Below are 72,089 nucleotides of genomic sequence, written 5' to 3'. Positions count from 1 at the left end.
TGGCGAGGGAAGCGACAGAGGAACATTAGGCGGTGGAGGAACAAGTTCTCCGTCGAGGATCTAAGCAGGCCAGCCCTGAGGTAGAGATGGCGGCGCCGCCACTGTCGACCCTAGCTTCAGGAACTCCTAGAAGGTTCTCGGAGAGGGAGGGGAGAGGAAAGAGCAGGTCGGGGCCCCGGGTGTGGAGGCGGCGTCCGCGAGAGCGGGAGGTCCCGGGCTCTGGCCGTCGGGGAGTTGGGAGCTTCAGTGAGATCTGAGAGCTACGCGGGCTTTGCGGTACTTGCGGCCTGTCGGTGGACAATGCGGAGTGACCGCTTCATCCCGCTAGAAACGAAGCGGTCGGCCCAGCGGAGTTTCGCGGGTGTATTTTGCGGGGCGGTCCAGCGGCGTAGCGGGATATCCCGCCCCGCTTGCAACCTGACTCATCCTGCAATTTCACAGCATTGTTCAATCCATTAAATGGCCTCAAATATTATTATATTGCACTGCAGTATTGCAACAAAGCCAATTCAACTCATGTGGTCAATTCAAATAGCATAAAAAATCCTCATTTTAAGTGTATGTGCTGAAATAATATGCTTCTCTTTAAACTCGTGAATTGCAAGTTGCACCATATTCAAATTTGATTATTGCTTTCTACGGATCATCTTGAAGAAGCCCTTCTTAGTAGCCATTTTAGAACACAAAATTATATACATGTCTAGAAAAAATGCATTTAACTTTTTTTCCTTTTAACGCTATTAAGAAATTTCTCTACATCATAAATTGGGAAGGAGAGAAAACATAAATGTCAGTTAGTCCATCTAACATTACAACAGTTTGACCAAAACATAAATGTCAGTGAGTCCATCTGTACACTGACCTTTATCTCAGGGAAAACACATGCGTCTCCATAAATCTACTTTGAGTGACGTAGACAATAAGGCATGCATCATTGGAAATACTGAGGGATGTAGACACACCTGAGGTGCTTGCATATCGCAGTAGTAGTGCCACTCAGACCAAGCGGAGACGGGCAGGCACCGTCCTCGCCTCCACCACCAAGCCCCCTTCCTCCTTCATCATTAGTCGTCACCACCATGAGGACCCTACCTCCCCGTACATGCACATATGCGCAACGAGCGTAGTCAGCTCCAAGTGAAGCAAATTTGACAGTTAACCTAATTGATCGTGTTAATTTCAGTTAAGCAAAGCACCTACTTTTTAAGTATGATGACTGACTTTGTTTTGTTGTTGCTCCAAGTTTATATGGCAGGAGCTCTGTTGTTTAAACTGTTTCCAAAATGGAAGTAATTGTCATGTGCTAATGGGCCATGCGTCAGAGGTTACTAATTTCAAATAAAAAAATCTACCAGGAAAGAGAATCAAAAGGATATGGAAAAAAATGGACAGAGAGACTGACTACCAAATGTGAGGAAACATTTACAGAGGTTAAATCATGACTTCAAATAGATTAGAGCAGTTTTCTTCTAGTTCAAAATCGACATGAACGAAAAAATGAACGGATTCCTTTAGATTGGATTCTCTATTTGTAGGTCACGATCAGGTCCGTATCAAAGCAAAGGTGCCTGGAAATTAACCCACATTCTTACAAGCAGGGATCCTAGCCTAGGCCCTGAACTGAAACCTCACATGAGCCAGCTTCATTCATATGTATAGCCCTGCCTAGCCACAATATTACCAAGCTCAGCCAAACAATTATGAACAATACGGTTACAAAATAGAATATAAAAATAGGGTGTTCAAAGATCAAATCTGGTGCTATAGTATTGTATAGAAACAAACCTCGATGGGAATGTCCTGCATAGATCGTGCAATCCAAGAGGAGGAGAGATGCAAACCAACTTGGGTCTTCCACTTGTTGAAGATGACTCAAATCCATCAAGCAACATCCACTTGAGACCATATTATCGTTGATGCCCAAAATTTGACAAGTGAACCAATGACTACTCATCTCCCACCTGATTTGAGGTTTCAATAACAAACAAAAAAGAGACACGTTTTAAACTTCATGTGAGAAGAATCCTTGAAAAAATGCAGACTTGCCACATGATGCTAAGATAATAAATCAAGACCATCACAATGCTAAAGAGTTGCAAAAACAACTTATTTAAGTATGTTGGAATAAAACCTTTCACACAGGTGTTCAACATGACGTTGTTGATTAACAATTTTCTCAAACTACATATGCATGAGAATTAATTACAAAAATACAATATCATGAAGAATTGCGCATGTAAAAAAAAGGAAAATGACTCGATCAAAAGATTATTCTACTTTAAATAAAAGCAATTGTTATGGTGAAACTTCTAAAGCAATAGATCAGTAGAATATTCTTGATCAAGTTCAAGGGATGCAGGTCAATATCAACACCAGTCACACAACAAATCCGTAAGTTATTAGGGCACACAATAACATTGATTTATTGTTCATGGTACTAATGGACAACTAATTAGGCACGCCATTCTCAGCTCCGGGCCTTGCTGAATGCGTGGACTATGCTTGTGTAGGGGACGCAGTGTCACTGCCATGGAAATAATAATTGTAAGCAACAAAAGAAGAAATGGAAGAAAGCTAATATTTCAACATCATGGAATACCAATGAAGGGCAAGTGCCTACGCACCAAGAGATATCTCCAGAAGTGTACACCACGAATAATCAACAGTAAGCACCTTTGACATCACGTATTACTAACATTTAAGGCGACGATCCATGTGTGAAAATAGAATACACATTTCAGATCTTACTGAACATGATCCTTATATTGAAGTCGTTTTTGAGCACACGCATCACCATTGTTGCCAGAAAGCCAGTCAAGAGAAGTACCTTTACACATGAGTTAATTATGAAATACCGATGAAAGGCAAGTGACCAAGACGGGCACAAGCTCGGCGAAAAGCGAGTCCTTCAGCCTTCTGAACATGATCTCCAAAGCTTGTATACTCAACAGAAGTAGTCTGAAAAGAGACATATCCAAATAGTTGTTACTTAGCTCTGGCCCTTGCTAAGAAAACAGACATACATTTACAATAGTTTAGATTCGGTCATCAACTGGATATAGAACACTTGAACTATTAGTTAATGTGACAAAAAAACACTGAGATGAGCTTGTGTCAACAATGGAACATTGAGTGATAGTAGGATCCTCACTTCGTCATGTCCACATAGAAATACTATGATCCATTTAAACATTTTCCATATGCATAGTACATGATCAACTAACTATATACACTGAACCTCTGAGTAATATTGTAATAAAGAAGAGTAGCGTAAACCCAAACAGATCCAGAACAGAGCCAAATGCAAAACCATTTCTGACGACAAGAAAAAGTTACCTCAACATCAGTTCCATGGAGGGTCAGACGATAGATAACATATACAAATTTCCAATCAGATGAGTAGATGACGTTGTGAACCACCCCAAACCATTCTGCCAAGGATTACAAAATGGTAGAAGAAAATTAGGGAATGTAGTTTCTCAACAGTTGGCCTGCATTGAACTTAAGCCCTCCTCAAGAGGGCACATAAATTATACTACCACCAGAATGTTACCAGGAGCATGCATATTCAGAATTTTGTTGACGATGTGCCTGCAAGAGGCATCAACAATGAGATCCCAAACCCGCAAAATTCAAAAATACATATATAACTTGTATGTTCATACTACATGAATTGAAGCAAAGAATGGTTAAATTAACAATGAGCTTGCCAAGCAGGCTTCTAAGGATCTCAGGAGAAACAAACAAACAAACACGATAAGATGCAATGCCCAATTTATTTTTCCGCTCAAAAATTATCTCTGGTTATTTTAACACAATGGTCAATCTATAAACTGAAACACATATGCTATTCATTATTTTAATACATATTCAAGTGATGACAATAGAAGTGCCCATTGATGGCGTGATCACAATTTTCCAATAGAAACACGATTATATTTCGTCCTAATTAGACATGCAGCAGCATCCTGGTAGATTTTACCTCTACAGGATAAATCACCAACTCCAACACTGAAAACAGAACGGGTGCAGACCAACACTTCAGATGCAATTCCATTTCAAGGAACGATAGAACATGAGATCAGAGTAGTTAACATATATAAAGTTTTTGTGCAGTCTTAGGGTTTATTTGACCGACTCCATGAATCCACCCGTTAGAGCACAGTAAAATAAACAGCGTAGTATGTATTTGCCCTCAAGGGCACTGCTCCAACATAACCTAATTCATTCTAGAAACAAGAAGGAATCCGCAAATTAACTACCGCCATATGCAACAAAAGGTAGAGTCTACGTGAATGATTAGTTGTGATCGAGGGGGCTCACCATGGGTGGGATATACTTGAGGGCGCATCCAGTGTCCTCAAGACGCGTCTTCAGGAAGGAGTCGGGAGCCCACTTCCAGTTCTCCCGAGGACATCGGCGAGCGGATTGCTGATGCTCTCGATGGGGGCGACCTCCCTGCTGCTGGTGATGTCGTCCTCCGAGTCCGACATGGGCTCTAGATGCGGCACACACAACGACGCGCGGGCCTTCCGACAAAGGTACTGCAAGCGGGGATCTGTGAGCCGGTGGATATGGGGTGATGGCCAGGGCGGTGGACGGACTCGGGGTGGAGCTGGAGTTGGAGATCCTCGTTGCAAGATAGGCGAGAATGGCGGCGTTGGAGATCCGAGCGGCGGCTGGGGTGCACGATGGAGCAGGGCTGTGCGAGGGTTAGAGGAAGGGGGCGTTGGACAAAAGGTTTCATTGGGCCTAGCCCATGTGGAGGACGGACGAGGAATCGACGACCAAAGGAAACGACGAAGCAGGTCACATTATTACTACGAAACGTATTGACGTATTGTGGGCAGATGGCAGAATAAGGAACCTATTTAGTCTTTTTAAGTAGTAGAGATATATATATATATATATATATATATATATATATATATAAGATGGTTCTATTTTTTAAGAATTGGTAGATGGTATTGTTGCCTGCCAAAACCCACCGGCGAGTAGCGACGAGCAACACGAAGAGCCGGGAGGGTTCCAAGACTGCTGGTGGGCCCTGGTCCCTCGGTCGTCGTCCCGCAATGCTCTGGCACACGTCCTGACGGTCGCAAGGGCGTGCCACCTGACCTATACCTGGTCAGGGAGGTGTTGGATCGCTTCGATTAGTTTCCTGCATGGTAGACACGTAAACATTAAATGAGCCTCGATCGGCTCTCAGGTTACCGTGCTCATCGGCTCAAAGAGCCGATTGACCCATGGTTCATGTTAGATCTTGCAGTAACATGGGTGTCCTGCTTCATTAATATTAAGCTAAATCGATCTACGACAGTTTAGGGTTTTCACCGTATAACCGGAACATCCTACACGTAGTTGAGCCTAGCAGGTACGAAAGATGGTGGAAAACTAACCCTAAAAGAGGCCTAAAAACCAACACGGAGTCTATTCCCGGAACATCCCTTCTAGGATCGGTAAGCCATACCTAGCGCACTACCGGATCGTTCAACCCGTTTGCAAGGCCTAACCATACGGATATTAAACTAATCCTTGAAGAACAAGGAGCAACTATAACAGATCAAATCTACTAAATAAAGATGAAGCAAGATGCCGCCTTTACACCTAAGATAGGTGTAAGGACGGCTAGACATCAAGGGGCAGCATAGCTAAGCAAGCATATCAGAAGAACAACGATGCAAGCCCCAAAACATCTACGATAAGTAGTGTTACTCGCCATCAACAAGGCTTCAGTACGAGTAACACCAGATAACGAATAAACAGATCTTGCCTAGATCGCAAGATGCGATCTAGGCAGCATGATGCTTACCCGGAAGAAACCCTCGAAACAAGGGGTGGCGATGCGCTTAGATTGTGTTTGTTGTGAACGTGGTCGTCCTCTTTTCTCAATAACCCTAGGTACATATTTATAGTCCGTAGACTTTCTATCTTTGGAATACACCTAACCGTGTACGAGCTAAACTCTATCTCTTAATTCTAACTAAGATGCAATCTACTATAATATACAGATACACGGGCAATCTAGCCCAAACTCTCGTGCAGGGCCGCTTCAGAGACGCTCCACGTGTATATCTTCCAAGCCCATCTCAATTACGGCCCATCTCCTGATTTGGCCAAAATCTGGTGATAACACATGCCCCCCTGGTTTTGGTAATGATAATTTCAAAACCACTCTGTTTTTTCTTCGTAGGGTCACGTCGTGGCAGAGCAGAACCGCTTCAGTATCTTTCCATCATGATGCCTTGCCTTCTCAACCTCTCTGCACTGCACGATTTGATGGTTTTTTGGCACTGCATCCTCGAAACTGCCACAGCATTGAATCGTCTTTCACTAGATCCCCTTTATTTAAACTCATCTGAGCAGCTCGCCTCCTCATCCCCCTTCTCCGCACTAGCCATCGGCAAAAATCCCCCTCTGCAGCCATGTCTTCCTCTTCCTCCTCTGCCTCTTCCGGCCTTTCCTTCCACTCCTCCTCCTCCAGCGAGCTAGAGCCGGAAGTCAATCTGATGGCCATATAGGAGGCTCTCGCGCCCGAGTATTGGGACGCGAGGGATTGGGACTCCTCCATCGAGTCAGAGGGCGACGAGCCCCTCACCGATGGGGAAGAAGACCTCCAGTTCCTCGTTGACGGGGAGCTGGAGGCGGCAAGCGACGACGACCTCTTCTCATGGGAGGCGGACCTCTCCTCCGACGAGGAGGAAGAATAGGCAGAGGAGGACTCCTCCTCCGAGGAGTACCCACCGGCCAAGCGCTTCCGCGCCGGGTCGGATGACGACGACGACGACGAGGAGGATGAAGCCCTGATACGTCTCCGACGTATCGATAATTTCTTATGTTCCATGCCACATTATTGATGATATCTACATGTTTTATGCATACTTTATGTCATATTTATGCATTTTCCGGCACTAACCTATTAACGAGATGCCGAAGAGCCAGTTGCTATTTTCTGCTATTTTTGGTTTCAGAAATCATACAAAGGAAATATTCTCGGAATTGGACGAAATCAACGCCCAGGGGCCTATTTTTACACGAAGCTTCCAGAAGACCGGAGGGGAGACGAAGTGGGGCCACGAGGCGCCGCCACAACAGGGCGGCGCGGCCCAGGCCTTGGCCGCACGACCCTCGTGTGGCCCCCTGACCTGCCCTTCCGCCTACTTAAAGCCTCCGTCGCGAAACCCCCAGTACCGAGAGCCACGATACGGAAAACCTTACTGAGACGCCGCCGCCGCCAATCCCATCTCGGGGGATTCAGGAGATCGCCTCCGGCACCCTGCCGGAGAGGGGAATCATCTCCCGGAGGACTCTTCACCGCCATGGTCGCCTCCGGAGTGATGAGTGAGTAGTTCACCCCTGGACTATGGGTCCATAGCAGTAGCTAGATGGTCGTCTTCTCCTTATGTGCTTCATTGTTAGATCTTGTGAGCTGCCTAACATGATCAAGATCATCTATCTGTAATACTATATGTTGTGTTTGTCAGGATCCGATGGATAGAGAATACTATGTTATGTTGATTATCAATCTATTACCTATGTGTTGTTTATGATCTTGCATGCTCTCCGTTATTAGTAGAGGCTCTGGCCAAGTTTTTACTCTTAACTCCAAGAGGGAGTATTTATGCTCGATAGTGGGTTCATGCCTCCATTAAATCTGGGACAGTGACAGAAAGTTCTAAGGTTGTGGATGTGCTGTTGCCACTAGGGATAAAACATTGATGCTATGTCCGAGGATGTAGTTATTGATTACATTACGCACCATATTTAATGCAATTGTCTGTTGTTTGCAACTTAATACTGGAAGGGGTTCGGATGATAACCTGAAGGTGGACTTTTTAGGCATAGATGCATGCTTGATAGCGGTCTATGTACTTTGTCGTAATGCCCAATTAAATCTCACTATACTTATCATATCATGTATGTGCATTGTCATGCTCTCTCTATTTGTCAATTGCCCGACTGTAATTTGTTCACCCAACATGCTATTTATCTTATGGGAGAGACACCTCTAGTGAACTGTGGACCCCGGTCCATTCTTTTACATTAAATACAATCTACTGCAATACTTGTTCTACTGTTTTCTGCAAACAATCATCATCCACACTATACATCTAATCCTTTGTTACAGCAAGCCGGTGAGATTGACAACCTCACTGTTTCGTTGGGGCAAAGTACTTTGGTTGTGTTGTGCAGGTTCCACGTTGGCGCCGGAATCCCTGGTGTTGCGCCGCACTATACTTCGCCGCCATCAACCTTCAACGTGCTTCTTGGCTCCTCCTGGTTCGATAAACCTTGGTTTCTTTCTGAGGGAAAACTTGCTACTGTCTGCATCACACCTTCCTCTTGGGGTTCCCAACGGACGTGTGTTAATTGCACGCATCAAGCATATTTTCTGGCGCCGTTGCCGGGGAGATCAAGACACGCTGCAAGGGGAGTCTCCACAATCCAATCTCTTTACTTTGTTTTTGTCTTGGTTTATTTTATTTACTACTTTGTTTGCTGCATTATATCAAAACACAAAAAAATTAGTTGCTAGCTTTACTTTATTTACTGTCTTGTTCTCCATATTAAAAACACAATTTTTTTTACTTGCATTCGCTTTACTTATTTCAACATGTTTCCTTTTAATTTTACTATAAAAGATATACTTGTAGGACAAGGGTCTATAATTAGAAGAGATAATATAGAAGAATTTTTCACCCATGTTAGTATGCATGAAGATCTTAAAGATATACCCCTTGCAAAAGCTGTCCCTACTTATGAAGATGCCTCTGTTTGTTTGGTACGCATGATGGAAGTTAGATTTATTAGTCTCAACCCCATGATACAACACATGTTTCTTACACTTTCTGATATGGAGCGGGGAGATAAGAGAGATTTTGTTCTAAAGGTCTTAGTGCGAGAATTTGCGGATATAGCTAAAGAAGCTAGAAAAGTTTTTAGTAAGCATGAGAGGCTTGGTACGATCACCGATTTTACAAGAACACTTGAAAAAATGGACATGGATAGAATTAAGTACACTAATAGTGTTAATACTGGTGGGGAGATTAAAGCACCAATATCATGTAAGCTCCTAGCGATGCATGAAGATCTAGATGATAATTATGCTTGGCTTGTTCCTGAAAATTTGTTTGATGAGAGTAGCAAGCCCAAGACTAATGAAAAGGGAGCCGCTGAAACTTATGTCTCTAAAATACTATGCATGGTTGAGAAAACTCCAAACCCCGCTGTCGATATTGCATCTTTTGATAATACTTGATACACACTTTCTGCGCCTAGCTGAAAGGCGTTAAAGAAAAGCGCTTATGGGAGACAACCCATGTTTTTACTACAGTACTTTTATTTTATATTTGAGTCTTGGAAGTTGTTTACTACTGTAGCAACCTCTCCTTATCTTAGTTTTGTGCATTGTTGTGCCAAGTAAAGTCGTTGATAGTAAGGTTCATACTAGATTTGGATTACTGTGCAGAAACAGATTTCTTTGCTGTCACGAATCTGGGCAGAATTCTCTGTAGGTAACTCAGAAAAATCTGCCAATTTACGTGAGTGATCCTCAGATATGTACGCAACTTTCATTCAATTTGGGCATTTTCATCTGAGCAAGTCTGGTGCCACTTTAAAATTCGTCTTTACGAACTGTTCTGTTTTGACAGATTCTGCCTTTTATTTCGCATTGCCTCTTTTGCTATGTTGGATGAATTTTTTTGATCCATTAATATCCAGTAGCTTTGTGCAATGTTCAGAAGTGTTAAGAATGATTATGTCACCTCTGAACATGTAAATTTTTATTGTGCACTAACCCTCTAATGAGTTGTTTCGAGTTTGGTGTGGAGGAAGTTTTCAAGGATCAAGAGAGGGAGATGATACAATATGATCAAGGAGAGTGAAAGCTCTAAGCTTGGGGATGCCCCGGTGGTTCACCCCTGCATATTTTAAGAAGACTCAAGCATCTAAGCTTGGGGATGCCCAAGGCATCCCCTTCTTCATCGACAACATTACCAGGTTCCTCCCCTGAAACTATATTTTTTTATTCCATCACATCTTATGTGCTTTGCTTGGAGCGTCGGTTTGTTTTTGTTTTTGTTTTTGTTTGAATAAAATGGATCCTAGCATTCATTGTGTGGGAGAGAGACACGCTCCGCTGTTGCATATGGACAAATATGTCCTTAGACTTTACTCATAGTATTCATGGCGAAGGTTGAATCTTCTTCGTTAAATTGTTATATGGTTGGAATCGGGAAATGCTACATGTAGTAATTCTAAAATGTCTTGAATAATTTCATACTTGGCAATTGTTGTGCTCATGTTTAAGCTCTTGCATCATATACTTTGCACCTATTAATGAAGAAATACATAGAGCTTGCTAAAATTTGGTTTGCATAATTGGTCTCTCTAAAGTCTAGATAATTTCTAGTATTGAGTTTTGAACAACAAGGAAGACGGTGTAGAGTCTTATAATGTTTACAATATGTCTTTTATGTGAGTTTTGCTGCACCGGTTCATCCTTGTGTTTGTTTCAAATAACCTTGCTAGCCTAAACCTTGTATCGAGAGGGAATACTTCTCATGCATCCAAAATCCTTGAGCCAACCACTATGCCATTTGTGTCCACCATACCTACCTACTACATGGTATTTCTCCGCCATTCCAAAGTAAATTGCTTGAGTGCTACCTTTAAATTTCCATCATTCGCCTTTGCAATATATAGCTCATGGGACAAAATAGCCTTAAAAACTATTGTGGTATTGAATATGTACTTATGCACTTTATCTCTTATTAAGTTGCTTGTTGTGCGATAACCATGCTCCTGGGGACGCCATCAACTCTTTGTTGAATATCATGTGAGTTGCTATGCATGTTCGTCTTGTCTGAAGTAAGGGAGATTTACCACTCATTAAATGGTTAGAGCATGCATAATGTTAGAGAAGAACATTGGGCCGCTAACTAAAGCCATGAATCATGGTTGAAGTTTCAGTTTTGGACATATATCCTCAATCTCATATGAGATCATTAATTGTTGCTACATGCTTATGCATTAAAGAGGAGTCCATTATCTGTTGTCTATGTTGTCCCGGTATGGATGTCTAAGTTGAGAATAATCAAAAGCGAGAAATCCAAATGCGAGCTTTCTCCTTAGACCTTTTTACAGGCGGCATAGAGGTACCCCTTTGTGACACTTGGTTAAAACATGTGTATTGCGATGATAATCCTGGTAATCCGAGCTAATTAGGACAAGGTGCGGGCACTACTAGTATACTATGCATGAAGCTTGCAACTTGTAAGATATAATTTACATGATACATATGCTTTATTACTACCGTTGACAAAATTGTTTCATGTTTTCAAAATAAAAGCTCTAGCACAAATATAGCAATCGATGCTTTCCTCTTTGAAGGACCTTTCTTTTACTTTGTTGTTGAGTCAGTTCACCTATTTCTCTCCACCTCAAGAAGCAAACACTTGTGTGAACTGTGCATTGATTCCTACATACTTGCATATTGCACTTGTTATATTACTTTGCATTGACAACTATCCATGAGATATACATGTTATAAGTTGAAAGCAACCGCTGAAACTTAATCTTCCTTTGTGTTGCTTCAATACCTTTACTTTGATTTATTGCTTTATGAGTTAACTCTTATGCAAGACTTATTGATGCTTGTCTTGAAAGTACTATTCATGAAAAGTCTTTGCTTTATAATTCATTTGTTTACTCATGTCATTACCATTGTTTTGATCGCTGCATTCATTACATATGCTTACAATAGTATGATCAAGGTTATGATGGCATGTCACTCCAGAAATTATCTTTGTTATCGTTTACCTGCTCGGGACGAGTGATACGTCTCCGACGTATCGATAATTTCTTGTGTTCCATGCCACATTATTGATGATATCTACATGTTTTATGCACACTTTATGTCATATCCGTGCATTTTCTGGAACTAACCTATTAACAAGATGCCGAAGTGCCGATTCTTTGTTTTTCATTGTTTTTGGTTTCAGAAATCCTAGTAAAGAAATATTCTCGGAATTGGACGAAATCAACGCCCAGGGTCCTATTTTGCCACGAAGCTTCCAGAAGACCGAAGAGGAGACGAAGTGGGGCCACGAGGTGGCCACACCCTAGGGCGGCGCGGCCCAAGCCCTTTCCGCGCCGACCTATAGTGTGGGGCCCTCGTGTGGCCCCCTGACCTGCCCTTCCGCCTACTTAAAGCCTCCGTCGCGAAACCCCCAGTACCGAGAGCCACGATACGGAAAACCTTCCAGAGACGCCTCCGCCGCCAATCCCATCTCGGGGGATTCAGGAGATCGCCTCCGGCACCCGGCCGGAGAGGGGAATCATCTCCCGGAGGACTCTACGCCGCCATGGTCGCCTCCGGAGTGATGAGTGAGTAGTCTACCCCTGGACTATGGGTCCATAGCAGTAGCTAGATGGTTGTCTTCTCCTCATTGTGCTTAATTGTCGGGTCTTGTGAGCTGCCGAACATGATCAAGATCATCTATCTGTAATTCTATATGTTGCGTTTGTTGGGATCCGATGAATAGAGAATACTTGTTATGTTGATTATCAAAGTTATGCCTATGTGTTGTTTATGATCTTGCATGCTCTCCGTTATTAGTAGATGCTCTGGCCAAGTTGATGCTGGTAACTCCAAGAGGGAGTATTTATGCTCGATAGTGGGTTCATGTCTCCGTGAATCTGGAGGAGTGACAAGAACCTCTAAGATTATGGATGTGCTGTTGCCACTAGGGATAAAATATTGGTGCTATGTTCGAGGATGTAGTTACTGATTACATTACGCGCAATACTTAATGCAATTGTCTGTTGTTAGAAACTTAATACTGGAAGGGGTTCGGATGATAACCTGAAGGTGGACTTTTTAGGCATAGATGCATGCTGGATAGCGGTCTATGTACTTTGTCGTAATGCCCAATTAAATCTCACTATACTCATCATAATATGTATGTGCATGGTCATGCCCTCTTTATTTGTCAATTGCCCAACTGTAATTTGTTCACCCAACATGCTGTTTATCTTATGGGAGAGACACCTCTAGTGAACTGTGGACCCCGGTCCAATTCTCTTTACTGAAATACAATCTACTGCAATACTGTTCTACTGTTTTCTGCAAACAATCATCTTCCACACAATACGGTTAATCCTTTGTTACAGCAAGCCGGTGAGATTGACAACCTCACTGTTTCGTTGGGGCAAAGTACTTTGGTTGTGTTGTGCAGGTTCCACGTTGGCGCCGGAATCTCTGGTGTTGCGCCGCACTACATCCCGCCGCCATCAACCTTCAACGTGCTTCTTGACTCCTACTGGTTCGATTAAACCTTGGTTTCTTATCGAGGAAACTTGCCGCTGTGCGCATCACACCTTCCTCTTGGGGTTCCCAACGGACGTGTCAACTACACGCATCAAGCAAATTTCTGGCGCCGTTGCCGGGGAGATCAAGACACGCTGCAAGGGGAGTCTCCACTTCCCAATCTCTTTACTTTGTTTTTGTCTTGCTTAGTTTTATTTACTACTTTGTTTGCTGCACTAAATCAAAATACAAAAAATTAGTTGCTAGTTTTACTCTATTTTACTGTCTTGTTTGCACTCTATATCAAAAGCCCAAAAAAAAATTAGTTACTTGCATTTACTTTACTTGATTCATCATGTTTCCTTTTAATTTTACCACGAAAGATATACCGGTAGGACGTGGGTCTATAATTGGGAGAAATAATATAGAAGAATTTTTCAATCATGTTAGTACCGTTGAAGATTTTGAAGATAGACACTTGGAAGAACTAGCTCCTACTTATGAAATTGCTGCTGCTGCTTTAGTTCGCATGTTGGAAACTAAATTTGTTAATCTCAATCCTATAATCCAACACATGTTTCTCACACTTGGTGATATGGAAGAAGGGGAAAAGAAAGATTTTGTTTTAGAAACCCTTCTTAGAGAATTTGGTGGTATAGCAAGAGAAGCTAGAAAGGTCTTTGCTAAATATGATATGATTGGTTCTTATACCAATTTTGTTAGTCTCCTTGAAAAGATGGATATGGATAGAATAAAGTACACTAATAATATTAATGATGGTGGGGAGATCAAAGCACCAATACCATGTAAGCTCCTAGCGATGAATGATGCACTAGAAAATAATTATGCTTGGCTTGTTCCTGAAAATTTGTTTGATGAGAGTAGCAAGCCCAAGACTAATGAAAAGGGGGACGCTAAAACTTATGTATCTAATATACTATGCCTGGTTGAGAAAACTCCGCATCCCGCTGTAGATGCACCATCTCTTGATAATACTTGATACACACTTTCTGCGCCTAGCTGAAAGGCGTTAAAGAAAAGCGCTTATGGGAGACAACCCATGTTTTTACTACAGTACTTTGTTTTTATTTTGTGTCTTGGAAGTTGTTTACTACTGTAGCAACCTCTCCTTATCTTAGTTTAGTGTTTTGTTGTGCCAAGTAAAGTCGTTGATAGTAAAGTTCATACTAGATTTGGATTACTGCGCAGAAACAGATTTCTTTGCTGTCACGAATCTGGGCTGTTTTCTCTGTAGGTAACTCAGAAAATTATGCCAATTTACGTGAGTGATCCTCAGATATTGACGCAACTTTCATTAAATTTGAGCATTTTCATTTGAGCAAGTCTGGTGCCTCGATAAAATTCGTCAATACGAACTGTTCTGTTTTTGACAGATTCTGCCTTTTATTTCGCATTGCCAGTTTTGTTATGTTCGATGGATATTTCGATTCCATTGACTTTCAGTAGCTTTGTGCAATGTCCAGAAGTGTTAAGAATGATTATGTCACCTCTGAACATGTATATTTTGATTGTGCACTAACCCTCTAATGAGTTGTTCTAAGTTTGGTGTGGAGGAAGTTTTCAAGGATCAAGAGAGGGAGATGATAGAACATGATCAAGGAGAGTGAAAGCTCTAAGCTTGGGGATGCCCCGGTGGTTCACCCCTGCATATATCAAGAAGACTCAAGCGTCTAAGCTTGGGGATGCCCAAGGCATCCCCTTCTTCATCGACAACATTATCAGGTTCCTCCCCTGAAACTATATTTTTATTCCATCACATCTTATGTGCTTTTCTTGGAGCGTCGGTTTGTTTTTGTTTTTGTTTTGTTTGAATAAAATGGATCCTAGCATTCACTGTATGGGAGAGAGACACGCTCCGCTGTAGCATATGGACAAGTATGTCCTTAGGCTCTACTCATAGTATTCATGGCGAAGTTTCTTCTTCGTTAAATTGTTATATGGTTGGAATTGGAAAATGATACATGTAGTAATTTGCTAAAATGTCTTGGATAATGTGATACTTGGCAATTGTTGTGCTCATGTTTAAGCTCTTGCATCATATACTTTGCACCCATTAATGAAGAAATACATAGAGCATGCTAAAATTTGGTTTGCATATTTGGTCTCTCTAAGGTCTAGATAATTTCTAGTATTGAGTTTGAACAACAAGGAAGACGGTGTAGAGTCTTATAATGTTTACAATGTGTCTTTTATGTGAGTTTTGCTGCACCGGTTCATCCTTGTGTTTGTTTCAAATAACCTTGCTAGCCTAAACTTTGTATCGAGAGGGAATACTTCTCATGTATCCAAAATACTTGAGCCAACCACTATGCCATTTGTGTCCACCATACCTACCTACTACATGGTATTTCTCCGCCATTCCAAAGTAAATTGCTTGAGTGCTACCTTTAAATTCCATCATTCGCCTTTGCAATATATAGCTCATGGGACAAATAGCTTAAAAACTATTGTGGTATTGAATATGTACTTATGCACTTTATCTCTTATTAAGTTGCTCGTTGTGCGATAACCATGTTCACTGGGGACGCCATCAACTACTCTTTGTTGAAATTCATGTGAGTTTCTATGCATGTTCGTCTTGTCTGAAGTAAGAGCGATCTACCACCTTATGGTTAGAGCATGCATATTGTTAGAGAAGAACATTGGGCCGCTAACTAAAGCCATGATCCATGGTGGCAGTTTCAGTTTTGGACAATATCCTCAATCTCAAATGAGAAAATTAATTGTTGTTACATGCTTATGCATAAAAGAGGAGTCCATTATCTGTTGTCTATGTTGTCCCGGTATGGATGTCTAAGTTGAGAATAATCAATAGCGAGAAATCCGATGCGAGCTTTCTCCTTAGACCTTTGTACAGGCGGCATAGAGGTACCCCTTTGTGACACTTGGTTAAAACATGTGCATTGCGATGATCCGGTAGTCCAAGCTAATTAGGACAAGGTGCAGGCACTATTAGTATACTATGCATGAGGCTTGCAACTTGTAAGATATAATTTACATGATACATATGCTTTATTACTACCGTTGACAAAATTGTTTCTTGTTTTCAAAATCAAAGCTCTAGCACAAATATAGCAATCGATGCTTTTCCTCTATGGAGGACCATTCTTTTACTTTCATTGTTGAGTCAGTTCACCTATTTCTCTTCACCTCAAGAAGCAAACACTTGTGTGAACTGTGCATTGATTCCTACATACTTGCATATTGCACTTATTATATTACTCTATGTTGACAATTATCCATGAGATATACATGTTATAAGTTGAAAGCAACCGCTGAAACTTAATGTTCCTTTGTGTTGCTTCAATACCTTTACTTTGATTTATTGCTTTATGAGTTAACTCTTATGCAAGACTTATTGATGCTTGTCTTGAAGTACTATTCATGAAAAGTCTTTGCTATATGATTCACTTGTTTACTCATGTCATATACATTGTTTTGATCGCTGCATTCACTACATATGCTTTACAAATAGTATGATCAAGGTTATGATGGCATGTCACTCCAGAAATTATCTTTGTTATCGTTTTACCTGCCGGACGAGCAGAACTAAGCTTGGGGATGCTGATACGTCTCCGACGTATCGATAATTTCTTGTGTTCCATGCCACATTATTGATGATATCTACATGTTTTATTCACACTTTATGTCATATTCGTGCATTTTCTGGAACTAACCTATTAACAAGATGCCGAAGTGCCGATTCTTTTTCTGCTGTTTTTGGTTTCAGAAATCCTAGTAAAGAAATATTCTCGGAATTGGACGAAATCAACGCCTAGGGTCCTATTTTGCCACGAAGCTTCCAGAAGACCGAAGAGGAGACGAAGTGGGGCCACGAGGTGGCCACACCCTAGGGCGGCGTGGCCCAAGCCCTGGCCGCGCCGACCTGTAGTGTGGGGCCCTCGTGTGGCCCCCTGACCTGCCCTTCCGCCTACTTAAAGCCTCCGTCGCGAAACCCCCAGTACCGAGAGCCACGATACGGAAAACCTTCCAGAGACGCCGCCGCCGCCAATCCCATCTCGGTTGATTCAGGAGATCGCCTCCGGCACCCTGCCGGAGAGGGGAATCATCTCCCGGAGGACTCTACGCCGCCATGGTCGCCTCCGGAGTGATGAGTGAGTAGTCTACCCCTGGACTATGGGTCCATAGCAGTAGCTAGATGGTTGTCTTCTCCTCATTGTGGTTAATTGTCGGGTCTTGTGAGCTGCCGAACATGATCAAGATCATCTATCTGTAATTCTATATGTTGCGTTTGTTGGGATCCGATGAATAGAGAATACTTGTTATGTTGATTATCAAAGTTATGCCTATGTGTTGTTTATGATCTTGCATGCTCTCCGTTATTAGTAGATGCTCTGGCCAAGTTGATGCTAGTAACTCCAAGAGGGAGTATTTATGCTCGATAGTGGGTTCATGTCTCCGTGAATCTGGAGGAGTGACAAGAACCTCTAAGATTATGGATGTGCTGTTGCCACTAGGGATAAAACATTGGTGCTATGTTCGAGGATGTAGTTACTGATTACATTACGTGCAATACTTAATGCAATTGTCTGTTGTTAGCAACTTAATACTGGAAGGGGTTCGGATGATAACCTGAAGGTGGACTTTTTAGGCATAGATGCATGCTGGATAGCGGTCTATGTACTTTGTCGTAATGCCCAATTAAATCTCACTATACTCATCATAATATGTATGTGCATGGTCATGCCCTCTTTATTTGTCAATTGCCCAACTGTAATTTGTTCACCCAACATGCTGTTTATCTTATGGGAGAGACACCTCTAGTGAACTGTGGACCCCGGTCCAATTCTCTTTACTGAAATACAATCTCTTGCAATCTGTTTCTCTGTTTTCTGCAAACAATCATCTTCCACACAATACGGTTAATCCTTTGTTACAGCAAGCCGGTGAGATTGACAACCTCACTGTTTCGTTGGGGCAAAGTACTTTGGTTGTGTTGTGCAGGTTCCACGTTGGCGCCGGAATCTCTGGTGTTGCGCCGCACTACATCCCGCCGCCATCAACCTTCAATGTGCTTCTTGACTCCTACTGGTTCGATTAAACCTTGGTTTCTTACTGAGGGAAACTTGCCGCTGTGCGCATCACACCTTCCTCTTGGGGTTCCCAACGGACGTGTCAACTACACGCATCAACGAGCAGGAACTAAGCTTGGGGATGCTGATACGTCTCCGACGTATCGATAATTTCTTATGTTCCATGCCACATTATTGATGATATCTACATGTTTTGTGCATACTTTATGTCATATTTATGCATTTTCCGGCACTAACCTATTAACGAGATGCCGAAGAGCCAGTTGCTGTTTTCTGCTGTTTTTGGTTTCAGAAATCATACAAAGGAAATATTCTCGGAATTGGACGAAATCAACGCCCAGGGGCCTATTTTTACACGAAGCTTCCAGAAGACCGGAGGGGAGACGAAGTGGGGCCACGAGGCGCCGCCACAACAGGGCGGCGCGGCCCAGGCCTTGGCCGCGCGACCCTCGTGTGGCCCCCTGACCTGCCCTTCCGCCTACTTAAAGCCTCCGTCGCGAAACCCCCAGTACCGAGAGCCACGATACGGAAAACCTTACTGAGATGCCGCCGCCGCCAATCCCATCTCGGGGGATTCAGGAGATCGCCTCCGGCACCCTGCCGGAGAGGGGAATCATCTCCCGGAGGACTCTTCACCGCCATGGTCGCCTCCGGAGTGATGAGTGAGTAGTTCACCCCTGGACTATGGGTCCATAGCAGTAGCTAGATGGTCGTCTTCTCCTTAGGTGCTTCATTGTTGGATCTTGTGAGCTGCCTAACATGATCAAGATCATCTATCTGTAATACTATATGTTGTGTTTGTCGGGATCCGATGGATAGAGAATACTATGTTATGTTGATTATCAATCTATTACCTATGTGTTGTTTATGATCTTGCATGCTCTCCGTTATTAGTAGAGGCTCTGGCCAAGTTTTTACTCTTAACTCCAAGAGGGAGTATTTATGCTCGATAGTGGGTTCATGCCTCCATTAAATCTGGGACAGTGACAAAAAGTTCTAAGGTTGTGGATGTGCTGTTGCCACTAGGGATAAAACATTGATGCTATGTCCGAGGATGTAGTTATTGATTACATTACGCACCATACTTAATGCAATTGTCTGTTGTTTGCAACTTAATACTGGAAGGGGTTCGGATGATAACCTGAAGGTGGACTTTTTAGGCATAGATGCATGCTGGATAGCGGTCTATGTACTTTGTCGTAATGCCCAATTAAATCTCACTATACTTATCATATCATGTATGTGCATTGTCATGCTCTCTCTATTTGTCAATTTCCCGACTGTAATTTGTTCACCCAACATGCTATTTATCTTATGGGAGAGACACGTCTAGTGAAATGTGGACCCCGGTCCATTCTTTTACATTAAATACAATCTACTGCAATACTTGTTCTACTGTTTTCTGCAAACAATCATCATCCACACTATACATCTAATCCTTTGTTACAGCAAGCCGGTGAGATTGACAACCTCACTGTTTCGTTGGGGCAAAGTACTTTGCTTGTGTTGTGCAGGATCCACGTTGGCGCCAGAATCCCTGGTGTTGCGCCGCACTATACTTCGCCGCCATCAACCTTCAACGTGCTTCTTGGCTCCTCCTGGTTCGATAAACCTTGGTTTCTTTCTGAGGGAAAACTTGCTACTGTCTGCATCACACCTTCCTCTTGGGGTTCCCAACGGACGTGTGTTAATTGCACGCATCAAGCCCCTGTCGGCAGCTTCATCAGCAGCGACGAGGAGCTCGCCGGCAGCAGCGCCAACGGTAGCTACGACGGCGACGACGAGGGCAGCGACGGCCCGTAGATTAGGGACTAGTAGTAGTGCACTAGGCATCGGATGATCCTTTTGAGAGCCATCGGCTCTTCCTTGTAAAATCCCTCTTTGAATCAATGAAAATTGTTCCCCCAATTTGATTTTCCGAGTGTCTTCTAATTTTCCGATTGTCAAAGTAGGTCAACGCACCAAGAACCGATAGCAGTGTATCGGTCTTTCACCATCAAACGCCCATAAGGCCAAACTCAATTACCAAATTAGATAGGTTCAAGCAAACACTCCTCAAATTCAGACTGTAACCTGATACCTGATCATAATATTTTGTTCCTCTAGAGTCGATGGCTGCGCATCGGCTGTTTTATTCTCAAGTCGATGTCTGTGCATCGGCTGTACCTAGCATCCTGTTGTTTTGCACATATATTTCTTTTTATCGGCCGATTTCATACATCGGCCCCCAAATTGTTTTTTTTACTGGCCGATTTCGTGCATCGGCCTCCATATTTTACTGCCCATCATCCCACATACTTGGGAAATACTTCTTTAGATGCTGGCCATTGACGGCCACTGGGAACTTCACCCCATCCAACTGTTCGAGCATGTATGCATTCCCCTTTAAAACTTGGTCGACTTTGTACGGGCCGTGCCAATTTGGAGACCATTTACCATACGCTTTATCCTTAGTCCCCAATGGCAACACAGCTTCCCATACCAGATCACCAACGTGGAACTCCTTCGGTCTCACCTTCTTATTATATGCGCGAGCTACCTTGGCTTTGTTCTCCTTGATTTTCTCAAGCGACCTGATGGCGTGTAACTCACACGTTCGTTGGGAACCCCAAGAGGAAGGTATGATGCGCACAGCAGCAAGTTTTCCCTCAGAAAGAAACCAAGGTTTATTGAACCAGGAGGAGCCAAGAAGCACGTTGAAGGTTGATGGCGGCGGGATGTAGTGCGGCGCAACACCAGGGATTCCGGCGCCAACGTGGAACCTGCACAACACAACCAAAGTACTTTGCCCCAACGAAACAGTCAGGTTGTCAATCTCACCGGCTTGCTGTAACAAAGGATTAACCGTATTGTGTGGAAGATGATTGTTTGCAGAAAACAGTAGAACAAGTATTGCAGTAGATTGTATTTCAGTAAAGAGAATTGGACCGGGGTCCACAGTTCACTAGAGGTGTCTCTCCCATAAGATAAACAGCATGTTGGGTGAACAAATTACAGTTGGGCAATTGACAAATAAAGAGAGCATGACCATGCACATACATATCATGATGAGTATAGTGAGATTTAATTGGGCATTACGACAAAGTACATAGACCGCCATCCAACTGCATCTATGCCTAAAAAGTCCACCTTCAGGTTATCATCCGAACCCCCTCCAGTATTAAGTTGCAAAGCAACAGACAATTGCATTAAGTATGGTGCGTAATGTAATCAACAACTACATCCTTAGACATAGCATCAATGTTTTATCCCTAGTGGAAACAGCACAACACAACCTTAGAACTTTCTCACACGTCCTGTGTCAATGCGAGCATGAACCCACTATCGAGCATAAATACTCCCTCTTGGAGTTACAAGCATCTACTTGGCCAGAGCATCTACTAGTAACGGAGAGCATGCAAGATCATAAACAACACATAGATATAACTTTGATAATCAACATAACAAGTATTCTCTATTCATCGGATCCCAACAAACGCAACATATAGAATTACAGATAGATGATCTTGATCATGTTAGGCAGCTCACAAGATCCGACAATGATAGCACAATGGGGAGAAGACAACCATCTAGCTACTGCTATGGACCCATAGTCCAGGGGTAGACTACTCACACATCACACCGGAGGCGACCATGGCGGCGTAGAGTCCTCCGGGAGATGATTCCCCTCTCCGGCAGGGTGCCGGAGGCGATCTCCTGGATCCCCCGAGATGGGATCGGCATTGGCGGCGTCTGGGAAGGTTTTCCGTATCGTGGCTCTCGGTCTCGGGGGTTTCGTCACGGAGGCTTTAAGTAGGCGGAAGGGCAAGTCAGGAGGGGGCACAGGGGCCCCACACCATAGGCCGGCGCGGCCAGGGGGTGGGCCGCGCCGCCCTAGGGTTTGGGCACCCTGTGGCCCCACTTCGTTTCGTCTTCGGACTTCTGGAAGCTTCGTGGAAAAATAGGACCCTGGGCGTTAATTTCGTCCAATTCCGAGAATATTTCCTTACTAGGATTTCTGAAACCAAAAACAGCAGAAAACAGCAACTGGCACTTCGGCATCTTGTTAATAGGTTAGTTCCAGAAAATGCACGAATATGACATAAAGTGTGCATAAAACATGTAGATAACATCAATAATGTGGCATGGAACATAAGAAATTATCGATACATCGGAGACGTATCAGCATCCCCAAGCTTAGTTCTGCTCGTCCCGAGCAGGTAAAACGATAACACGTATAATTTCTGAGTGACATGCCATCATAATCTTGATCATACTATTTGTAAAGCATATGTAGTGAATGTAGCGATCAAAACAATGTATATGACATGAGTAAACAAGTGAATCATAAAGCAAAGACTTTTCATGAATAGCACTTCAAGACAAGCATCAATAAGTCTTGCATAAGAGTTAACTCATAAAGCAATAATTCAAAGTAAAAGCATTGAAGCAACACAAAAGAAGATTAAGTTTCAGCGGTTGCTTTCAACTTGTAACATGTATATCTCATGGATATTGTCAACATAGAGTAATATAATAAGTGCAATAAGCAAGTATGTAGGAATCAATGCACAGTTCATACAAGTGTTTGCTTCTTGAGGTGGAGAGAAATAGGTGAACTGACTCAACATTGAAAGTAAAAGAATGGTCCTCCATAGAGGAAAAGCATCGATTGCTATATTTGTGCTAGAGCTTTGATTTTGAAAACATGAAACAATTTTGTCAACGGTAGTAATAAAGCATATGTATCATGTAAATTATATCTTACAAGTTGCAAGCCTCATGCATAGTGTACTAATAGTGCCCGCACCTTGTCCTAATTAGCTTGGACTACCGGATCATCACAATGCACATGTTTTTACCAAGTGTCACAAAGGGGTACCTCTATGCCGCCTGTACAAAGGTCTAAGGAGAAAGCTCGCATTGGATTTCTCGCTATTGATTATTCTTCAACTTAGACATCCATACCGGGACAACATAGACAACAGATAATGGACTCCTCTTTTATGCATAAGCATGTAACAACAATTAATAATTTTCTCATTTGAGATTGAGGATATATGTCCAAAACTGAAACTTCCACCATGGATCATGGCTTTAGTTAGCGGCCCAATGTTCTTCTCTAACAATATGCATGCTTAACCATAAGGTGGTAGATCTCTCTTACTTCAGACAAGACGGACATGCATAGCAACTCACATGAAATTCAACAATGAATAGTTGATGGCGTCCCCAGTGAACATGGTTATCGCACAACAAGCAACTTATTAAGAGATAAAGTGCATAATTACATATTCAATACCACAATAGTTTTTAAGCTATTTGTCCCATGAGCTATATATTGCAAAGGTGAATGATGGAATTTTAAAGGTAGCACTCAAGCAATATACTTTGGAATGGCGGAAAATACCATGTAGTAGGTAGGTATGGTGGACACAAATGGCATAGTGGTTGGCTCAAGTATTTTGGATGCATGAGAAGTATTCCCTCTCGATACAAGGTTTAGGCTAGCAAGGCTTATTTGAAACAAACACAAGGATGAACCGGTACAGCAAAACTCACATAAAAGACATATTGAAAACATTATAAGACTCTACACCGTCTTCCTTGTTGTTCAAACTCAATACTAGAAATTATCTAGACCTTAGAGAAACCAAATATGCAAACCAAATTTTAGCATGCTCTATGTATTTCTTCATTAATGGGTGCAAAGCATATGATGTAAGAGCTTAATCATGAGCACAACAATTGCCAAGTATCACATTACCCAAGACATTAATAGCAATTACTACATGTATCATTTTCCAATTCCAACCATATAACAATTTATCGAAGAAGAAACTTCGCCATGAATACTATGAGTAGAAACCAAGGACATACTTGTCCATATGCTACAGCGGAGCGTGTCTCTCTCCCATAAAGTGAATGCTAGGATCCATTTTATTCAAACAAAACAAAAACAAAAACAAACCGACGCTCCAAGAAAAAGCACATAAGATGTGATGGAATAAAAATATAGTTTCAGGGGAGGAACCTGATAGGCATCCCCAAGCTTAGACGCTTGAGTCTTCTTAAAATATGCAGGGGTGAACCACCGGGGCATCCCCAAGCTTAGAGCTTTCACTCTCCTTGATCATGTTGCATCATACTCCTCTCTTGATCCTTGAAAACTTCCTCCACACCAAACTCGAAACAACTCATTAGAGGGTTAGTGCACAATAAAAATTAACATATTCAGAGGTGACACAATCATTCTTAACACTTCTGGACATTGCATAATGCTACTGGACACTAGTGGATCAAAGAAATTCATCCAACATAGCAAAAGAGGCAATGCGAAATAAAAGGCAGAATCTGTCAAAACAGAACAGTTCGTATTGACGAATTTTAAAATGGCACCAGACTTGCTCAAATGAAAATGCTCAAATTGAATGAAAGTTGCGTACATATCTGAGGATCATGCACGTAAATTGGCTTAATTTTCTGAGCTACCTACAGGGAGGTGGACCCAGATTCGTGACAGCAAAGAAATCTGGAACTGCGCAGTAATCCAAATCTAGTACTTACTTTTCTATCAACGGCTTTACTTGGCACAACAAAACACAAAACTAAGATAAGGAGAGGTTGCTACAGTAGTAAACAACTTCCAAGACACAAAATAAAAACAAAGTACTGTAGGTAAAAACATGGGTTGTCTCCCATAAGCGCTTTTCTTTAACACCTTTCAGCTAGACGCAGAAAGTGTGTATCAAGTATTATCAAGAGACGAAGTGTCAACATCATAATTTGTTCTCATAATAGAATCAAAAGGTAACTTCATTCTCTTTCTAGGGAAGTGTTCCATACCTTTCTTGAGAGGAAATTGATATTTTATATTACCTTCCTTCATATCAATAATAGCACCAACAGTTCGAAGAAAAGGTCTTCCCAATATAATGGGACAAGATGCATTGCATTCAATATCCAAGACAACAAAATCAACGGGGACAAGTTTATTGTTAACGGTAATGCGAACATTATCAACTTTACCCAAAGATTTCTTTGTAGAATGATCAGCAAGATTAACATCCAAATAACAATTTTTCAGCGGTGGCAAGTCAAGCATATCATAAATTTTCTTAGGCATAACAGAAATACTTGCACCAAGATCACATAAAGCATTACAATTAAAATCTTTAACCTTCATCTTAATGATGGGCTCCCAACCATCCTCTAGCTTTTTAGGAATAGAGGCTTCGCGCTCTAGTTTCTCTTCTCTAGCTTTTATGAGAGCATTTGTAATATGATGTGTGAAAGCCAAATTTATAGCACTAGCATTAGGACTTTTAGCAAGTTTTTGCAAGAACTTTATAACTTCAGAGATGTGGCAATCATCAAAATTCAAACCATTATAATCTAAAGCAATGGGATCATCATCCCCAATGTTGGAAAAAATTTCAGCAGCTTTATCACAGGCAGTTTCAGCAGTTTTAGCAGTTTCAGGCAGTTTCTCGCGCTTTGCATTAGAAGTGGAAACATTGCTAACACCAATTCTTTTATTAGTATTAGTAGGAGGTGCAGCAACATGTGTAGCATTAGCATTACAAGTGGTGGTAATAGTCCAAACTTTAGCTACATTCTTCTCTTTAGCTAGTTTTTCATTTTCTTCTCTATCCCACCTAGCACGCAGTTCAGCCATTAATCTTATATTCTCATTAATTCTAACTTGAATGGCATTTGCTGTAGTAACAATTTTGTTATGATGATTTTCATTAGGCATAACTTTCGATTTCAAAAGATCAACATCAGCAGCAAGACTATCGACTTTAGAAGCAAGTATATCAATTTTCCCAAGCTTTTCTTCAACAGATTTGTTAAAAGCAGATTGTGTACTAATAAATTCTTTAAGCATGGCTTCAAGTCCAGGGGGTGAACTCCTATTATTGTTGTAAGAATTCCCATAAGAATTACCATAGCCGTTGCCATTATTATAAGGATATGGCCTATAGTTGTTACTAGAATTGTTTCGGTAAGCATTGTTGTTGAAATTATTATTTTTAATGAAGTTTACATCAACATGTTCTTCTTGTGCAACCAATGAAGCTAATGGAACATTATTAGGATCAATATTAGTCCTACCATTCACAAGCATAGGCATAATAGCATCAATCTTATCACTCAAGGAAGAGGTTTCTTCGACAGAATTTACCTTCTTACCTTGTGGAGCTCTTTCCGTGTGCCATTCAGAGTAGTTGATCATCATATTATCAAGAAGCTTTGTTGCTTCACCAAGAGTGATGGACATAAAGGTACCTCCAGCAGCTGAATCCAATAAATTCCGCGAAGAAAAATTTAGTCCTGCATAGAAGGTTTGGATGATCATCCAAGTAGTCAGTCCATGGGTTGGGCAATTTTTAACCAGAGATTTCATTCTTTCCCAAGCTTGAGCAACATGTTCAGTATCTAATTGTTTAAAATTCATTATGCTACTCCTCAAAGATATAATTTTAGCAGGGGGATAATATCTACCAATAAAAGCATCCTTGCATTTAGTCCATGAATCAATACTATTCTTAGGCAGAGATAGCAACCAATCTTTAGCTCTTCCTCTTAATGAGAAAGGGAACAATTTTAGTTTAATAATATCACCATCTACATCTTTATATTTTTGCATTTCACATAGTTCAACAAAATTATTAAGACGGGCAGCAGCATCATCAGAACTAACACCAGAAAATTGCTCTCGCATAACAAGATTCAGTAAAGCAGGTTTAATTTCAAAGAATTCTGCTGTAGTAGCAGGTGGAGCAATAGGTGTGCATAAGAAATCATTATTATTTGTGGTTGTGAAGTCACACAACTTAGTATTTTCAGGGTTGGCCATTTTAGCAACAGTAAAACAAACTAGATAAAGTAAATGCAAGTAAACTAATTTTTTTGTGTTTTTGATATAGCAAACAAGATAGCAAATAAAGTAAAACTAGCAACTAATTTTTTTTGTATTTTTGATTTAGTGCAGCAAACAAAGTAGTAAATAAAACTAAGCAAGACAAAAACAAAGTAAAGAGATTGAGAAGTGGAGACTCCCCTTGCAGCGTGTCTTGATCTCCCCGGCAACGGCGCCAGAAATCTAGCTTGATGGCGTGTAACTGACACGTTCGTTGGGAACCCCAAGAGGAAGGTATGATGCGCACAGCAGCAAGTTTTCCCTCAGAAAGAAACCAAGGTTTATCGAACCAGGAGGAGCCAAGAAGCACGTTGAAGGTTGATGGCGGCGGGATGTAGTGCGGCGCAACACCAGGGATTCCGGCGCCAACGTGGAACCTGCACAACACAACCAAAGTACTTTGCCCCAACGAAACAGTGAGGTTGTCAATCTCACCGGCTTGCTGTAACAAAGGATTAACCGTATTGTGTGGAAGATGATTGTTTGCAGAAAACAGTAGAACAAGTATTGCAGTAGATTGTATTTCAGTAAAGAGAATTGGACCGGGGTCCACAGTTCACTAGAGGTGTCTCTCCCATAAGATAAACAGCATGTTGGGTGAACAAATTACAGTTGGGCAATTGACAAATAAAGAGAGCATGACCATGCACATACATATCATGATGAGTATAGTGAGATTTAATTGGGCATTACGACAAAGTACATAGACCGCCATCCAACTGCATCTATGCCTAAAAAGTCCACCTTCAAAGTTATCATCCGAACCCCTCCGGTATTAAGTTGCAAAGCAACAGACAATTGCATTAAGTATGGTGCGTAATGTAATCAACAACTACATCCTTAGACATAGCATCAATGTTTTATCCCTAGTGGCAACAAGACAACACAACCTTAGAACTTTCACACTGTCCCGGTGTCAATGCAGGCATGAACCCACTATCGAGCATAAATACTCCCTCTTGGAGTTACAAGCATCTACTTGGCCAGAGCATCTACTAGTAACGGAGAGCATGCAAGATCATAAACAACACATAGATATAACTTTGATAATCAACATAACAAGTATTCTCTATTCATCGGATCCCAACAAACGCAACATATAGAATTACAGATAGATGATCTTGATCATGTTAGGCAGCTCACAAGATCCGACAATGATAGCACAATGGGGAGAAGACAACCATCTAGCTACTGCTATGGACCCATAGTCCAGGGGTAGACTACTCACACATCACACCGGAGGCGACCATGGCGGCGTAGAGTCCTCCGGGAGATGATTCCCCTCTCCGGTAGGGTGCCGGAGGCGATCTCCTGGATCCCCCGAGATGGGATCGGCGTTGGCGGCGTCTCTGGAAGGTTTTCCGTATCGTGGCTCTCGGTACTGGGGGTTTCATCACGGAGGCTTTAAGTAGGCGGAAGGGCAAGTCAGGAGGGGGCACAGGGGCCCCACACCATAGGCCGGCGCGGCCAGGGGGTGGGCCGTGCCGCCCTAGGGTTTGGGCACCCTGTGGCCCCACTTCGTTTCGTCTTCGGACTTCTGGAAGCTTCGTGGAAAAATAGGCCCCTGGGCGTTAATTTCGTCCAATTCCGAGAATATTTCCTTACTAGGATTTCTGAAACCAAAAACAGCAGAAAACAAAGAATCGGCACTTCGGCATCTTGTTAATAGGTTAGTTCCAGAAAATGCACGAATATGACATAAAGTGTGCATAAAACATGTAGATAACATCAATAATGTGGCATGGAACATAAGAAATTATCGATACGTCGGAGACGTATCACGACCAGAGTCTGAGTTCCGTTGCATCCTCAATGTTGTCACTCATCAGGGCTGCATATTCTTCAGTTGTTAAATCATTCTGAAACGTAGTCCGTCTCGAGCCAGCCGTGATTTCCCAGGGCAAGACAGCTTCTTGTCCATAGACCAGATGGTATGGCGAGGTTTTTATTGCTCCATGACACGACATGCGATACGCCCACAAAGCCTCTGACAACACCTCGTGCCAACGTCTAGGATACTCGTCAATTTTCCTCTTAATCAGCTTGATAAGGCTCTTGTTGGATGCTTCAGCTTGCCCATTTGCTTGAGCATAGTATGGAGACGATCGGATCAGCTTGATTCCCATGTCCTCGCAGAACTTTCTAAACTCCTTAGAAACGAAAACCGAACCTCCATCGGTCGTGATAGTCTGGGGAATCCCGAATCTATGAATGACATGCTCCTTCACGAAACTGATGACATCTTTGGATGCTACTGACTTCATAGGGATGGCCTCCACCCACTTAGTAAAATAATCTGTAATGGCCAGCACCCACTCATGGCCTTTGCTCGATGGAGGATGAATTTTGCCGATCATATCCATGCCCCAACCTCGAAATGGCCAAGGTTTGATGATGGGATTCATCGCTGATGCAGGTACCATCTGAATACTCCCAAACTTCTGACATGCTTGACACCCTTTATAGTACTTAAAACAATCCTCAAGCATGGTGGGCCAGTAAAATCCCGATCGCCTGATCAGCCATTTCATCTTATGAGCCGATTGATGCGTTCCACAGGCACCTTCATGTACCTCATGTAAGAGCCGATTGGACTCGGCTGGTCCCAAACATTTGAGAAGTAACCCTTCCAACGTCCTGTAGAACATGTCATCCCCAATTAGGACGTACTTCATGGCCTTGTATCTTATCCGTTTAGGTGCCCCCCGAGCCGAATCTTTCAAGTAATTGAAAATATCGGCTCTCCAGTCATCTGGTTCCATGAACTGCACCTGGACATCGGTTCCATCTGCTACATCCTTGTATCCTGATGCCATCTGTGCGAGATCATTCGCCTCGGTATTCTGCGACCTTGGGATCCAATTGAAATTTGTATACCTGAACTGTGTCATCAGCTCACGACATTGCATCCATAATGGGAAGAGCGACTCGCTCTCACATTTGTATTCTTCCATGAGTTGGGAAATCACCAATTTGGAGTCTCCAAAAAGTTCCACTGCTTCTGCCCCGGCTTCCAATAGCAACTCCATTCCCTTGCATATTGCTTCATACTCAGCGACATTGTTGGTGCAAGGGTTAGGTAACCTGATGGAGAAGGAATATGTTGCCCCCCGAGGCGACACGAGTAGAATGCCGATGCCGCAACCATCATCACAAACCGATCCATCGAAGAACATGGCCCATGCACGCACAGTCAGTGCTGCTATATCAGTGTTTATTCGTTCAGCAATAAGATCGGCCAACGCCTGTCCCTTGACTGCTTTCGCAGGCTGATACCGGATATCAAATTCCGATAATGCAAACATCCATTTACCGAGTCGGCCTTTCAACACAGGAGCCGACAACATATGCTTGATGACGTCTGATTTGCATATGACGATAATTTCTGCTGACAGCAAGATGTGCTGAATCTTGGTGCAAGTGAAAAACAAACAGAGGCACAACTTCTCGATCTCAGGGTACCTCGTTTCTGCATCCAACATCCTTCTGCTGAGGTAAAAACTACTCTCTCCAGACCATCATAAACTTGCACCACCATTGAGGCGATGGAGGTGTCAGCTGCTGACAAGTAAATGTAGAATGGCCTGTCTTGCTGTGGCGGAACCAACACAGGTGGCTTCATCAGATATTCCTTAATCTCGTCAAATGCTTGCTGTTGCTCTGCCCCCAGCGAAACTCCTCATCAGATTTAATTTTCACCAAGCCCATGAATGGCTCGATTCGCCCTGACAGATTGGAGATGAATCTTCTGACGAAGTTGATTTTGCCGATGAGACACTGGAGTTCTTTCTTCGTGGTAGGTGGCTTCATCGTTCGCACTGCCTCTTGGCTTTTCAGGCCGATCTCAATTCCGCGTTCATGAACCAAGAAACCCAAGAATTGACCGGCCGTTACACCAAAAGCACACTTCTTTGGATTCATTCTTAGTCCGAACTTTCTGGTTCGGTCCATGACGTGTCGCAAATCCTCCAAATGTCCTTCCACTGCAACAGACTTGACCACCACGTCATCAATGTAAATCTCCACCAATTTGCCGATCAGATCATGAAAGATGTAATTCATGGCTCTTTGGTACGTCGCGCCGGCATTTTTTCAGCCCAAATGTCATGACTACATACTCAAACAAGCCCACCGAGCCTGGTACTCTGAATGCAGTCTTGTGTATATCTTCTGGAGCCATGAAAATTTGGTTGTAGCCGGCATTGCCATCCATGAAACTTAGAACCTTATGACCAGCCGCTGCGTTGATCAACGTCTCTGCTACCGACATTGGGTACTCATCCTTTGGAGTGGCTCTATTGAGATCCCGAAAATCTATGGCGACGCGCCATCGGCCGTCTTTTTTCTCTACAGGTATGACGTTAGAAATCCACTCAGCATACCTGCATGGCCTGATGAATCCGGCGTTCAGCATTTTCTCGATCTCTTTCTTGACTTCCACCAGAATTTCGGCCTTCATCTGTCGTGCTCGCTGCTGGAACGGCCGAAATCCTTTTTTCAGAGGGAGCCGATGCTCAATAATGCTCCTGTCTAACCCTGGCATCTCTGTGTAATCCCATGCAAAACAATCTGGGTATTCTTTCAACAAAGCTATCATCAGGCTCCTCAGATGCGGATCTAATTTTTTGCTGATAAATGTTGGTCGTGGCTTATCCCCAGGACCAATGTCAATCTCTTCTAGCTCATCAGCTGATGTAAACCCATATCCTAGCTTTCCGTCGCCTGCTAGATCGATGCTGAACACAGGCAAAACACATGGTGAGGATAATATGGGCCGATTGCTGGAATCGGCCTCCTTTTCCATTGCATTACTCAATGAGGGTTTACACCTTAATTGTGCTCTACGACAACTACGTGACATGCTTGGGATGAGATCATTGCTTTTTATTTTTTGGGGCCGATCGCAGGGATCGGCCTTGCCACGCACGTCTACTGACTTTGGTCTTGCTACTCTGTCAGGCCGGTGGATAAGACCAGCCTCACCCCGTTTTTTGACGCTTCGATGCGCTCACAGCCGTCCAAACTGATTCCAGAGATCGGCTCTTGATCGTCTGCATCCCAAATGTTCATGCCAGCTAGTGAGATCTCGATCGAGTCATCTGCATGAACGACCTCCACTTCATCTCCATCCCACTGTATCAGGTATTGGTGCATCGTAGATGGAATGCAGCAGTTAGCGTGAATCCAATCCCTCCCTAGCAGGACAGCGTAGGTGCTTTTGCTGTCAACGATGAAGAACGACGTAGGGATGGTTTTCCGGCCTATGGTTAGATCAACGTTCAGAACGCCTTGTGCTTCTGATGCTTGGCCGTTGAAATCGCTTAGTGTGACGTTGGTCTTGATCAGATCTTCGTTAGAGCGTCCCAAACGCCGTAGCATGGAGTATGGCATTATATTGACTGCCGCTCCCGTGTCGACCAACATCTTGTTGACAGGCTGCCCATTGATATAACCTCTTAGGTACAGGGCCTTCAAGTGCCTGTAGCTCCTCTCTCGTGGCTTCTCAAAGACAACTGGCCGTGGACCGCAGTCAAACTGTGCTACTGGCACTTCTTCCGTTCTTGGAGCATGAAACTCCGACGGCAGTATGAACACCATATTTGTGTCAGCCGATACCTCTGCATCGGCTTTTGTCTGCTTGGGGCGCCATTCTTTCTTCTGTGGACGCGCCTCCGTCTCCAAAGTTTGCTGAATTTTCACAGCCAGATCGGGCCGTGCTTTCCTCAACGTGTACAGGTACTGCGCTTCGGCTTCCTCCAAGTTACGTAGCCGCTGAACCCTACGCTTCTGGGAATGACTGAGTCCATCAGGACACCACCTTGGCTGGTGGTACCTATCTTCTTCTTCATCTTCTGACTCCTCGAAGTCTTCATCTCGAGATGACTCAGCTCGTCGGCTCTGAGGTGGGAGAGGCCCTAGACGCTTGAACACTGACACCTCACTTGTGCCCTTCCTCTGCTGTCTACATTCTGGGCAGTTGTCGATTGTTGGCAATCGGCTCATTCCTGAGTCCCAGCATTGCTTAAAGAAAGGACAATCCCAGTGCCTGTCCATGTCTTCTTGCTCTCTTGATCTCCCTTTAGCGCGGCGTTCATATCCTTCGTCGTCTCTATCATATCGACGATGTTTTCTGTTGTCTGCACCAGACCGACGATATCTATCGTCATCGACGTCGTACCGCTGGCGTCGGTCATACTGGTACTCATATTTGTTAAGGAGATGCACGGAGAGTGGTCGTTGATACCGCACGCTTCTCACTTCTTCCTCGGTGAGGTACCGTCTGTCATCATATTGGGGCCGGTCGCGTGGATCGGCTTCCTTCTTATCCTTGCCACGGGAGTGACTGCTCTCCTCTTTATCTTTACCATGGTGGTCTACAGGCCCTGCCATGTTGATATCGAAAGAGAAACCCGGCTGACGCTTCGTGGCATGGTTGAGCTCCACCATGTTGACGCCAGGAAACGGTTGCATGTCCACTTTCATCGCAAACTGACCGAAGATTAATCGGCCTTGTTCGATCGCCATTTGAATCTGTCCACGCAACACTTTGCAGTCGTTGGTGGCGTGGGTGAACGTGTGATGTCATTTGCAGTATGGTCTCCCGTTCAACTCTTGCACCGTAGGGATTTTATGGCCTTCGGGTAACTTCAGCTGTTTTTCCTTCAGCAGCAAATCGAAAATCTGCTCAGTTTTGCTTATATCGAAGTCAAACCCTTTTGCAGGCCCTGGTTGTTTCACCCATTTGCAGGACACGGGTACTGCCCCCCGAGCCCATTCAGCCACGGCGACTTCCTGATCTTCTGCAGCGTCTTCAACTTCATCTGCCTCGACCAGGCCTATCGGGTGCTTGAACTTGTCTTGGTACAATTCTGGGTGGCGCTGTTCATATAATGTTAACTTCTGAACCATGTGTGCTAGTGAATTGTACTCCACTTGGAAAATCAGATCCTTGAGTGGCGCTGCGAGGCCTGCCACTGCCAGCTCGACTGCTTCTTTTTCAGTTAAACGAACCGAATAACATCGGTTCTTGACAGTTCTGAAACGCTGAATGTACTCAGACACCGTCTCTCCCCGCCTTTGCCGTACCTGCGTCAGATCGGCAATGCCAGCTTCGGTAGCTTCTGAGTGGTATTGTACATGAAACTGCTCTTCCAGTTGCTTCCATGTCCGAATCGAACTGTGGCAACGAGGTGTACCACCCAAAAGCTGGACCCGTGAGAGATTGCGTAAAGAACCTTACACGTAGCGGGTCTGATGCTGAAACCATGCCCAACTGCGCCAAATATCGGCTCACATGCTCAATTGAGCTAGACCCTTCTGCTCCACTGAACTTTGTGAAGTCAGGGAGCCGATAGTTGGGCGGCAGCGGGATCAGGTCATATTCGTTGGGATACGGATTGGAATAGCCGATTGTTCTCTTCTTTGGCAGGATAGCAAACTGGTCTCTCAGGATTGCACTGATTTGATCTATGGTATGAGCTGCAGGGGTTGAGCTTTCATGACTCGTTCCGGTGGCATATTTAGCTAGCCACGCCTGTTTCTCAGCGTCTGCTCCAGAACTCCCTCCTGCTGTAACAATCCCTCCTGCTGTAATCTGGTTCTTGTGCGCCCAGTTGTTGCAGTCCGGCACGTATGTGCACACGTATCCATGTGGGATCTCTTTGGGCGGCTCATACAAGAATTGGTAATCGCCAGGATCACCTCCAACCTTGTAGACGACGTATGCCGGTGAACCTTGTTGTTGTGGAGCTGCAAGCGTGTATGGCAGTTGCGGTCTGGTGTGGAACGGTATTTCTCCCTGGTGAGTCCCTAGGGCAGGTCCTGACGGAGAATACTGATGCTTCATGATTTCCTGAACCACACGAAGCGCAACACGCTCAAAAGCGTTCACCAGGCTCTCAGAATGACGATGTAGAGAATGAGCCACCATATAATTGGTTTCCTGGCGCAGGGCTCTGGTGCGCTCCTCCGAAGGAAGAGACAGATCTACTCCATCGAGCACGCCTTCGGGCGTGAATCCTTTGAACCTAATGCCATGTGAACGAGTTTTTTCGAAAGAGCCGATGAGATCGGCTTCGAAGAGAGCCTTAAGCTCATCATACTTCTTCTTGTGCTCTTCAGGCAGATCTTCGTACTTGACTGGTTCGCCTGACATCTCAGCTGCAGATGTTGACGTGGTTGTTGCAGATTGTCCCACCGGGCGTGCCAGAATGTGTTGCCTGCCAAAACCCACCAGCGAGCAGCGACGAGCAACACGAAGAGCCGGGAGGGTTCCAAGACTGCTGGTGGGCCCTGGTCCCTCGGTCGTCGTCCCGCAATGCTCTGGCACACGTCCTGACGGTCGCAAGGGCGTGCCACCTGACCTATACCTGGTCAGGGAGGTGTTGGATCGCTTCGATTAGTTTCCTGCATGGTAGACACGTAAACATTAAATGAGCCTCGATCGGCTCTCAGGTTACCCTGCTCATCGGCTCAAAGAGCCGATTGACCCATGGTTCATGTTAGATCTTGCAGTAACATGGGTGTCCTGCTTCATTAATATTAAGCTAAATCGATCTACGATAGTTTAGGGTTTTCACCGTATAACCGGAACATCCTACACGTAGTTGAGCCTAGCAGGTACGAAAGATGGTGGAAAACTAACCCTAAAAGAGGCCTAAAAACCAACACGGAGTCGATTCCCGGAACATCCCTTCTAGGATCGGTAAGCCATACCTAGCGCACTACCGGATCGTTCAACCCGTTTGCAAGGCCTAACCATACGGATATTAAACTAATCCTTGAAGAACAAGGAGCAACTATAACACATCAAATCTACTAAATAAAGATGAAGCAAGATGCCGCCCTTACACCTAAGATAGGTGTAAGGACGGCTAGACATCGAGGGGCAGCATAGCTAAGCAAGCATATCAGAAGAACAACGATGCAAGCCCCAAAACATCTACGATAAGTAGTGTTACTCGCCATCAACAAGGCTTCGGTACGAGTAACACCAGATAACGAATAAACCTGTACTGCCTAGATCGCAAGATGCGATCTAGGCAGCATGATGCTTACCCGAAAGAAACCCTCGAAACAAGGGGTGGCGATGCGCCTAGATTGTGTTTGTTGTGAACGTGGTCGTCCTCTTTTCTCAATAACCCTAGGTACATATTTATAGTCCGTAGACTTTCTATCTTTGGAATACACCTAACCGTGTACGAGCTAAACTCTACCTCTTAATTCTAACTAAGATGCAATCTACTATAATATACAGATACACGGGCAATCTAGCCCAAACTCTCGTGCAGGGCCGCTTCAGAGACGCTCCACGTGTATATCTTCCAAGCCCATCTCAATTACGGCCCATCTCCTGATTTGGCCAAAATCTGGTGATAACAGGTATATGTAGGTCCCACGAGTGACGCTCTTCGCAGACGGGTCAACATTGACGCGTATGCCGACGGCCACACCCCTCGGCGTAGCCAGCGCCAGGGCCGCCCAGACAGCGCCACGTGGGCGCGTACACCGACGGTACAACGCTCGGCTTAACAAGGACGGCTGTCAGCTTGTCGTCGCCCGTTAGCCTGCTACGCCGAGGGCTAGTACGCCGACGGGTGGGCCAGCCGTCGGCCCTCCCCGTCTACGTCGGCGGTCGACGGTACGCCGAGGGCCATATGGGCTCTGCCGAGGCCCACCTTCCCCGAGGAGCTACGCCAAGGGCCACCGTCGGTGTACCGATCGAGGGCCGCCGGCCGTCGGCATCTGGCCAGATTCCTGTAGTGTTGCTATCAAGCTCCAGCCAGCCCTCTTAAATTTTCCGAAGCAGAGGCTGCAAAGTGCAAATAAGCACATGGGATTTGCTCATGGTGCCTTTTGTGGTTTCCTTGATGCAACGCACCAAGTTAATCAACATTATTAAGCCACCGCCGTTTCAAGCAAGTAGAGTATATACACAGGGCGAAATACCAGCATCTTAGGATCGACAACTCTTTTGCTTACCGACGGCACTAGCTAGTATACAGCAATCCAAGTTTCGTATGGACCCTTTTTCCTTTTTCTCTTTACCGGGTGAGGACTGCAAGTTACTGCTGCTTACTACTCTGGAACCGGTTGTGGATTAATTAATTAACAGCTACCCGCAAAAAAAAAAAATTTAATTAACAGCTGACGTGACACGGCGAGCAGATGTTAGCTGCTGGACCTAGCGCTGTCGAAGGCCCTGATGTGCACGAGCATTACATGCTTCCACTGCTAGGACAGGTGGTCGTTGTGAAGCACCTGGAAGGTGTGCCCGCCGTCGCCGTACATGGCATACTCAACGCTCTTCCGCACCCTGCACAGCTCCAGGTCCGGTCTGGCCTGATCCGCTAATTGCTCTCCACTAGCAAGACCACGAATAACCACATTGGGCACGGCCACACGATTCAGCCGGCGCCCCACTTCTCTACTGGTTGGTTACTCCGTCCACATCTGAAGCCCCTAACAGGTAATAGCTATATATTTTTTTAGATAAAGGAGCATCGCTCCAGCCTCTGCATAATTTGATGCACACAGTTTGCTTTATTAACGAAAGTATCCAAAGTACCAAGAATCCAACAACCCTTATTACAATCACGGATCAGCTAAAGTGGCTACATGAATCAGCCAATAAAAAATACGGCACACAGGCCCTCTATGCATTTGGTAATCTATTAAGATGTACATAGACTTATCCTATATGCAACTCGGTCAGCAACAGTTCACGTACCTGCCATAGGTGTTTTTTTCCCGTAACTCTCGGAACCTCTCTACGGGGCGACTAGGGTTTGTGGAGTTCGTGGCGGCGCCTGTCGATCTCACCTGCGGGAAGGCAAGAGTTGACCGGCTCCACATGTCGTCGGAGCGCGGGAAGGAGAAGGTAGCGGAGACCATGTCGCCAAGGGCGGCGCGGGCAAAGCTAGAGGAACAACTGGGGAAACTTGATATTACAGATGAAGAGGCGACTCCCCTGGTTTTGGATGATCGTGAGGAGGATGAGGTGCAGAAGTGGATGCTGGCGGGTAAGGTGCTGCATCGCAATGTTTTTCACATACAAACCATTGCTAGTGCTCTACGTCCTGCTTGGGGAAACCCTAAGGGTTTGGCCTTCCGATTAGTGGGGGACAACATGTTCGTGGCTGAATTTGCCACTGCAGGAGATAGGGAGAGAGTTTGGGAGGGATCTCCATGGCATGTCAGCAATAATGCGGTGATTCTCTCGGAATATGAAGAATGTATGAAGCCCTCCCAACTGAAGTTTGATAGGCTGTCAATTTGGGTTAGAGTATTGAATCTGCCGTTTAACCTGCGGGAGAAGAAGTGGTGGTTGCCGATCGCGCAATAGATTGATAAGCAGGTTAAAGAGGTTCAGTTTGATCATACTGGTGGTTTCTTAAGGGCGAGAGTGACTGTTGTTGTTGCTAATCCCTTGAGACGTTGGGTCCTGATTGAATCTGCAAGGAGGAAAGGCATGGATTTGTATGAGATCCAGTATGAACATGCCCCGCATTTTTGCTTCTCCTGTGGCAGATTTGGACATTCTGACTTGGTATGTCCGACACCTGGCACTCGTGATGAGAACGATGGTCTTCCCTTTGGGAAGGATTTGAGGGCACCAGATGTGTGGAAGAAAACGACTTATAGTGAAGGTTCCTCTGGTCAGGGATCTTTCAAGAATTACAAAGCTGAAACACGCAGCTCGAGTAGTGCAGCAGAGAAGGGTCCAGAGGCGACTTCACCTCTGAAAAATAATAGCGCAAATGAGAGAAAAGTTGCAAATGCGAAGCTGGTTTATAGGAAAGGGGAAGGGCCGTGCTTAGAGGCTGGAAGGGAGGAAGAGAACAATAGAGCACTGGTTCTTTTCACAGATCCTGCTGAGGGTGTTCCCACAGCTGAGGAGTATGGTCGAGAGAGGGAGAGGAGTGGAAAAAAGAAAAAAGCCTACCCCACCTAATTCTCATAACTCGGTAGCGGCCGCAATGCAGCCCTGCCCGGGACAATGAGTTGCTTATCTTGGAACGGCAGGGGGCTTGGGAACCCCATGTCCGTTCGTGAGCTTCGCAATGTGCTGAAGCAGGAAGGGCCATGTCTCCTATTTATTATGGAGACAAAAATTTCGGCGAAGAGAATGGAGGATCTGCAAGTCTCTCTGGGGTTTGGAGGTTGCTTCGCGGTTGATAGTGATGGTTTGAGTGGAGGGATAGCTCTCTATTGGTCAGCAGAGATGGATGTTGACGTTAAAAACTTTAGTCCTTGCCATATTGATGCTATGGTGAAGAGGAATAATAGCAGTGATCTTATATGGAGATTAACTTGCTTCTATGGAGCTCCAAAGGCTGGTGATCGGCACCATAGTTGGAGAGCCTTGCGGAATCTGAATGCTGTTGAGCACCTGGCATGGTTGTGTGTTGGAGATTTCAATGAAACATTGTATGCGACTGAGCACTTCTCCAGGGCAGCAAGACCGGAGTGGCAAATGAGAGCGTTTAGGGAGGTAGTAGAGGAATGCTCTTTCAATGACCTGGGATGGTCAGGTGTAGAGTATACATGGGATAATGGTCAAGCGGGTGAGGCGAATGTTAAAGCCCGGTTGGACAGAGCCTTTGGTGATGAGGCGTTTGTAAAGAGATTTCATCATTATAGAGTTCGGCACATAGTCTCGACGGAATCCGATCATTGCTTCGTTCTTGTTCAGTTCAGAGAGGATGGGGTCGAGGAGAGAGCAAGAGGGAGAAAACAATTCAGATATGAACATGTTTGGCAAACTCATGTCGAGTATGATCGGTTGATTCTTGATTCGTGGGAAAAAGGAGCAGGGAAGCAAGGGCTGGAGGGTGTGGTACAAGCGCTAAAATCTGTCCAAGAAAAATTTAGTGTTTGGGGATCCAAGGAGTTTGGAGATTTGTCACGTAAAGTGAGAAAACTTCTAGAGCGATTGAACAATTTGCATCGTCGCTCAGTGGGCCGTGGGCCAAATGAGGAGGAGAAAGCAATTGTTAAACAGCTTCGTGAGGCTCTTAGGCAGGAGGAAATTTGGATCCGAGAGAGATCTAGAATGCAATGGCTACGGGACGGTGACCGTAACACTGCTTATTTTCACGCTCAAGCTGCTCATCGTAAACGTATTAACAAAATTGAGAACCTCCAGCGTGATGATGGTTCGAGTTGTGTACACTACTAGGAAAAGGCCTAGCCGTAAGATGGGTGTTAGTGGCGCACCAGGAGGGCAGTGCGCCACTACTACTTAGCAGTGGCGCACCGGAAAGTGGTGGGCCACTATAAAAAATGTAGTACTGGCGCACCTCTCCTGTGGTGCGCCACCACTAAGTTTGACCATGGGTTTGACCCATCCTTATACATAGCAATGGCGCACTATGCAGAGATGCGCCACAGCTATTTCTTGTAGCAGCGGTGCACCTCTACATGGTGCGCCATTGCTATGTAAAGGGGATGATGGACATGTTTGGGCATCACTTAGTAGTGGCGCACCATTAGTGCGCCACTGATGGCAAAAACAGGTGCGCTGATTGCCTGTTTTCTAGTAGTGGTAACTTGGGAAGATAATTGTATGGAGGTTCAAGGTTTGTCCCAAAATCTGTACACGTCTCAAGCTTATAGGAAGATGAATGATCTAATTGATTTAGTCCCTGTAAGGGTATCTGATGCCATGAATGAGGGGTTGGATAAGACCTATACAGAGGAGGAAGTGAGATGTGCTCTTTTCCAAATGGCGCCATCAAAAGCTCCCGGGATTGATGGATTTACTGCGGGTTTTTTTTTCCAAAGGCATTGGTTGGTTGTGAAGGATGATATTGTTCCGGCTATTTTGGGTTTTCTAAATGGTGGTGAGCTGCCTCCAGGGTTGAATGACACGTGCATCACTTTGATCCCCAAGGTACAACATCCACAAAATATTTCTCAATATCAACCTATTTCTCTCTGTTCAGTTCTATACAAAATTGCTGCTAAATGTATTGCTAACCGAGCACGAGGTTTGATGGGTGAGATTATTGGAGAGGAGCAAAGTGCTTTTGTTCCAGGTCGCTTGATAACTGATAATGTACTTATTACTTATGAGAGTGTACATGTGATGAAGAAAAGGAAGAAAGAGAAGAATTGTGTTTGTGCAGTAAAATTAGACATGATGAAGGCCTATGACCGAGTGGAATGGCATTATCTTCAGGCAATCGTGATTAAACTTGGGTTCAGTACCAACTTTGTGAGATTGGTGATGAAATGTGTAACTTCGGTCAGATTTTCAGTGAGGGTGAACGGTGAACTGTTGCCATTCTTTGTACCAACCAAGGGACTTCGTCAAGGCGACCCCATGTCCCTGTACTTGTTCCTACAGTGTGGGGAAGGTTTCACCTCTCTCTTGAATTGTTTTGGTGGTGCAAATATTGATAGAGGCATTAGAGTGAGTACTCGATCACCATGGGTGAATCATCTTCTTTTTGCGGACGACAGTCTAATCTTCTTGAAAGCAAAGGAAGGAAGTGCTCGGAGACTCAATGATATTTTAAGAATCTATGAGGATGGTTCTGGCCAGCGAGTGAATAGGGAGAAAAGTTCAGTTTATTTCTCTCCTAATACCCCTCTCACTGATCGGCAACATATGAAGAACTTCTTGGGCATTGCAGTGGAAGCTTTTACTGAAAGATATTTGGGCCTTCCTACTGCTGTTGGCCGCATCACGAGTGGTACGTTCGATCATATTGGCGAGCGTATACGGAGCAAGCTAAATGGTGGGTCTGAGCGCATGGTGTCCTGCGCCGGCCGGGAGATCTATCTAAAAGCAGTGATTCAGGCGATTCCTACCTTTAGCATGGGTTGTTTTAAGCTGACTAAAAGAGTGTCCAAAACTCTGATTTCTTATATGGCACGGTATTGGTGGAGCAGCTCGATTGATCGGCGATCTATACACTGGATTGCATGGGATCAATTGGTCAAAACAAAGAGCCAGGGGGCATGGGCTTTAGAGATTTGGAGCTCTTTAATTTGGCTTTACTCGGAAAGCATGGATGGAGGCTTATGACTAATCCGGAGTCTCCGTGTGGCCGGATTTTGAAAACAAAATACTTCCCAGATTCCGATTTTATGCAAGCGTCAGTCCCTCGGAGTGCGTCTGCTACCTGGCGTGCTATTTTGGCTGGACGCGAGGCTTTATATTTGGGCCTGATTAAGCGTATCGGGGATGGCACGTCAGTGTCGATATGGACCGATAAGTGGATACCGGGAATGAGATTGATGACACCGTCGGTGCACATTGGCAATACACCGTTGAATACTGTCTCAGAGATGATTGACTCTGAAAACTGGACATGGAAGGATACGGTGATCAGAAATAATTTTATTCCCCCTGATTCTCTGAAGCGGATGCTATAATGAATATCTCTTTGCGCTTAGGTGGTGGAGAAGATTTATGGGCGTGGAATTTAGAAAAGTCGGGAAACTACACTGTTAAAACTTCGTATCGTGCTCTGATGACGCGGAACGAGCAGTCAGCTCTAGCGGAAGGGATGATTACGGGATCTTCAGTATCTAAAAAACAGCAGTCGGATCGACTTTGGAAGTTGAAGGTGGTGCCTAAAGTGAGGGTTTTTTGGTGGCGAGTTTTACGTGGTATCTTGCCAGTGGAGCAGACGCTGCAGTACCGTCACATAACCACACTTGCGAGATGCAAAGTTTGCTTAGCTGCAGACGAAGATATGAGACATGCTTTATTAAGATGTACACATGCGATGAGGTTCTGGAACGAGGCGAGGGTTTTACTCGATGTTAAAATTCCAGACTTGCATCCTGGTACTTGGGCAAAGGATGTTCTGATTGATCCGATTGTTCCAGAGGAGGATAGAGCAAAGGTGATTACGTCCAGGAATAATATCACACATGATCGGGCTGGTTTGGATCTTGTTCAGTCGATGAAGAGGATGAGGGATGATTTTGCTTTGCTAGAGATTCCGAGGCACCAGGCTCTTATACTACCAGGTTATGGGTGGCGACCACCAGATGACACCTGGGTGAAAATAAACACGGATGCAGGAGTATCTGTGGTATAGGAAGAGTGGAGCGGGGGGCATTGTTCGTAACCCATCCGGCTTCGTGGCAGCTTGGAGTAAGCCACTCCCAGGGATTACAAATCCGCTGATTGCTGAGGCTATGGCCCTTCGGGAGGGGGTTTTCTTCGCCAAGCTCGGGGGTTTTTCGCGAGTGATTATTGAAGTTGATTGCTTAGAGATTGTGAATCTCTGGAACTCGCGCGCTGGTTCTCGCGCAGTTGTTGCGCCGATTCTACAGGATATCGAAGGGCACTCTAGTTTGTTTGTTTCGTTTGTTATTCGTCATGCAATAAGATCGTCCAATACTGTCGCTCACCTCTGTGCCAAGCACGCTTGCACTTTGGAGTCGACGGATGCTTGGATGGATCATCCCCTAGTTTATTGTTGCCAGCCTTCAGGCAAACATTGTAAGTGCTGTTGATGAAGGTTAATAAAGCCCTGAGATTCTAAGCAAAAACAGTTCACGTACGTGCCTGCTACTTATCCTATCAGCTAGCATCTACATAGACTTATTCTTACCTACACAAGACCATTAGCTTGTCTACACGCATGATCACAGCTTTGTGCGTGCATACTAACGCAGCTTCCGGCCTTAACTTGATTACACAAAATTAAACATGATCTAATGACCTAGAGCTAATACTAATAACAAGATTAGTTCCAACATATTCATCCTGAGCGCGCCATGGGACAGCGGGTTGAACCACGGGTGGTCACGGCCAGCGCCGGCGGGAAGCGCCATGCGCCAGTATTTCTCCGAGGTTGAAAGGCTCAGCGCCAACTGCGGCGGTGTCTACTCCAACGCTGTGCGGGCCTCGCCGCAGAAGAATGGCTTGATCAGGATGGCTCCTTTGGCAAAGAGCGGGGACATAGCGCCATGCTCACCCTCGCCGAGCCGCGCAGCGATGTGGAACATGATGGTGGTGCCTGCGCTGTCGCCCACCTAGAACACTGATGGTCGTACCTGCGCTGTCGCCCATCAGGAACACATGGTCGAACCTGCACCGGCTGCGCCATTAGGTGACCTCGCCAGCCGGAGGTAATGCTGTTCCTGCGGTACCCCGCCTGCTGCAGGTCTTTTTAGAGATTAGATAAACTAGGAAGTGACGCCGCGCCCTGTGAAGAGATATCGATTGCTGTAAGAGGTCTGTAGCATCATCGTTTAACTAAGCAAGCAATATGAGCTCAGATTGAGTGTTCTCTTTGTTGGTGTTGCAACGCAATAATGGTCCATAGCACAGCTTTTTTTTAGATATGGGAGCATCGCCCCAGCCTCTGCATCAATAGATGCACACGGCTTTCTTTATTGAAACAAAAACGTTCCGTATCAGTTTACAAAATTCAAAATTACACTCGTGGGAAAGCTAAGGTCGACACATGAATCAACCAAAGAAAAATGCAACACAAAGATAGCCTATCCATTTGCTAATCTATTAATGTGTCGCCATCCAAAGAGTGGAAAAAGAAGTCCTGAGCAACCACTAGCATCCGGTTGCATCCAGTAACCATATCCTCCCGATGTTCCAATGGGAGAAGGAAAACCCATTGCTGAATCCAATGAGCAGCGCGTCGGATAACCTGCAAAAAGTTAGTTCCATTCTGTTTGTTAAAAATAATATCATTCCTAGTCCTCCAAATAGCACAGCTGTGTTGTCTGTGAACTGTTGTAGTCGCCTGATCTGACAGCGTTGTGCCTACCTTTGGTAGTTTGATGTAACAAATAGTCTGCCAGCTTAACTATTTTACAACAAAAACCGAGAGGCATATATGCTTCTTGCAATGCACAATGGTTTGGTTAGCTACTATTCTACATTGCAAAAAGAAAGAACCAGTACATTTTATACAGAAAGTGAGGCTGTGTAGTTTTTCTGTTAATCTACGCTTCTATCAGAAGAGCTAAGAAATCCTATGCTTGAACTTCTGAGAATATGACCACATCTGCATGTACATCTTGTGCAGCCTAAACTCGTTGCACTCTGCATAAAACATGCAAAGAGTAAGGAGGCCTCATGGAGTCATGGAACGAAAATGTCGTTAGAGGTCCGCTGAGCTGCTCAGAACAACAAAATACTTGAAGTCTATATTGAAAATCGGAAGGTCCCAATTGAGATGTAGGTTGCTTTTCTTGAAACTGCCAACAAAATTATGAAGTTCACGTGTGATCCTTTGAGTTACCTTTACATGTATACTACTCCTTCACTGTCGAGAATAAAAATTCAGCACAAGTAATTTCCAATCTTTATCTCTTTCAAAATTCAGCAAGATCACTATAAGGATAAGACTATCTGCCAAATTCTGGAGACTGAAATAGACGCACTTAAGAAATATCCACACTTGAAACGACGAACCTGTAGGAGCTATCCAATTCCTTCATCTGACACTAAAACGCTTAACCTGCAACAACACCAACATATGTTCATCAAACCCGCTTAGTTTACCAGCACTACAAAAGAATCACACTATAAATCATGATCCTTATAATGCTTATAATGAAGAGGAGAGATATTTCCGGTGGTGGTTGCATAAGTGACTGACTAATAAGTGATTGCACTGCTATGTAAGAGACAGAGAAGCAAACAAACAGAGCATTACACTCTCCAAAACAGGTGCAGGTCATCTTCTAAAGGGATTCAGTACTTGAAAAAAATTACACTACCCGTTGATCAGAATCAAGTCCTCTAGTTCAGTTATAGGTCAGAAAGAACAAAACTAAATTGGGAAAAAGAAAAGGCAAGATATTTCCGGTGGTGGTTGCATAAGTGACTGACAAACAAGTGACTGCACTGCTAGAAGCAGACAAACCGAGCATTACACTGTCCAAAACAGGAGCAGGTCATCTTCTAAAGAGATTTAATAGTTGAAAAAATTTACACTACCCACTGATCAGAATCAAGTCCTCTTTTTCAGTTATAGGTCAGAAAGAACAAAACAAAATTGGGAATAAGGGAAGTTTGCTTGGTTTCCTAGAGATTTTTTTGTGCAATTACCGCTGGCCTAAAGGAGAGTGGCTCTTTCTAATCTGCAATCTAATTGGCAACATGCATTTTAGTGTCAGATGTGTGCCGATGTTGTCCCCATGTTTACCACTTGTAATTTCTTGATGAAATTACTTGATCAACTACAGAACTACCAACCAAAGTCCTGGAATAAGCTTTAATATTGAACATTCGATAGTCTCATTGGTGATAGACCAAACGATGAACGGTGAAATGAGTGGATAAGCCATCCTAACTGGTGATGTGGCTGATTTATGATCAGACATTCAGAAAGAAGTTTGAACCCAACTCAAACATTGCATGACAGATCTATATTCATCTGTAAAAAGACATCAGTGCAACAAAAGTTAGGCTTTTGACATGGTATTGAAGTAGGCTGATGGCAAAGACCGGTGAACAAAATTTTTGATTGATCCCTATTAAGTTGGCTATTAAGGGGAATAATGACCTGCTACATATGAATATTTCTTGTTCTTTTATTGGAGACCGCAATAATGTTTGAGGACAACATGGTTTTAAATTGCCAATGAAAACACAAACTTGATGTGTGTGATTCTGGGGTACCTTTATGTATACTGTTTTAATGGCACGCTGAGGTGCGCGTTTCATGGAGCAGTTGTACAACATCGCATGCACCGACGGCCAGAAGAGTATCTGATCCGGATATAAGTCTTCAAACGTCGAGGCAGAGCACGCAAACCAGAAGGAGAGGCGACCCGATGACGACCAGAAGAATACCAACCAGCCACAGCATCAATCATCAGCATGAGTAGCCTACAAACATAATCTCTGTACGTGCTACAGAACTGACATCAAATTGTAAACACGGAGATCACAGAAGGTCGAAATAACTGATGGATACTCAAAGAAACAAATGAGTACTTCAATCGGAAGCACCCATGTATCAGAAAAGGAAGAAGAAGAGTGTGATATCTATCCACACTTCAGAATAGATTTATCTGTGCCCAGTAAATAGATTGGTGGAGTGCAAACCTCAATGAAAACAATGGTAACAGAAACCTGCTGTAAAGAAAGAGGCCAGGTTGATCGCTCAACGGGGCTACAATAGATATATTCAGTATTGTTGCCTCTAAACTTCTTGTTCATCTCTCAAGCTCCAAAATACTGAATTCTTCATGTAAAAGGACAACACAGATGGTGAAAAATAATCTGCTAATCAGAAAAGGTCAATTACAAAATCTGCAAGGGACACCACCAGGGATCTGTAATGACGAAGCACAAACAGTCCAACTGAATCGGCATAAACACCTCTCACTGTAGTAAAAAGAAAAAGAACAGTACAGGTCTGCACGATTGTATTCTTCATTGTTCACAAATTGGAAGAAAATGCAAGGATGTTCCTGAAACCACTCGGAACATTACAACTGTATGATGACATCTAAGTTGAGATGCCAAGTTGAAATCCATGTATTTTTCTCAAACTGGCCAGACTTTCCCTTCGTTCCACCGTTTTATTTAACCACAATATCCCTGCAGATTGAGGGCATCTCCAGCGGCGCGACGCAAATGGTCGCTGAGCGACCGTTTTCGTCCGCCATGACTGCAAATGCGTCTGGGGCCTGCTTCAGCGGGGCGACGCAAAGTGACCGGGCCGTCCGCAGAGACGCAAACCTGGCCCAAATATGCGCCAGGTTTGCGTCTCCGCGGACGCTCGGCGGTCGCGCGGAGTGTGCGCCGAAAAAGACGTAGGACCCGCGCGTCAATGGCAGGAGGCCGATATTATTCCCGCCACTGGCCATTCCCCGCGCGAAATTGCAAACTAGACCGGCGCGAGCAGTCCAGAAGCGATGGACGTCCTCGCCGCCGCAGCCACCACCATGGATGCGGAGCAAACCCTCGCACCCGCCGCCGCCCCACACTCCCCCGTAGCCACGACCATAGCCACAATGGAGGCTGCAGCTCCGGCGGAATCAAAGCGGGCCGCCACCGGCGGTGCCCGGGAGGCAAAGCCGAAGGCGGCAAAGAAGGTGCTCTCCCCGGAGGAGAAAATCATGGAGGCCGCGAAGCGTCGCGGCCGGCGCAAGAACCAGAAGATCAAGACTGCCGCGGCCGCCAACCAGCAGGCCTGGCAGATGCAGATCAAAGCCGGCGTCGCGCAAGTAGCCCTCCATCCGACCTTAGCGGAGGGCTACATGCTCGTCAAGAGAGAGGGGATCGCCGGCGTCGCGCCTCCAGCCTCGTCGGTGAGCTCGGTAAGTTCCCAGCTGTGCCCTGGAACTCCCGCTCCCTTGCAGGCCCACGCGGCATCGCGGTTCGCCTCCGGCCTGCCGCCGGTGAAGTTGACCGGGGCGGCGGTTCCCGACCTCAACCATACGCCTAGAAGCGGTGACTCCAGCCCGGGCGCGACACAGAAGACGCGCCAGGTGCCGGAGGAGAGCATGCCGCAGCCCCGCATCCTGTTCGACGAAATGGCGCTGCCTGCCCCGACGATGGATGACCCGGTACGTGAGCTCTGTCAATGTGTGCGAGTGTCGTGTATCATGCGTCTGATGTCCGGTCGTTCGTAGGACTATTGGAAGGACCGCCATGATTCAGACATCCAGGAAATTATCTACGGCGGCGGCTTCGTTCGCAATGATCGGGCCGGGACAGGCTCGCATGATGACTGGGCAGCAGCGCAAGATGCGGAGGACATCGAAACCGCACGGTTGTTCGCCACCCAGCAAACGCAGCCAACACCCGTGTCCGTCGACGACTTCGACGATGCGCCAACACAACCTGACATTGCTACGAAGAAGAAGGGGGAGAGCCGCAGGACACAAGGCTACGTCGACGACGAGGATAAGTGTTTGTGTGAAGCGTGGCTGGCAACGAGCCATGATTGTATTAATGGCGCGCAGCAAAAGGGCAAGGTCTATTGGGCCAAGGTCTTGCAGCAGTACAACGAGACCAGGATGCACCCGCCCTACCATATCACAAGCCCTCGGACGGAAGAGTCCCTCCGAAAAAGATGGAACAACATCAAACAAGAGACAAGCAAGTTCTGCTCAGCGGTCCAACATGCTATTAACAACCCCGTAAGCGGCGCTGGTGTCATGACAGTGGTAAACACGATACAACCATCATCATTCTACACTATTTGCATCATTGTATGTACATCATTGGCGGCTACGATTGCAGGTATCCCGCGCCTTGGAGAAGTTCAGGGCGACGCATAAGAAGGGCTTCCATATGGTCCATTGCTGGGACGTGCTCAAGAACTCCAACAAGTGGATGACAAGCTTTGCGTCCTACAACGAAGCTGTGAGGAATGTGACAGCGATCAACCTCGACGGCGAAGACGACGATCAAGGCCGTCCAGCCCTTCCACCTCGTCCACGAGGCCATAAGGCTACCAAGGCCGATCTTGTCCGGGAGGCGCAGGCCATTGCGTTCACCCAGAGCATGGAGAAGATCATGGCCGACAATCGTGTCGCCTTGGCTGCTAGGGACGAGAAGAGGCGTCTGGAAAAAGAGGCCGCAGCTGCCATCTACCACAACCTCGCGAAAGAGGTAATTGAGGTCCAGAAGGCAAACTCCGAGGCCAAATTGCTTGACGCCGAGGCTAGGAGGATGGACGCCAAGGCCAAGATCCTTGCAGAGGACACTAGGATCATGCTAGCCGACTTGAGCAACGTCGACGACGACACCAGGGCCTGGTTCATCAAGAGGCGCGCCGAAATCCGCGCGCGAGACGCCTGATCGCCGGCGCCATGCGCCCAGCACCTTGGTCTCCTTTTGGACATTTTTATTGCTGTTCAGGCCTTGTTGTGCCCCTTTTGGACTCCCCTTTGCGCCGTGACATGTGCAAATTGTGATGAACTTGTTTCAGCCCTCAATTTGCGGCTGTAAAATTTCGTGCAAAGTTGTCGCTAGTTCCTCTTTTTTGAATTCTGGCTTGCGCCGAAAATGCGTCGCCCTGCTGGAGCCAGCCCCAGACGCAAACGGACGCGCCAGGCGAGGCGACGCAAACGGACGTCCGCGGAAATTTTGGGCGTCCGAAATGCGTCGCGCCGCTGGAGATGCCCTGAAAGAGATGGATATATCTATGTGGAAACCTCAAACTCGCAAATTTGTCATAGGTACGATCTAAGAACCCATGGCTCACCTTAAAATCAATCCTCAAATCATCTACAGGGCTCATTTCAACCGCCGATTTAGAAATAGGCACTAAACCTCGAATACACAGCCAAGCTCAAGAATAGGAACGAACCAGGGAAGGGGGGAAAGGCTCAGCCATGGTCACTGACCTGCTTTCTCCGTCCTGGCCAAAGCCAGCTGCTGCTTGCCGAGTCTATGATTCTCGCAGCGTCAGAGCTCATGCCAGTGCCGATCCAGAGCGTGACCCACTTGAACCTGCCGGCGCATCGCCTCCTCTGCGATACATCATATGTTTCAGACACGCAAATTATACCCTATATTGTGCTGAAGAAGATTAACAGAACCACGCAGTAAGTGAAAGCAGTAAAGAAGCCAGAGGGAGAAGATGAACGGGACAAAGAGGAGCATAAGGGGAGCGTACCTGGGGGTCGAGGACGCGCAATGCGTGGTCGCCCAGGCCGCCGTGGAGGGCAACCGCAGATTTCTCCGTACCCGAGGCGAGCAGGACCAAACTTTGCGGTTGTCGAGCAGGACACGGCGGCGGACATCAACCGCATCAGGTCTGGCGGCGGCCTGGCCATGGCAGGTGCAGGGAGGTGGGGCGCATCAGTAGGTGACTCCCAAGGGCGGACATGGAGATTGGGAATAAGGAGGAGGAGGACCGGCCGGGCGTAGAGATCGACGACCACGGTGGCTTCAATGGATTGGGTTGCGGAATTGGACGTGGAAGTTGAGGGGGATGGGGAAGGAGACTCTGAGCGCGTTTGATACCGTGTGCCCTCTTTGTCTCGCACCCCGCCCAGCATTTTTCGGCCTATTTGGTTATCTAGGTCGTGGAGGAATACCCAGTTCGGTGGTTTCTAGCGAGCCACCCGTTCCGGCAGAACTCGAGAACGCTGCATTTCCGCAGAGCCACCGCGGGAGATGGCACGAGGTCGCGCGGGATCGTGAAATCTCGGCGGGATGAATTCGGTCACCGCGCTTGAAATTTCGCCACCATATATAGGGGCGGCTCTCTCGCCGCTAAATCCAAATCCCCTATTTCCCCCTTTTCGAGCTCATTCACCCTTCCCGATCTAGCGTTATGGCCGGCTCTTTCTCACCCGCACGGTTGGCGAGGCTTGCGGCGGCGTCGGTGGCTGTGGCGGCGGCTACTGGGCGTGGATGGTCGTTTTCTTCCTCTGCGTCAATGACTTCGGTTGTGGTAACCTTCTGCAAACACTAGCCTTATATGTAGATCTTGTGGGTACATGTTGGTGGTCTGAATGGATTCATTGTAGGACATTCCTTCTTCCACGGTCGAGGTTGTGGAGGTTGTCCAGGTTGCATCTGACTCTACCACTGAGACATTGGTGCTACATGCATCTTCGCCAGAGTCCCCTGCTTCCCCGACCTCGGTGATACGTGTGGCTCTTCTGACTGTAAGGCCGCTCTTACTTTCTCGCTCTATATTGATGTGGTAGTGGTAGTTCATTGATCTGCTAGTGGTACTGCTTAAGGATGTCGATGTGGTAGTGGTAGTTCATTGATCGGCTAGTGCTACTGCTTAAGGATGTGGTAGTTCATTGATCTGCTAGTGTTTGTCATGTAGGCGATCATACCTTTGGGCTCCCTGATCTTTCTGCTCCTACTGTCAATGATGAGCAATCTGTGATTTCAAGCAAACCAACCATGGTTTGGAAATCTGAGCTATCAGAGTTTGTGCTCAACCGGTTGGTTGAGCTCGTCGGTAGCGTGCCTGTGTCAACATGGGATTCAAAGAGCAGCATATGATCGAAGAAGGTAGCTGCTGATGTTTTTGCATTCGATGGCATACATGTGACCACTCTTCAGATGTACAACCACATCAGAAACTGGAGGACCAAGTGCAGCGTCATACTGAAGATGAAAACCGATGGCAATCTGGGCTGGAGCGAAGATGGTTGCTGCTATGTTGCTGATGAAGATATGGCAGACGAGTACATTCAGGTAGTAAGCCTCATGGAGTTCCTTCTTAGATCTGTATATGTGAATGTCGTCTGCACTAACAGTTGTTCCTTGTAGATTGCAGCGCAACCCTAGGCATCATCAGTACGTCGGGACCCCGATCACGAACTATGCTCAGATGAAGATGATCTTCACGCCCCGGTTTATCAGCAGGGCGCAGCTGTACCAACCTAAGTTCATGATCAAGGCTATCGACTTCATTGCAGACAACGAAGAAGAGTATGCCCACTACCGTAAGCTGCAGCCACCGGAGAGGCGGAGCTGGCTAAGGATCTGGGTTCGTAACCAGTTTCCTGCTTGTTGCTTCTGCATCCTTGGTCATGATCTTCTGATTTTGGGAGGTGGTCTCGTATCCCTCCATTAGCTAGGACTTGATAGAAACTGATCCCCGGTCTGTAATGATGAACTTGTTCGAGGTGGTATATACTAACCCCTGGTGTGATGAACCTGCGATGCATCACGAAATATAGTTGCTTCGCTCGTGATGCATCGCCCACCAAGTAGTTGATGTGTATTACCCGCATCTTTTGTGTTGAACTGAATCTGTTGCGTGTTGTAATTCAGTTATTAGCAGTGTTGGGTAACCTCACCACTCTAACTAGTTGATACCCCGCGCGTTGCTGCGGAACGATGTGTAAAATATAGACAATGAATTACCAAAGTGAAAAATAAAAAAGTTTCTTCTTCTTAACAATGATATGAACAGTTCATTTTGACATACCATTACAAATATGAAGATATACAAAAAAAATTATAAGACTTCTGCAGGTCATGCCTTAATTAGAATCTGTGCTCCAGTAAAAATATATTAATAGAAACCTACATATTATAAAACTTCCAATACTATCTAAATGCATAATTGTGCAAAGTTAGAACATAAATCGTAAATATAGAAGGTCAAACAAAAAAAATTGTATTGCACGAATCAGAAAAGAAATCAAGAGATGAGGCTGTGGTAAGGAAGCCACCTCCATTGCATTTCTATTGCTTTTTTCCTCCCTAACCTCATGACGAAATGAAGGCATCTATGGCAATCTGAATGGAACCATTTTTTTATGTATGGATCACTACATATTTTACACACTTTGCATGTGTAGAATAGCTAAGGTAAATAATTTATTTTGCTTCAGACCAGCTATGAGGCGTAGGCACACACCTCCAAAGATGTGTTAGCATAGAAACATGGAAATTCTTCATTCTTCCTTTCTCTGCATAGTCAGATAGAAGAAAATGAGCATATATTCAAAACCCAAGATCTATAATATCCCTTGGGATCCTAACCTTAGTAGCAAGAGAAATTAGATGGCGTGGCAAGGATGATTAGGTTTTTTAACACGTCATTTAGGTTAGCTGCCCCAAATAATGGCTCTGCACCACGAATAGGGCATTTTGTTTCTTAAGCTTCGAGCATCGTGAAAACACCCAATTGCTAAAAATTCACATGAGATAAATAAGTATTATATAAAGTTTAATTCAAATAGTATAAAATTTTGATTCCTCTATTAGGGCTAGCTGATATAGGGTCGAAGAGATAGCCTCCGCCAGGCTCCTGAGCTGAACAGACGGAAACTCCATCTGCAAGAGAGAAAAAAACGCATAACAGCATCGTCAATCACCAGGAACACCCAAACATGTTGGTTTATTTATCAGTTCAAACTACTTGGTGGTCAGAATAAAGGAAGTATATTACACTACCATGCCACATGCCAGTGGAGAAATTAGACAGGAGCCAGACAAAAGCAATTTTCAGAGAAGCAAAAGAGCATCGCGACACCCAGCCGAGCACCAAGGAAGGTGGAGAAGCACGCATCAGTCCAGTACCTGACGAAGTGGATAACTCAGATCATGCTGGAACAATCAAATTTAACTCAAGAAGCAAGCGTTCTTTGAGGGCAATGGTTGCAAGAGAAGTTCAGGTAAGACACTACAAATTCATGTATAGCAGTACAATTTGGGCTGAAAAATGCAGAGGGCAGATAATGAAATAAAAGGGAAGATGGCCGCATGGATGAGGATAATAAAATCAAGACCTGCATGGAGTTAGATGGATTGTGGGGGATCGAGTGTGGTGACATTCGGCAACACCAGCTGATGCAGGCAATGAAAATAGCAAGCACACATCGAGCAGGCTGGTCGAGAGGGGCAATTGAGGGGGTTTGAAGAGGAACTCCAGGAGTTAAAATACACGATTGTCAGCAACAGCTAGCGGACGGAACCCATTAAAATCGATAGAAACTGTGGGAGACGTCGGGGCAGCGAGCGTTACCATCTACTGTAATAGCAGAGGAGCGAAAACGGCAGGTACCTGTGAGATCGGTAGGCTTCCGGCAGTTTCCGGTGGGAGGAATTGGTCGATTTTTTTTGGAGATTGGGAGGCACAAACGGTCGTTGCCTGCTGCGGTTTGAGAAGAACTGGAAGTGGGCTGGGACCCATAGAGTGATATTTTCTTCTTCGTGCTGCAGAAGAAGCAGAGGTGGGCTGGATCCGATTGAACGCATGGATACTGAGCTGGGCTGTCCCGATAGAGCGAACGGCCAGGGAAGTAACCGGTCAGTGAGTACACGTTCGAGGTTTCTTCAGTTTGTGGACGATATAGCTTGCACCGCATCTTTCAATTCCAACGGTTAAGGTAATTGGGGTGATGTGGCTGCATGAGCTTTTAGCTTGCAAACATTAAATGCTTGTTAGTGGGGATGAACTTTATAGATATTATAGATAAGAATGGTTACCACAGCTCACCCTATGTGCAACCAAACAGCGTGTGGGCTGCACGAGCAGGAAAGAAAGTAGTCTGTGCAGGCACCTAAATAATGGGGCCTGACTTCCCTCTCCGGCTCAGAAAAGACCGTCCAGGCTACCTAACGACCCGCGTTTCATGGCTCATGGCCCGTTCGCGACGCGCAGAGAGGCTCATCTCGCTGGCGCAGTGGTGCAGGAAATCCATGTTAATTGAGCATAGATAAATAAACATGCCACTAGAATCGTGGCGATACTCTCCACCTCCACACCATGCTCTTGTCAGTTTAGCCACAGCCACACTCCTCTGATCCTCCTTGATTTCTTCCCTCCATTTCTCATCTCTTTTGTACATAATCCAGGGTTTCTTCGTTGGTCTAATGCATATGTTATAGTTTTTTCTTCACATATTTAATACCTCTATATGGACTGAAAAAATAGTCTTGCAACTGACCCAAGTTGTATGCATATGATTTAATATGTCAGATATTGATAATGAGTTATGATTTTTATTTTTCCTTTCCAAAAGTAATAAGCAGCCTTGTACAATTTGACTAAATTCTTAGTTATTTAGTTTGTGGTTTTGTGAATTACCTCTGGTGATGCAAATTATTTTTCTATGGATAACCTTTGTGTTCTTTTTTTGGGGTCCACCTTTGTGCTTGTTTTTTCAAGCATGTGACATCTGCTCAGATATGTAAAACTATGGATGATAATGCTTTTGGTATCGCTAAAGCAGAGATGCGTCTTACTATTCCTGAAACAGCAGTCCTGGAGGTTGTTACTTTTTTTTGCATCCTATTGTTCTTGAAGCAACAGTTACAAAAGTCTGACAGAATTGGTCGGAAACTCTTTGTTGTGATCTAATAATACAACCTAAAATGTGGAATGTTATACTACCTCCATCCCGGGGGAGTGGTGTTTTGGAACATGGGTGCGTATGCTCCCTATATTTTGAAATGCATCTTATGTACATTTTAAATTTCAAAAAAATTGAAACAAAAAATATGTACGTACATCTTCACGTGCTACGCGCTCAGAAAGTCGTTTCATAAAAATCGACTTATCATGTGACGTGTGTAAAAAACATAAAATTCAGTGCTAAAAATAATGTTTTTCACAAGATAAAGTTTCTCCTTTTTACATAGACCACAAAAAATATTGGTTTTTCGTGAAACTTAGCGAATGCACATACATTATGGAGATGTACATGTAAAAAATTTTATCCAATTTTTTTGATATTTCGAAATATGTATTTTTGGTAGAGGGAGCATACGCACCCGGGAGCCGAATTGAATTTCCGCTCCATCCCAAAGTTTAAGGCTTATATTATTTTTTTAAAGTCAAACTATGTCAAGTTTAACTAAGCTTTTACCAAAAATTATTAACATGCAAGGTACAAAATTAATATCATTAAATAGATAATGAAATATATTTTCGTATGGTATCTATAAAATATTATATTTGTTGATAGATTGTTCTAAAAATTTGGTCAAACTTTACTTGATTTGACTTTAAAAAAGCCTTAAGCTTTGGGATGTAGGTGGTATCTATTAAAATAGGGTGTTATAGACTTAGGTTTCTGGTCTTATCTTGACATTTTCAGCACCTATTTCTAAAATTAACTAATTTATGTTCTACTGCTGACACATTGGTTTTGTTGTTGTTGCTAGGTACAGATGTTGCTGGCTTCCCCTTCTTTCCAAACACACTGAGGCTGCAGTTGTAGATGGGCCTTTGGTTGTTCCACTTGACTGCGAATGGATATGGCACTGCCATCGGCTTAATCCAGTAGGCATCCTAATTTCAGATGATCATGTGTCATTCAGAATTAAGGCCTATCCAGCGTAGGGGATTCCTGTCAACACCCAATTAGGGAACTGTATGCATATCCTCATATAAAACCAAAAAAAGAACATTTTATTAGAAATGTGCATATGAAATACATTTTGTGCTTTTTCCTGCAATGCTGTGCTGACGAGTATATCTTTCCGGCTCTACGTCAAAGACTGCAAGAGATTATATGGCAGAATATTGGGCAATAACATCGTCGAGTCGTCCATACAAGCAAAGTCCAAGGATCACACTGGTAGAAAAACAGGCTTCCGGTGAGCCCCATAAGTCGCGAATCTGTTGGAGCCGCGACTAATGGGACCTTTAGTCGCGGTTCGGGAGGCGAACCGCGACCAAAGGCCTGGGCCCAGGGCGCTCGGTGGCCAGCCGGTGCACGTGGGGGGCTTTAGTCGCGGTTGGCCAGGCCAACCGCGACTAAAGGTGCCCGAAGGCCTTTAGTCGCGGTTGGCCAGGCCAACCGGGACTAAAGACCCCCCCCCCCCCTATATATACCCATCCAGCAGCCAACACTTAGCCATTTGGAGCCATTCTCTTCACAAACTTCACAAATGGGTGTTAGGTTTGCTTTTGGTTCCTCTTATGCACATAAGGTGTTTGATGAAATGCCCCAAGAGCATGAAACAAACATGATATGAAGTGTTGGAGCCACACTTGAGCTTTCTCATTTATTTTTTCCTCCTCGATCGCGGTTAGCAACTTGAACCTTTCATGTGTCGTTGATAAAATATGCATGTGTGTGTAGTTCATTGTTTAATTTATATTGTTTGTAGCTAGTTAGTTTAACAAATGCATGATGGTTAATTATATATTTTATATTATAATAATGCAGATGAATCGACAATGGATGTACGGTAACCGACTCTCCGGCGAGTTCAAGATCGGTTTGAAAGATTTCCTCGTAGTGGCTAATGCGAACAAGCAGGGGGTTTTGTTATCTCATCCATGTGTTAACCGTAAGAATCGAAGGGTTACTCTTCCTCAAGAGATGTTCACATGCACCTGCTTCGGCACGGTTTCATGCCAAGCTATAATTGTTGGACCAAGCATGGAGAAAGAGGGGTTATAATGGAAGAAGATGAAGAAGGGGATGATTTCATCGATGAAAGCTATCTTGCTCATTTCGGTGATACTTTCATGGAGGATGCTGAAGGTGAAGGGGAAGGTGAGGGGGAAGGTGAAGAAGAGGCACGTGATGATCCCGTTGATGATCTTGGTCGGACCATTGCTGATGCACTGAGACGCTGCGAAACTGAAAAAGAGAGGGAGAATTTGGATCGCATGTTAGAGGATCACAGAAGGCGCCGTACCCCGGATGCGATGATGGTCTGAAAAAGCTGGGCTGCACACTGGATTTGCTGAAATGGAAGGCACAGCAGGTGTAGCTGACTCGGCATTTGAAAACTTGCTGAAAATGTTGAAGAATATGTTTCCAAAGAATAACGAGTTGCCCGCCACTACGTACGAAGCAAAGAAGGTTGTCTCGCCCTCTAGGTTTAGAGGTTCTCAAGATACATGCATGCATCAACGATCGCATCCTCTACCGCGGTGAATACGAGAATTTGAATGAATGCCCGGTATGCACCGCATTGCGTTATAAGATCAGAGGCGATGACCCTGGTGACGATGTTGAGGGCCAGAAACCCAGGAAGAGGGTTCCCGCCAAGGTGATGTGGTATGCTCCTATAATACCACGGTTGAAACGTCTGTTCAGGAACAAAGAGCATGCCAAGTTGTTGCGATGGCACAAAGAGGACCGTAAGTCGGACGGGGAGTTGAGACACCCCGCAGATGGAACGCAATGGAGAAAGATCGACAGAGAGTTCAAAGATTTTGCAGCTGACGCAAGGAACATAAGATTTGGTCTAAGTACGGATGGCATGAATCCTTTTGGCGAGCAGAGCTCCAGCCATAGTACCTGGCCCGTGACTCTATGCATCTACAACCTTCCTCCTTGGTTGTGCATGAAGCGGAAGTTCATTATGATGCCAGTGCTCATCCAAGGTCCGAAGCAACCCGGCAACGACATCGATGTGTACCTAAGGCCATTAGTTGATGAACTTTTACAGCTGTGGGGCAGACCTGGTGTCCGTGTGTGGGATGAGCACAAAGAAGAGGAATTTGACCTACGAGCGTTGCTTTTCGTAACCATCAACGATTGGCCTGCTCTTAGTAACCTTTCGGGACTGTCAAATAAGGGATACAATGCATGCACGCACTGCTTACATGAGACTGAAAGTGTACATTTGCCAAATTGTAAGAAGAACGTGTACCTTGGGCATCGTCGATTTCTTCCGAAAGGTCATCCAGTAAGAAAGAAAGGCAAGCATTACAACGGCAAGGCAGATCACCGGCCGAAGCCTGCGAAACACACTGGTGCTGAGGTATTTGATATGGTCAAGAATTTGAAAGTCATCTTTGGAAAGAGTCCTGGCGGACAATCAGTTCCGAAGGGAGCTGACGGGCACGTAGCCATGTGGAAGAAGAAATCTATATTCTGGGAGCTAGAATATTGGAAAGTCCTAGAAGTCCGCTCTGCAATCGACGTGATGCACGTTACGAAGAATATTTGCGTGAACATCCTAAGCTTCTTGGGCGTGTATGGGAAGTCAAATGATACAAAGGAAGCACGGCAGACCAGCAAAGTTTGAAAGACCCCGATGACCGGCATCCGGAACGGTTTCAAGGTCGTGCCGCCTACGCTCCGACCAAAGAAGAGAAGGTCATCTTTTTTGAATGCCTGAGCAGTATGAAGGTCCCGTCAGGATTCTCGTCCAATATAAAGGGAATAATAAACATGGCGGAGAAAAAGTTCCAAAACCTGAAGTCTCACGACTGCCACGTGATTATGATGCAATTGCTTCCGATTGCTTTGAGGGGGCTCCTGCCGGAAAATGTTCGAGTAGCCATTGTGAAGCTATGTGCATTCCTCAATGCAATCTCTCGGAAGGTAATCAATCCAGAAGTTCTACCACGGTTACAGAACGATGTGATCCAATGTCTTGTCAGTTTCAAGTTGGTGTTCCCGCCATCCTTCTTCAATATTATGACGCATCTCCTGGTTCACCTAGTCGATGAGATTTCCATTCTCGGTCCTGTATTTCTACACAATATGTTCCCCTTCGAGAGGTTCATGGGAATATTAAAGAAATATGTTCGTAACCGTGCTAGGCCAGAAGGAAGCATCGCCAAGGGCTATGGAAATGAGGAGGTAATTGAGTTTTGTGTTGACTTTGTTCCTGACCTTAAGCCGATTGGTCTTCCTCAATCGCGGCACGAGGGGAGACTAAGTGGAAAAGGCACGATCGGAAGGAAATCAACGATATGTATGGATGGCCATTCTCTGACTAAAGCACACCACACAGTTCTGACCAATTCCAGCTTGGTGGCTCCGTACTTTGAGAAACACAAGAATATTTTACGCTCGGACAACCCTGAGAAGCCTGAATCCTGGATTAGGAAGGCCCACATGGAGACTTTCGGCAGTTGGTTGAGAAAACATTTAATGAGTGACGATCATGTTGTAGATCAGCTGTACATGTTGGCCAAGACACCATCTTCGACTATAACGACTTTCCAAGGGTACGAGATAAATGGGAATACATTTTACACGATCGCCCAAGATAAAAAGAGCACCAACCAAAACAAAGTGGTGTCCGCTTTGATGCAAAGAACCGAGAATGGGCAAAAGGTCACATATTATGGTTACATAGAGGAGATATGGGAACTTGACTATGGACCCTCCTTTAGGGTCCCTTTGTTCCGGTGCAAATGGTTCAAGCTAACAGGAGGTGGGGTAAAGGTGGACCAGCAATACGGAATGACAATGGTGGATTTCAACAATCTTGGTTACCTTGACGAACCATTCGTCCTAGCGAAAGATGTCGCTCAGGTTTTCTATGTGAAGGACATGAGTAGCAAACCGAGGAAACGGAAAGATAAGAAAACGATCAAGGTACATCATGCGATGATTCAAAGCGCCACATTGTTCTTTCAAAAAAGAAACATCGTGGGAGTGGAGGACAAGATAGACATGTCGAAGATTATAATATGTTTGCTGAAATTCCGCCCTTCAAAGTGAACACCGACCCAAGCATTAAGTTAAATGATGAGGATGCTCCATGGATACGGCACAATCGTAAGCAAGCGGGGACACAAGGGAAGAAATGATGTGTAATAATTTATTGTACCAAACTTTGTTGAATGAATCATGTGAATTATATTACCCGTGATGTGTTTGGTGTCCATTTTCGAATGATTCAATTGACTCGAGATAGCACCGATGATACATGAAATTTGGAGTGACTAAGTCATACTCCCGCATACATGAAATTTGGAGTGACTAAGTCATACTCCCGCATATAGGAAATTTGGAGTGACTAAGTCATACTCCCGCATACATGAAATTTGGAGTGATTTAGTCATACTCCTGCCTAGGCGTATAATATGCATACTCGTAGTCTTCATAGCCGCCGCCGTTGTACCGGTAGTCGTCGCCTTCTAAGTTGCGGCGTCGTCGTCGCTGCTTGTCGTCGGCTGCGTCGGGCGGCGCTCGTGGCTCGAATCGAGGGTAGCGCAGCGGGGATATCGCCGGCCGTGATGTAGTCCATGACGCTCTGCAGAGTCCGGCCGTACCACCATAGCCGACGGCCGGCCTCGTGGAAGTTTCCAGAGGCGGACCGTCCTCCTCATACCCGGCGAGCGCCCTCTCACGCCGATTGATGAAGAAGGCGTCCCAAGTATGCTGGTTATCGGGATGCCGGCGGGGATTCATCCGCTGCTCCGGCGTGAGGTCGAGGTAGTAGTGGTTCGTGATGGCCGCCCGGCGCGCAGCACTCGAGGGACGGGAGGGACCGGCACGCCGCCGGCGCTTAGGCTCCAGCCCGGACGCGGTAGTCCGGAGGGCAAGGGTAGTTCGAGGCGCAAAGCTCCTCCACCGCTGGTAGGTTAGAGTGGGTGCGGTGGAAGCCATGAGAGAGTGATGAGAGATTGTAGAGATGTGATAATGCTGGCCAAGCCGGTCTACCTATATGTAGTGACAAATGGCGGGAAAAATGGGAGCGGGAAGACAGGAGGCGGGAAGAAAGAGGCGGGGAGAAAGTGGCGGGAAGAAATTGGCGGGAAAAAATTGGCGGGAAGAAAGAGGCCGGAAGAAATTGGCGGGAAACAATTGGCGGGAAGAAAGAGGCGGGAAGACAGGGAAGAAATGGCGGGAAGACGAGGAGGGAAGAGGGGGTCGGCGGAAAGAGGCGGGAAGAGGGGGCCAACGAACTTTTGAATTGAATTAGTTTTATTTTTATGAATTTTTGATAATTTGTATTTTTAAAATTTTGAATTGAATTAGTTTTATTTTTCTGAATTTTTTGATATATTATTTGTATTTTTAAGATTTTGAATTGAATTAGTTTTATTTTTATGAATTTTTTGATATATTATATGTATTTTAAACATTTTGAATTGAATTAGTTTTATTTTTCTTAATTTTTTGATATATTATTTGTATTTTTAACATATTGAAATGAATTAGTTTTATTTTTCTGATTTTTTTGATATATAATTTGTATTTTTTATATTTTGAATTGAATTAGTTTTATTTTTCTGAATTTTTTGATATATTATTTCTATTTTTAAGATTTTGAATTGAATTAGTTTTATTTTTCTGAATTTTTTGATATATTATTTGTATTTTTAAGATTTTGAATTGAATTAGTTTTTTTTTCTGAATTTTTTGATATATTATTTGTATTTTTAAGATTTTGAATTGAATTAGTTTTATTTTTCACATTTAATTTCGAAATAATTTCGAAAAAGGCCTTTAGTCGCGGTTGGCCTTTTCAACCGCGACTAAAGGTCGTTTTCCGCGGGAACCGCAAATGGGGCGAAAAATGGGCTTTAGTCGCGGTTGGGGTCACCAACCGCGACTAAAGGGTGACCTTTAGTCGCGGTTGGTGTCCCCAACCGCGACTAAAGCCCATTTGGTATAAAAACTCGCGCCTCGCCCGCGCACTTCATCTTCTTCGCAGACTCGTCGCCTCTTCGCCTCCTCGCGCCGAAGGCTGCGCCGTGTCGTCGCCGCCTCGACAACGCCGCTCGCCGCCGCTTGCCGCCGCCGCCCGTCGTTGCCTCGCGCGCCCGCCGCCCGTCCTTCTCGCCGTACATCGCTTCGTCGCTTCGCCGTACGTCGTCACCGCTTCGCCCGGCCCACGCGCGCCGCTTCTCGCGCGCCCACACGCCGCCACCACTATCACCGCGCGCCGGCCGCTATCACCGGCCGCCCTCGCGCGCCCACCGCGCTTCGCCGCCTCGCTCGCATCAACGGCGCCGCCTCGCTTCGCGCGCGGCCGGCCGGTGTACGTACAGAGAGATGAGGAGATCGAGACGAAGGGGCCGTGGCCGGCGCCGGCCCCTTTTTTTGTTTTTTTTGTTTTTATTAATTATCTCACAATTTGTTAATTAAAATTGTACACTAAAATTTGACTTAAAAAAAGATTGTGTAAAGAAAACTAAAATTTGACTTAAAAAAATTAAAATTGACTTAAAAAAGATTGTGTAAAGAAAACTAAAATTTGACTTAAAAAAATTAAAATTGACTTAAAAAAGATTGTGTAAAAAAACTAAAATTTGACTTAAAAAAGATTGTGTAAAAAAAAAATAACCACCGCGCGTATACGGAGGGGGCAGCGAGCCCCTCGTCGCCCCGTCCGTATACTGAAGGAGATATGCCCTAGAGGCAATAATAAAGTGGTTATTATTTATATCTTTATGTTTATGATAAATGTTTATATATCATGCTAGAATTGTATTAACCGAAACATTAGTACATGTGTGATATGTAGACAAACAAGAAGTCCCTAGTATGCCTCTTAAACTAGCTTGTTGATTAATGGATGATTAGTTTCATAATCATGAACATTGGATGTTATTAATAACAAGGTTATGTCATTGTGTGAATGATGTAATGGACACACCCAATTAAGCGTAGCATAAGATCTCGTCATTAAGTTATTTGCTATAAGCTTTCGATACATAGTTACCTAGTCCTTATGACCATGAAATCATGTAAATCACTTATACCGGAAAGGTACTTTGATTACACCAAACACCACTGCGTAAATGGGTGGCTATAAAGGTGGGATTAAGTATCCGGAAAGTATGAGTTGAGGCATATGGATCAACAGTGGGATTTGTCCATCCCGATGACGGATAGATATACTCTGGGCCCTCTCGGTGGAATGTCGTCTAATGTCTTGCAAGCATATGAATGAGTTCATAAGAGACCACATACCACGGTACGAGTAAAGAGTACTTGTCAGGAGACGAGGTTGAACAAGGTATAGAGTGATACCGAAGATCAAACCTCGGACAAGTAAAATATCGCGAGACAAAGGGAATTGGTAATATATGTGTATGGTTCATTCGATCACTAAAGTCATCGTTGAATATGTGGGAGCCATTATGGATCTCCAGATCCCGCTATTGGTTATTGGTCGGAGTGAGTACTCAACCATGTCCGCATAGTTCTCGAACCGTAGGGTGACACACTTAAAGTTGGATGTTGAAATGGTAGTTCTTGAATTATGGAATGAAGTTCGAATATTTGTTCGGAGTCCCGGATGAGATCCCGGACATCACGAGGAGTTCCGGAATGGTCCGGAGAATAAGATTCATATATAGGATGTCATTTTATGTGAAATAAAATGTCGCGGAAGGTTCTATGGAAGGTTCTAGAAGGTTCTAGAAAAGTCCGGAAGAAACCACCAAGGAAGGTGGAGTCCACAAGGGACTCCACCTCCATGGCCGGCCAGCCCTAGTGGGGGTGGAGTCCCAAGTGGACTCCACCATAGGGAGCCGGCCACCCCCCACATGGGAGGTGGGAATCCCACCTTTGGGTGGGAGTCCTAGTTGGGCTAGGTTTGCCCTCCTATGGAAGGTTTTGGTTTCGGGTCTTATTCGAAGACTTGGACACCAACACTTGGGATCCACCTATATAATGAGGGGCCAAGGGAGGGGGCCGGCCACCCCAAGACCATGGCCGGCCACCCCCTCCCAAACCCTAGCTTTGCTCCTCCACTTCATATTGTCCGGTTTGCTTAGCGAAGCTCCGCCGGACTTCTACACCGCCACCGACACCACGCCGTCGTGCTGTCGGATTCAAGAGGAGCTACTACTTCCGCTGCCCGCTGGAACGGGGAGGTGGACGTCGTCTTCATCAACAACCGAACGTGTGACCGAGTACGGAGGTGCTACCCGTTCGTGGCGCCGGAACCGATCGTGATCAAGATCTTCTACGCGCTTGCAAGCGGCAAGTGATCGTCTACCGCAGCAACAAGAGCCTCATCTTGTAGGCTTTGGAATCTCTTCAAGGGTGAGACTCGATACCCCCTCGTTGCTACCGTCTTCTAGATTGCATCTTGGCTTGGATTGCGTGTTCGCGGTAGGAAAATTTTTGTTTTCTATGCAACGTTATCCTACAGTGGTATCAGAGCCGTGTCTATGCATAGATGGTTGCACGAGTAGAACACAATGGTTTGTGGGCGTTGATGCTCTTGTTATCTTTAGTTTGAGTACTTTGCATCTTTATGGCATAGTGGGATGAAGCGGCTCGGACTAACTTTACATGACCGCGTTCATGAGACTTGTTCCTCGTTCGACATGCAACTTGTATTGCATAAGAGGCTTTGCGGGTGTCTGTCTCTCCTACTATAGTAAAGATTCAATTTACTCTTCTATTGAAAACATTAGTATCAACGTTGTGGTTCATGTTCGTAGGTAGATTAGATCTCTCTCGAAAACCCTAAACCACGTAAAATATGCAAACCAAATTAGAGACGTCTAACTTGTTTTTGCAGGGTTTGGTGATGTGATATGGCCATGATATGATGATGAATATGTATGAGATGATCATTATTGTATTGTGGCAACGGCAGAGCCTTATGGTTGTCTTTAAATTTCCTGTGGAGGAGTATTTCAAAGTAGTTGTAATAGTTGCTACATGGAGGACAAACATGAAGACGGTGCCATTGACCTTGGTGCTACGCCGACGATGATGGAGATCATGCCCGAAGATGATGGAGATCATATCCGTGCTTTGGAGATGAAGATCAAAGGCACAAGAACAAAAGGGCCATATCATATCACATATGAACCGCATGTGATGTTAATCCTTTTTATGCATCTTATTTTGCTTAGATCGCGACGGTAGCATTATAAGATGATCCTCACTAAAATCTCAAGATAATAAAGTGTTCATCCTTAGTAGCACCGTTATTAAGTCTTATCGTTTCGAAGCATCTCGTGATGATCGGGTGTGATAGATTCGATAAGTACATACAACGGGTGCAAGACAGCTTTGCACATGCGGATACTAAGGTGGCCTTGACGAGCCTAGCATGTACGTACATGGTCTCGGAACACGTGATACCGAAAGGTAGAGCATGAATCATATGGTTGATATGATGAACACTATGAGTGTTCGCCATTGAAATCACACCTTTTCTCGTGATGATCGGGTTTAGGTGCGGTGGATTTGGTTCGTGTGATCACTAAGACAATGCGAGGGATATTGTTTTGAGTGGGAGTTCACCTAGGGTTTTAATTATGTTGAATTAAAATTTGAACTCAATTTGTCATAAACTTAGTCTAAACTATTGCAAATATATGTTGTAGAGATGGCGTCCTCAATCAATTTTAATCAGTTCCTAGAGAAAGAGAAACTTAAGAGCAACGGTAGCAACTTCACCGATCGGTTCCGTCATGTGAGGATCTTCCTCTCTGGCGGAAATCTGCAATTTGTGCTTGATGCACCGCTAGGTGACCCTCCTGCAGAAGATGAATCCGATGAAGTAAAAGCTGTTTACGCAACTCGGAAAACTCGGTACTCTCAAGTTCGGTGTGCCATCCCGTGCGATGCTGGAATCCGATCTTCAAAAACGTTTTGAGCACCATGATCCTCATGAGTTGATGAATGAGCTGAAAGCTATATTCGAGACTCATGCGGCAGTTGAATGCTATGAAGCATCGAAACATTTCTTCACCAGTATGATGGAAGAAGGCAGCTCCGTTAGTGAGCACATGCTCGCCATGACCGGGCATGCGAAGAAACTCGATGACTTGGGAATAGTGATTCCTAACAGATCGGGGATTAATCGTGTCCTTCAATCACCGCCACCAAGTTACAAGAACTTTGTGATGAACTACAATATGCAGTAACATGAACAAGGAGTTACCTGAACTCTTTGGCATGCTAAAAGCTGCTGAGATTGAGATCAAGAAAGAGCACCAAGTGTTGATGGTCAACAAGACCACCAGCCAAGAAACAGGGCAAGTCTAAGGGAAAATTCAAGAAGGGTGGCAAGAAAGCTGCCACGCCTCCTATGAAACCTAAGAACGGCCCTAAGCCCGATGCTGAGTGCTATTATCGCAAGGAGAAGGGACACTGGAAGCGTAATTGCTCCAAGTATCTCGGCTGATCTAAAGAGCGGCCTTGTCAAGAAGAAGAAAGAAGGTATATCTGATATACATGTTATAGATGGTGATGTCACTAGGTCTCGTTCTAGTACACTGGTATTTGATACCGGTTCGGTTGCTCATATTTGTAACTCGAAACAGAACTAAAGAATAAACGACAACCGCTGAAAGATGAAGTGACGATGCGCGTTGGAAACGGATCCAAGGTCAATGTGATCGCAGGGACACTTCCTCTACATCTACCTTCGGGATTAGTTTTAAGCCTAAATAATTGTTATTATGTACCTGCGTTGAGCATGAACATTATATCTGGATCTTGTTTAATGCAAGACGGTTATTCATTCAAGTCTGAGAATAATGGTTGTTCTATTTTTATGAATAATATCTTTTATGGTCGAGCACCACAAAAGAATGGCTTATTTCTCGTTAGATCTCGATAGTAGTGATACACATATACATAACATTGATGCTAAGCGAATTAAACTAAATGATAATTCTACTTATATGTGGCACTGCTGCCTTGGTCATATTGGAGTGAAACGCATGAAGAAACTCCATACCGATGGATTACTTGAATCACTTGACTTTGAGTCACTTGATAGATGCGAAGCATGTCTAATGGGAAAAATGACAAAGACTCCATTCTCTGGTATGATGGAGCGAGCTACTGACTTATTGGAAATCATACATACCGATGTATGTGGACCAATGAGCGTAGCATCGCGCGGTGGTTATCATTATGTTCTAACCTTCACAGATGATCTGAGTAGATATGGGTATATCTATTTCATGAAACATAAATCCGAAACTTTCGAGAAGTTTAAGGAATTTCAAAGTGAAGTAGAAAATCAACGTAACAAGAAGATCAAATTTCTACGATCTGATCGTGGAGGTGAATATCTGAGTTATGAGTTTGGCATGCATTTAAAGAAATGCGGAATACTTTCACAATTGACACCGCCGGGAACACCTCAACGAAACGGTGTGTCCGAACGTCGTAATCGAACTCTCTTAGATATGGTTCGTAGTATGATGTCTCTTACTGATTTGCCGTTATCATTTTGGAGTTATGCATTAGAGACAGCCGCATTCACTTTAAATAGAGCACCATCAAAATCCGTAGAAACGACACCGTATGAATTATGGTTTAATAAGAAACCTAAGCTGTCGTTCCTGAAAGTTTGGGGTTGCGAAGCCTATGTAAAGAAGTTACAACCGGACAAGCTAGAACCCAAAGCGGAGAAATGCGTCTTCATAGGTTATCCTAAGGAAACTATAGGATACACTTTCTATCACAGATCCGAAGGCAAAATCTTTGTTGCTAAGAACGGAACCTTTCTTGAGAAAGAATTTCTCACTAAAGAAGTGACTGGAAGAAAAGTAGAACTCGATGAGATTGATGAATCTATACTCGTTGATCGAGTAGCGCAAGATCGAAGTTGTACTGCATCAGCCTACACCGGCAACAGAGGAAGCTAATGATAATGATCATGAAACTTCGAACGAGGAAACTACTGAACCTCGCAGATCGACAAGGGAACGTGCCACTCCTGATTGGTATGATCCTTGTCTAAATGTCATGATTGTGGATAACAATGATGAGGACCCTGCGACGTATGAAGAAGCGATGATGAGCCCAGATTCCAACAAATGGCAAGAAGCCATGAAATCCGAAATGGGATCCATGTATGATAACAAAGTATGGACTTTGGTAGACTTACCCGATAGCCGAAAGGCTGTCGAAAATAACTGGATCTTCAAGAGAAAAACAGATGCTGATGGTAATATTACTGTCTATAAAGCTCGACTTGTCGCAAAGGGTTTCCGACAAATTCAAGGAGTTGACTACGATGAGACTTTCTCACCCGTAGCGAAGCTAAAATCTGTGAGGATTTTGTTAGCAATAGCTGCATTTTTCGATTATGAGATTTGGCAGATGGATGTCAAAACGGCGTTCCTTAATGGAGACATTGAGGAAGAGTTGTATATGGTACAACCCAAAGGTTTTGTCGATCCTAAAAATGTTGACAAAGTATGCAAACTTCAGCGTTCAATCTATGGACCGAAGCAAGCATCGAGAAGTTGGAACCGACGCTTTGATAAGGTGATCAAAGACTTCGGGTTTATACAAAGGTCACGGAGAGGCTCGTATTTACACGAAAGTGAGTGGGAGCTCAGTAGCATTCCAGATCTGATATGTAGATGACATATTATTGATCGGGAATGATATAGAACTATTAAGCAGTGTTAAGGGTTATTTGAATAATAGTTTTTCAATGAAAGACCTTGGTGAAGCATCGTATATATTAGGCATCAAGATTTATAGAGATAGATCAAGACGTCTAATAGGGCTATCACAGAGTACATATCTGGACAAGATTCTAAAGAAGTTTAGAATGGACGAAAGTAAGAAAGGGTTCTTACCTATGTTACTGTGCAAGGTATTGAGTAAAACTCAAGGACCGGCTACGGCAGAAGAAAGAGAAAGGATGTGTAACATCCCCTATGCCTCGGCAGTAGGATCTATCATGTATGCCATGCTATGTACTAGACCGGATATAGCACATGCTGTTAGTTTGACTAGCAGATATCAAAGTGATCCAGAATGGAACACTGGACAGCGGTCAAGAATATCCTGAAGTACTTGAAAAGAACTAAGGATATGTTTCTTTGTTATGGAGGTGACCAAGAGCTCGTTGTAAACGGTTACACCGATGCAAGTTGGAACACTGATCCTGATGACTCTAAGTCACAATCTGGGTACGTGTTTATATTGAATGGTGCTGCAAAGAAGTGGGCAAGCTCGAAGCGATTGCACGGTGGCGAAGTCTTCAACAGAATCAGTAGTACATAGCGGCTTCAGAGGCTTCATCAGAAGCGGTATGGATGAAGAGGTTCATTGTAGAGCTCGGTGTGGTTCCAAGTGCATTGGACCCATTAATCATTTACTGTGATAACATGGGTGCCATCGCCAATGCACAAGAGCCAAGGTCACACAAGAGGCTGAAGCATATCAAGCTGCGTTACCACTCGATTCGCGAGTACATCGAAGATGGAGAAGTAAAGATTTGCAAAGTACACACCGATCTGAATATAGCAGATCCGTTGACTAAAGCTCTCCCTAGGGCAAAGCATGACCAACACCGTAATGCCATGGGTGTTAGGTATATTACAATGTAATCTAGATTATTGACTCTAGTGCAAGTGGGAGATCAAGGAGATATGCCCTAGAGGCAATAATAAAGTGGTTATTATTTATATCTTTATGTTTATGATAAATGTTTATATATCATGCTAGAATTGTATTAACCGAAACATTAGTACATGTGTGATATGTAGACAAACAAGAAGTCCCTAGTATGCCTCTTAAACTAGCTTGTTGATTAATGGATGATTAGTTTCATAATCATGAACATTGGATGTTATTAATAACAAGGTTATGTCATTGTGTGAATGATGTAATGGACACACCCAATTAAGCGTAGCATAAGATCTCGTCATTAAGTTATTTGCTATAAGCTTTCGATACATAGTTACCTAGTCCTTATGACCATGAAATCATGTAAATCACTTATACCGGAAAGGTACTTTGATTACACCAAACACCACTGCGTAAATGGGTGGCTATAAAGGTGGGATTAAGTATCCGGAAAGTATGAGTTGAGGCATATGGATCAACAGTGGGATTTGTCCATCCCGATGACGGATAGATATACTCTGGGCCCTCTCGGTGGAATGTCGTCTAATGTCTTGCAAGCATATGAATGAGTTCATAAGAGACCACATACCACGGTACGAGTAAAGAGTACTTGTCAGGAGACGAGGTTGAACAAGGTATAGAGTGATACCGAAGATCAAACCTCGGACAAGTAAAATATCGCGAGACAAAGGGAATTGGTAATATATGTGTATGGTTCATTCGATCACTAAAGTCATCGTTGAATATGTGGGAGCCATTATGGATCTCCAGATCCCGCTATTGGTTATTGGTCGGAGTGAGTACTCAACCATGTCCGCATAGTTCTCGAACCGTAGGGTGACACACTTAAAGTTGGATGTTGAAATGGTAGTTCTTGAATTATGGAATGAAGTTCGAATATTTGTTCGGAGTCCCGGATGAGATCCCGGACATCACGAGGAGTTCCGGAATGGTCCGGAGAATAAGATTCATATATAGGATGTCATTTTATGTGAAATAAAATGTCGCGGAAGGTTCTATGGAAGGTTCTAGAAGGTTCTAGAAAAGTCCGGAAGAAACCACCAAGGAAGGTGGAGTCCACAAGGGACTCCACCTCCATGGCCGGCCAGCCCTAGTGGGGGTGGAGTCCCAAGTGGACTCCACCATAGGGAGCCGGCCACCCCCCACATGGGAGGTGGGAATCCCACCTTTGGGTGGGAGTCCTAGTTGGGCTAGGTTTGCCCCCTCCTATGGAAGGTTTTGGTTTCGGGTCTTATTCGAAGACTTGGACACCAACACTTGGGATCCACCTATATAATGAGGGGCCAAGGGAGGGGGCCGGCCACCCCAAGACCATGGCCGGCCACCCCCTCCCAAACCCTAGCTTTGCTCCTCCACTTCATATTGTCCGGTTTGCTTAGCG

General features: G+C 44.7%; 3 long non-coding RNA genes across 7 annotated transcripts in view; all 3 read right to left on the bottom strand.

Annotated features, from left to right (window-relative positions):
• LOC127294002 (uncharacterized) overlaps nt 1-4,794 on the bottom strand; it is a 6,569-nt gene extending 1,775 nt beyond the window's left edge. The window contains exons 1-3 of one of the 3 annotated variants that reach the window (XR_011742844.1): nt 1,786-4,794; nt 1,585-1,665; nt 1-1,272 (exon numbers count right to left, since the gene is read on the bottom strand). The exon at nt 1-1,272 is cut by the window's left edge and continues 136 nt beyond it. This is a non-coding gene — a long non-coding RNA (uncharacterized lncRNA). The remainder of the gene's footprint in view (nt 1,273-1,584; nt 1,666-1,785) is intronic. The other 2 variants (XR_011742845.1, XR_011742843.1) reach the window with 2 other exon arrangements.
• A 40,220-nt stretch (nt 4,795-45,014) lies between these two features.
• LOC127294001 (uncharacterized) lies at nt 45,015-51,250 on the bottom strand. 3 transcript variants are annotated; one of them, XR_007846316.1, is made up of 4 exons: nt 50,869-51,250; nt 50,597-50,722; nt 46,911-47,516; nt 45,015-45,744 (listed from the first exon to the last, which is right to left on the bottom strand). It is a non-coding gene; the product is annotated as an uncharacterized lncRNA (long non-coding RNA). The 3 variants fall into 3 exon arrangements; XR_007846315.1 differs by having other exon boundaries at nt 46,911-50,771; XR_007846314.1 differs by having other exon boundaries at nt 46,911-50,722.
• A 2,053-nt stretch (nt 51,251-53,303) lies between these two features.
• On the bottom strand, nt 53,304-54,922 carry LOC127348652 (uncharacterized). The gene is made up of 4 exons (XR_011744441.1): nt 54,739-54,922; nt 54,129-54,254; nt 53,715-54,008; nt 53,304-53,641 (listed from the first exon to the last, which is right to left on the bottom strand). It is a non-coding gene; the product is annotated as an uncharacterized lncRNA (long non-coding RNA).
• Between the last annotated feature and the right edge of the window lie 17,167 nt (nt 54,923-72,089).

The sequence above is a fragment of the Lolium perenne genome, chromosome 4 (assembly GCF_019359855.2).
Source record: "Lolium perenne isolate Kyuss_39 chromosome 4, Kyuss_2.0, whole genome shotgun sequence".
NCBI classification, from domain to species: domain Eukaryota; kingdom Viridiplantae; phylum Streptophyta; class Magnoliopsida; order Poales; family Poaceae; genus Lolium; species Lolium perenne.
This window is presented reverse-complemented; position numbering and strand designations above follow the sequence as displayed.